Source organism: Lactuca virosa, chromosome 3, assembly GCF_052849685.1.
Source record: "Lactuca virosa cultivar CGN04683 chromosome 3, Lactuca_virosa_CGN04683_v6, whole genome shotgun sequence".
Lineage (NCBI taxonomy): Eukaryota > Viridiplantae > Streptophyta > Magnoliopsida > Asterales > Asteraceae > Lactuca > Lactuca virosa.
In genome coordinates this window covers 75451842-75523930 of record NC_136428.1, presented here as the reverse complement: position 1 = coordinate 75523930, position 72089 = coordinate 75451842, and the positions used below count along the sequence as shown (strand labels likewise).

The 72089-nt window shown below is 38.0% G+C and overlaps 3 protein-coding genes across 3 annotated transcripts; 1 reads left to right on the top strand and 2 right to left on the bottom strand.

The window, feature by feature from the left end:
• Window positions 1-37993: 37993 nt before the first annotated feature.
• Window positions 37994-41735, top strand: LOC145166007 (protein PAT1 homolog 1-like). Its single transcript, XM_079084932.1, has 5 exons — window positions 37994-38245; window positions 38864-39015; window positions 39152-39208; window positions 39341-39422; window positions 39500-41735. The coding sequence occupies exons 1-5, from the start codon at window positions 38191-38193 to the stop codon at window positions 41398-41400; spliced, it is 2247 nt and encodes a 748-aa protein (XP_078941058.1). The 5' UTR covers window positions 37994-38190; the 3' UTR covers window positions 41401-41735.
• A 1493-nt stretch (window positions 41736-43228) lies between these two features.
• Window positions 43229-46916, bottom strand: LOC145166006 (Calcium-binding EF hand family protein). Its single transcript, XM_079084931.1, has 6 exons — window positions 46114-46916; window positions 45514-45616; window positions 45337-45402; window positions 45049-45222; window positions 44841-44937; window positions 43229-43602 (listed from the first exon to the last, which is right to left on the bottom strand). Exons 1-6 carry the CDS (start codon window positions 46700-46702, stop codon window positions 43477-43479), a joined length of 1155 nt encoding a protein of 384 aa, XP_078941057.1. The 5' UTR covers window positions 46703-46916; the 3' UTR covers window positions 43229-43476.
• Window positions 46917-58121: 11205 nt separating this feature from the next.
• LOC145166005 (ribosomal RNA small subunit methyltransferase J) lies at window positions 58122-61079 on the bottom strand. The gene is made up of 6 exons (XM_079084930.1): window positions 60369-61079; window positions 59495-59593; window positions 59153-59330; window positions 58939-59036; window positions 58585-58646; window positions 58122-58403 (listed from the first exon to the last, which is right to left on the bottom strand). Exons 1-6 carry the CDS (start codon window positions 60873-60875, stop codon window positions 58274-58276), a joined length of 1074 nt encoding a protein of 357 aa, XP_078941056.1. The 5' UTR covers window positions 60876-61079; the 3' UTR covers window positions 58122-58273.
• Window positions 61080-72089: the final 11010 nt, after the last annotated feature.

Sequence of the window (72089 nt, the reverse complement as noted above, 5' to 3'; positions counted from 1 at the left end):
GGCACACATGCACTCACGAAATCCTTGAGGTTCTGAGTATTACCAACTCAGGCCGATGATTTCGAAAGTCTGGCACATGACTTTGCTTTTAAACCCAAAAGTGAAAGAGCCTGACCTCCATTCCAAAGGTTTCTGGCGGTTCTTATCCACTGGGTGTTTTAGAAACGACGTGTGATGTGACGGTTCGGTTACTGTGCGTTTTTCTAGGGTACAGAACTCATCCTTTTTCCTGAAATGGCGTGCTTTACGGCTACGGGTACAACTTTCAAGGAACACGTGGCAAGTTTATGAATGCTAACCATCTGGGATTCAAATTGCGGTCACATATAAAAGGAGATTTGGAGGATTCATTCCAATTTTACGCTCACAGTTTATTCTTAAAAGATTTGTGCGATCATATCCTCTGTTTCTTCAAGTTCTTTTCCAAACCCTAATCATGGTTACTCATCAATCGAACACCACAGAAGATATTTCATCTCAGCCATTGATGAAGATTCAAAGCACAAACTTTCAAGTTCAAGGCGATGAAAGTGTTTATCCGAAGGGATTACAGATGCTCGCAGTGGCTCTCAAGAGTTCTGTGTTTTCTACTGTCATGTTCAACTCTTTTGTTGTTCCAATGTCTTGGCTATCTTTGGGTGGTTCTACTGCAACTTACAGCAAAACCATGATGATTGTTACTTTTCAATTGACGAACGATAAGAAGTTCAGACTGTCAAAGAAGTTGTTCGGCCAAATCTTGAACATACCTAATTGTGAACCGTTTTACAAAGTCTCGAATGAACAAGTCATTCATATGTTCAATGAGATGGGTTATCAACCTATTCTCACCAAGATCAGTGAGTTCAAGAAACTGGGGTTGCCGTGTATTTGGAACTTTCTCTTTGGAATTTATCTTTGATGCTTGACAGGTCGAAGTGTGGGGTTAGACAAAGGATGATTGGAAGTATATGCTATGGTAGTTGTCCTTTACTATGATCTACAGGTGGATTATGCGACCCAACTCTGGAAAGAACTTACCAAAAGTATTGAAAACAAAAAATGTTGTTGATGGGGTCTCGTGTGCTAGATACTGGTGAAACATCCCAAAAATATAGGCCAAAAATTTCTTTTTAAAATCATTAATAAAACCATAAATCATCCATCATCATAAAGAAGAAAATCAAGAATCATGTGTCTCAAACATCATGTCAAAAATTGTATCAAATCATATGAGAAAATATTAGAGTCTAAACAATCCCAGGCTGAAAGTGGTGTGTGTCATGTGATCATCCCGAGCCCTTCCCCTTACTAGTGGAAGTACCTGAAACCAAAATTGAAAACTGTAAGCACGAAGCTTAGTGAGTCTCCCCAAACTACCACATACCATACAAATATCATGCAACTAGGAGATACGGGCCCCACCCACTCTCATGGAGATTCGGGCCCCGCCCACACTCCGCTGTCTAGGAGATTCGGGCCCCGCCCACACTCGACTGTCTAGGAGATTCGGGCCCCACCTACACTCCGCCATTTAGGAGATTCGGGCCCCGCCCACACTCCGCTATCAAACATGCATACAAGTATCACACAGACAATAAGTACATCTACCAATCAATTACATATCTATACACAAATAATACTATAAGCATCGGGCCCCGCCCACTCTAAACTACTATAAGCTTCGGGCCCCGCCCACACTTAGCTACTACGTATAAGGATCGGGTCCCCCCACTCTGAGCTACTACAAATCACTTATACGGGTTGACCTTGGTGCCGTAGACCCGTTCCTACTGAAGGAAACTCACCTCGCAAGACTGGCTGCTGAAAATTCAAGCGAGGAATCCCTGTCTGCTGCTCCGATGACTCTTCGGCTATCAATTCCATAATAACACTTAATCAGAATCTGCTAATCCTCTCTTAGGGTAAAATGACCATTTTACCCCTGGTCAAAGTCAAAGTCAAAGTCAATATCAACTCCCAGTCAACCCAGCTCGTCGAGTTATCTCCCAACTCGGCGAGTCCCTGAATGCTTAAACTCGTGGTCAACTGAGTCAACTCGTCGAGTCCCTTAACTGACTCGTCGAGTTCTTGCTGTCATAATAATCAGGACAACCCACTTCAACTCGTCGAGTCCTTCCCTGGACTCGGCGAGTTCCCCTGTCTGATTGATCCATCTCAATGGATTAAGCTCCTACCATTCAGATCTATGTTCCTTAGTTCATTTGTCCACTGGAAAGGCCTTCCTAATGGTAAAGTTTCCAACTTTACCCATTCATGGCTCCTCTAAAAGGGTTTAGACAAAACCCTAATTCTTCTAATACATGAATCTTGTCCAAAAGGTCATATAATCTCAAATGCACACATACAACCCAGATCTAAGGTCTTAGCATCTGCTGGACACGTAAAGCTTCGAACTTTCCTTCCATGCATGATCTTTTAGGGCTAAAAAGACCATAAACTTGCTCATATGCTTGCATGGGGCTTCCATGGTCATAAAGTTGGCACCTTTATGCCATGGAACCCTTCGTAGATCCTAGATCTGAGATATGAGTCACTTGGGACGTCCCAACCCCAAGGACCAAGGTTCTTGACCCAAAACTATCATAATATGGAGATAACTAGATCTAAGAGAAGAATGATCAAGTTGGAAGCTTGATTACCAGAATATGCAGTAAATGAAATGTAGCTCCTGGATCTACTTCTTCCCCTTTGAGTCTTCACTCTTCTACTTCCTCTACAAGCTTCACAATGCACAAAAACACTCAAAAATGGCAAGAACTAGCTCAAGGTCACTTATGGCGGATTAGGGTTTGGAGGTGATGGAGGTTGGGGTGGATGCCAGATATGATGCTTAAATAGGGTGCAAACCCTGAAGATTAGGGTTTCCTCCTGATGGAGCTACTCGCCGAGTCCAGGCTTCGAATCGTCGAGTAGACCACTTAAACCCCGCGATCAAGCTGCCATCTACTCGATGAGTTAGGGATACAAACTCGTCAAGTAGCTCTTATAAAATGAACATTTAATAAATTAAATACGTACCAGGAACGGGGCGTTACAACTGGAGTCTTATTCTTCAGTTCGTATATAACAAAGAGGGTATTCCAGTCCCTGAAAACGAAGAAACTGCTAGTTTTTCTTTATATCAGTTTCCTAAAACTGTTGAAGATGATGCTGAAAATTTTCCAAGTGTTGCTATAATTCCTAATGCAATGCTTTGAAACGTTGATCCTCTGCATCCTGTGTTGGTGAATTATTTGGCTACAATCAATCCTGATGTTGAAACTGGGAAGTTGTTAGAGAAGACAACTGAAGGTACTTCAAAGAAGAAAAGAGGTTCAAAGAAGGAAGATCAGCCAAGTCCTTCGACAGTTGCTCCGGTTGAAAAAGCAGCTAAATCTCCAAAGAAGGTCACAGTTAAAGTAAAAGCTTCGAAGAAAAGATCAAAGCATGTTGTTACTGAAAATATTGATCCTTCGAAGGATGTGGTACCTTCGAAGACTGGTGTTCTCAAACGACTCACGAAAATGGCTCATAAGTCTCGCCATTCTCCTGAACGGTCTGGTAGTTTTTCACCTTCGTTTGTTAGAAAGCCACAGATTGGTCGAAAGGGGGTTCTCATTCATGAAATACCCGTTCCTGTATCACCACAAACAAAGAAAAGGAAAGCAGAAGATATGGAGAAGAAGATTTCAAAGAAACAAAAGAAACAAAGGAAACTAGTGTTGCAAGAAGATTCATCTGACGACGAAGTAGTTCCTGACACACCACCTACAAATACAATACTGGGCCATTATTCACCTGTGAGGGATTCTCCAGTCAAGTCGAATTTTGAGGCGACTGGAAATCTTGATGGCAATGTGAACACTTCTAAAGTAGACACAACCATCAATCACGGTGAACAACCAAAGATTTCGACTCCTGAGTAGACAACGGCCATACCACCCGAGGTTTCGCATACTGAGTCATTTAATGAGGAAGTTCGAACCTCAGGCATCACTGCAAACGTATCTGATACGGGTGCAAATGTCAACAAGGGTGATGGAGTTTTGAAACATGAAGCCCAAGGTAATCCTTCTCTTGTTGTATCATCTACTTTCGAAACATCAGTTCTCGATACTACGGTTTCGTTACCACCATTTCTTGTTCCCAATACATCTCATATTCCTTCTTCTACTAATTCTCCTACATTCGATACTGTATTACAACAACCTTTTATCACTTTATTTCCATCCCAATCCACCGACACACCACCATATCAGGAAATCGAAACTGATGAAGAAGAGTTTCAGGGGTTCGTTTGCTGAAATTGAGTTTGATTCCGAGGAAGAAAAAATCCCAATCACATGATCATGTCAGGAAAGCAGCTTTAGATCCTGAATAGGAAACTCAAATCACTGTTACAATTTCAAGCAAATGCAGGCAGTAATCATTCTATCTCAGGAATCAAAGTGGATGTGATGCTCAATGCTCAGGAGCATCGGATTCAAAGTAAACTCGATAACGTGAATAGAGATATTGAATCCAGGTTCAAAGTTCAATCTGACTCCTTTAATGGTGCTCTGAAAGAATTAAAGGTAGTTGCCAAAGAGAGACATGTTCTTTATGTTCAGGAAGTAAATATTGTTTGTGAGAATGTTAATCTCAAGATTCAAGAACTTCGTGATGATATGGCGAAGGAAATTGTTGAATTAGATCACAGCTATTCCAATCTTCACAACAAGGTGGACATACTTGCTGCTGCAATCACGAAAGTAGTGGAATGGCATACAACGCTTGTTCCGAAAGTTGATACGCTTGGAGATGATGCAGTGAAGAGTTTTGGGAATATTGAAAAATTGTTAGGTGAGTTGAAAGATCTCATGGCCAAGACTGAATCTTCGAGATCTATGTTTGTTTCTCCTGAATTGTTAGCTGGAAATTTTCAAAAGCTAGAGTCAACAATTCACTCTGAATTGGCTCCACTTGCAAAGTTTGTGCACTTCATGCCAACAAATGCCCCGCCTGTTAACACAAGGGTGCAAGGGAAGAAAAGGGTGGTGTTGGCACTGGTACGAAAGTGAATACTGGAGGAAGTGGTTCTAGAAATGTTGAAGATAATGCCAAGGTGGTTGGAAGAGTATTGACCACTCAAATTCTAACATCTTTACCAACAACAACACTTGTTTCGTCATCAACCACAACAACAACAAGACCAATAATGAAGGGTATAGTTATTGGGTCAACTGGTGAAGAATCAGGTTCTTCAAAGCCCAAGCCAACTGAAGTTGATAAAGGCAAAGGCAAAGGTGTAATTATTGAACCTTCGAAAGAAGATATCAAAGTTGCTCAAGAAGCAGAGATGGAAAAACAAAGGCATGTTCAAAGTCTTCTGAAACAACGTGCAAATGATCCTCCTGGTCTGAACAAAGGTGATCCAACAAAGATATATCACTATGAAAATATCAAAGCTTTGACAGTGACACGGGCAATGCATGAATTTGAAAAGATTCCCAAAAGAAGTTTCGACACTGTGAACACAAATCTAAATCAACTAGATTTTCCAGTGAATAAAATGATGTTCTTGGATGAGCAGTTCGAACTTGCTGACAAGTACAAAGATAAAACTGAATTCAAACATTTAAAGTTTCGATTTCATGTTGTACTTGGGAAGAAGGAGGATGATATATGGTCATTGGTCAAAATAGTTCGAGTTCTTGGCATATCCAAAGACGTTTTGTTCGAGGGTATGTTACACAACTATCGCTATTATGCAGTCCGAGCAAACAATGTGCAATTCGATTTCTCGGTTGCAGACTTCCCTATAATGAATCTACATTATTTGATAGTGGTGGCCATGATCATGAAGAATATTGATGTCTCAAAGCTTCAAGTTAAAAGCAAAGAAGACTTTTTGAATGGTTATGCTCATTTGAAAACCTTCATTGATGGATATTATGGAGCATTAGCTTTAACAAATATCGAATTGGCCAAGTCTTTGGACAAAGAGGTATCTGTTCCTCAAACTGTTCATGTGAGTAAGGCAAGTTTGAAAAACTTCGAAGATTGAGAGATCAGCTAGAAGCCTCTGGGAATTGTTTTCGTTGGAAAGAACAAAAAGGGAAATAATTCGAAATTTCTGTTCCCTGTGTGTGATGTTGAAAGGTTTACAACACCTCATTACACAAATCTTCTGGTTCGAATGAATAGTTGTACCAAAAACAATGAGAAAGAAAAAGATGATATTCGAAAGATTGTGAACTGGTATGCTGAGATCAGAAGAGTTATTCATCAGACTGCGAAGATATTAATGACTTGATTTGTCACTGCTCACAAAGGGGGAGAATGTAGAGGTAGAATTTAGTTGTGAGGTGTCAAATCTTGTTTATAGCTTCATTAGTTTGTAATCTTATTACAAGGGCATTTTAGTGTTCGAAGTCTAGTGTAATTAGTCCCTTGTATTTTTTGTTTGCTTTTTGGTTCCCTATAAATAGGTGAATGGTACTAGAGTTAGATAAGAACTTCGTTGTAATTGTCTATTCACTCGGTACTCTCTTGAAAGCATATTGTTGGAATATTAGAGTTGTAGATCGATAGATTCCAAACAGAAAAACAATATTTAATCAAGTAAAGAACATGAGAATGGATCAATGGTGTCGAATGATTAATAACTCACACCTCAGAAGAGCTCGATGAAGAACTTCGATTGTAGAGGTGTGCTAGGGTTACAATGCAAGTAATTAATGAGAACAATCCCCCTAAAAGCTATACATGCATGCAATATTTATATGCACTAACCCTAATGATAAACCACGGTTGGACAGGCCCAAACCGGGTAAACAAAATAACGACACTAAGCCCATATGACGCAACACTCTAGACCCAACAATCTCCCCCTTTGCATCAATAGAGGCGAGATACTAGTTTGGTTGAGTAAGTGTGGTCTTCTTCACTGTCTTGAATACGTTCGGTATAATGGCCAAAAGATTGTGACGAAATGCTATATACCACCGAAGCACGTCAGAGAAGTTCTTCTTATCCGAATCACTGTTCTGTTTACACCTGTGAGTTATATCGAGTACGTGCTCCAAGCAAGTTGTGGAGAACAGGTGCTTGTCAACAAGAGCGAAAAGGAATTTTTCACCTTCGCCTCTAGTAAACATTACAGTGTGATGAACCGGATCTATCTTGCCCATTTTCATCTTATTTAGATCACTTGGCTTCCCGATAGGCTTCACAGTAGGCTTCTTTCTCATAACATGTACAATCTCCTGATCCAACTTAGCAACTTCATGGATGTAGGAGGCCAACATTCTTTTGAGGTGAGCAAGGATCGGCTCATACTGTTGTTGATTGGTAAGCAGAATGTTGAACAGAAAAATCCAATCGTGTGGGTTCAGGTTGGGAAGATCAGCTAACAAAATCATGTGAACCGAGTTATCCTTACCTCGGGTCACCCTGAACTGCACATTGATAAACTTTCCAGCAACGATTGGTTTCAATACCTTGACAGAGGTTATTTTCTGAGCACTCCATGTCAAGTATTGAGGTTGAGCAAATTCAAGATAATAGTTGATTAGATCTTGATCAACCTTTGGATGAGGTGAAGGGACTTCAATTGTGGAATCAAAACAATGGAACACGAACGCCCTATAGGTGATGGGCATGTCAAATTGAGAATCCCTCGAGTTTTCACAGTCAAACGAGGCAACGGGTTCCAGCCACTGAGTACTTGGAGACTCAATCGCTTCTTTAATTAATCTTTCTCGTGTCCAAGGGGGAAAGAGAGCCTGCTTGCAAACCAGAGCATCTTGAGCTTCTTTCTGCTTTCGCTCTTTTTCTTCTTCCTCTCTGGCTATCCTCAGATTTTCATTGAGCTCGTTATCCCTTTTCTTCCTCTTCAAAGCTTCAGCAATTGTTTCTTCTTCTTCGTCGTCACTATCTTCCACAACACCTTTCAATTTTTCTTGTCCACCAGAACCCGAAGCTGCATTAACCTTCGGTTCGTTTTCGATAGTGACTTTGGGTGGATTTTGAGGATTTTGAGCACCATCTCCCCCTTGTTGCCGAGTGACCACAGACTCCGTAACACCCTGCATCTGACTCAATATCTGACTAGCAGGAAGAAGTATAGCAGTCAAGTGATTGCGAATAGTAAGGGTTAGAACAGGATCATGTGCGTTTACAAGATTACTGAGAAGCGAGAAAACATCCCAGCACAACTTTTAAGAACTGCCCGCTCAGACTTAAGAGATGTAATTTCAGTCTGGGCATGAGAAAGATGAGCTGACTGGACTTCAAGTTGTGTAGTCTTTTGAGAAAGTTTGTCCATAAGATTCTTTTCTGTGGCAAGGTCAACCTGAAACTTATCAAGGCGAGAGTTGACCGAAGTGAGAAGAGAAGTGTGATCAGCTTGAAACGCAGTGCGAACAGTATCGAAATTTGCTTTCTCTTCCTGAAGTGACTTGGAGAGAGAATCAACAGAAGCATTGACCTTGGCAGCATTGGAATCGACATGGGCTTTGAGTGATTCCAAAAATATCTTTGACTCACGAACGAGATCTGTGACTTCTGTTGTTGCGTTTTTGCAGGTAGATGTAGAAGCTTCCACAGCCTTTGTAGACTTGTCAATGGAGTCTGTATATTGCTGAAGAGCAGTATCAAGAAAAGCTTTTACCACAACATCGGAATAAGTGGTTGAAGTACCAATCAATTTGTCAAGCTTATCATGAATATCTTGTAAATGAAGCTTAGTCACCGGAGTATCATCAGCATCTTCACTTGGAAGTCGATAAGGACTGTAATAAGTGGAATCAAACTCACAGTCTTCACCTCCTAGAATGGGCTCAGAATCTGTTGAAGGCGATGGTGAGATAGGTTTAGTGGTAACAGGGGTGGTAATGCCAACGGTATGTGCCCCTGTATCAGATACATTGACACTCACCGAAGGGCCAGTGGTTGTGGTTGTGGTTGTTGTGGCTTGAGAAAATATTGGTGGGGGTAGTGGAGCAGTAATAGTAGGTTGAGAACTGACAGGTGGTGGAACAGGAGCAACTGAGACTGGTATGGAGGTTTGTTTTGGAGAAGGAGGAGGAGTAGAAACATGAACCTATACGTCAGGAGTCGGAGATCGGGGAGGAGTATTTCCTCTTGGTGAATGTTCGAGTTGAACCTCCTCTTCTTCATTGCCCTGTTGCTCTTCTTCATTGGAAACAGAAGGCATTCGTGCCTTTGGACGCTTTGCCATCTGCTTGACCTTTTTGTTTTTGGGAGCCGAAGGTGCAGCTTTATCAGCCTTTCGCTTTTTAGGAGATGAGGGACCTTCGGTCTCTGCTTTCTTAGTCTCCGGTTTCTTCCCTCGTTTGGTAGGTTTGTCAGCTAGCTCCAAAGCAATCTACATCTCAGGAGTGAGTTGTCTTGGACCCGAAGGAGTTAATTTTCTGTACTCAGCCATGACTTTACTTTCCTTAGAGGCACATCGGCTCATTGATTCAGGAATAGAACCGATGTAGTGGAACTTAGTAGGGTCAGCAAAAATGATTTTGACCATGTGAAAAGTACCAATAGAAGACAACAGAGCATCCGCCATGACTGGAATATTAAAAGTCTCAATTGCTTTGTGAGTGACTAAAGTCCAGAAGCGAGCACATGAAATCTCAAAATCTTAGATGAGGAGTTGAGACTTTGCACCAGTTGAGACCAGATGAGAGAACCATAATCCAAATTGATGCCATTGTAGAGACCATAAAGGATGGTCATGAAACATTTACTCGCACCATCGGACCCTACAACCCTTTCTGCTAGTCCCTTGTAAAGAAGTGTAAGCAGACCATCCCATTGCGATGGTAAACAGGACTTCTTAAATCTCGTCACCGTAGTTAGAACTTCCGTATATCCCATGTCGTAGTTCATCAAAAACAACTGAGTCGTTATGAAATCCGGCGAGATAACAGAAGCATCTGCAGCAAGCTTTAGTAGTGAACAAAAGCGGGCTTTTGATACAGATGTGCGTTGATCAAAGATATCGAAATAGATCCGTTCCTTGCGTTTGTCGTAGGAAGCAGTGAAATAGACATGTGATAGAAGGGACATGGGAACTGATTTGACTTGGGTAAGAGCAATCACTAATGGAGAATACTTGAGACACTCGACAACGTGAAGCATATACGAATCATAAAGAAAAGGGTCCAGTTGAATGATAAGATTCTGATTGGGTTTTATCGCTAGCAATGTTGATGAAGTAGTTTGATCTTGATGAGAGGATGCTTCCGTCATTGTTGTATTGAAGAAGAAGATGAACAGTTGAATATCGCCGGTTGGTTGCAAGAGAGAGATTGAAGAAGGTAAGGAGGTACAAAAGGTGTGAGAATCCCCTTTTTATACCGTTGCTAGGAGAGAGAAAATATCCGTTGTGATGATGATACGATCTCTGAAACGTCGCCTGAAAAAGCGCGATTTGACAGCTTGGTTTTCCGTAGAAATACGTCAGCAAGCGTGGGATAGGAACCGTTTCAAATTCACACGCCCAATTCAAATGCTTATCCACTTACCGTCTCATCAGTTTTGAAAAATACAAGCAACCACAAAGAAGACTCATTCGTTCGGTTCATTTGAAGCAACCGTCACTCCTTCTCAAGAAAAGGAACCATCATCTCTGTTAGAACCGAAAGCACAAATCTGAAAATTGCCATTAGTACCACGAACAAGAATTTGGAAAATCATAGAGACCTTCGTGCAAGAGTGTGCCAATGATAAAGAAATAAAGCAAAATATTTGTGGGATTTAAGTGATGTCTATTGAGACATGAAACTGATGATCCCGGGCACGAATCTCTTCCTTCAAAGTCTAGAGAGACTGAGAAGTGTCTGTGTGGTTTCCCGTGAAATACGATCAAATGTTTGTAAAGAAACATTGAAAGGCATCTTTTCAATTATAGGCTTTATAGGGTAGCTTACCTTCAATCGAACCTTGATACTTGAAATAAGACCGAAAGTCGGGTGAAGTACTTGTGAAACCGATGTGGTTTGTTGAACAAGTAGGTTTGAAAATATATTTTGTGACATGAAAATAGTAAGAAATCTCAAAAAAAAAAAAAAAAAAAAAAAAAAAAAAAAAAACTGGATCTTATGGGAAGAAACGTCCTGGTTTTAGACAGTTTCATAAAGATCACGCAAAAAGAAAAGAGATTTCGTGAGGTAACAAGTAATAGCTTGAACATTAGAGCGTCCACCGTCAATGCATTCAAGGTGTTGGATTTTGGGTTTCACTTAGCACGTGGTAAACGAAACTAAGATCATCAACACAGAGATTGTGTAACCATAAACCTCAGTGGTAATTGCTGAGAGTCTCAAGGGTTACTTTTATGACGCGAAACTGAAATGGAGAAATGTGAGGTGGTTAAGGAACCGAAAGTAACTCTGCTATATTAGAAGGACAAAGCAGAAAACTCTTAACTCACTATGAGAAGAGTTAGGTAGCTCGTGACTTGAGTGATTTAAGCAGCCTGATTTGGAAGAAACGATTGGTGTTTATCGAATCATTAAGGCTTCACTCAGAGTCATGGAGGCTTCGGTCTACATACAGCAGCATGTTTCTAGGGACACTTAACTAGTACAAAGAGAAGAAGATTATACCTGCCCCATCATCATCGTGTTTCGCATCTGTGAACTTGATATTAGACAATTAATGTTTAGAATAGAAACATTAGATAAAAACAAAAGAAAACATAGAAATATTTTTGAATTTATGGTTTTTCTGAAAAAAAATAAAAACAGAAAAGAAAATATTTTTGGATTTTCTGAAAAAGAATAAAAACAGAAAAGAAAATATTTTTGGATTGATTTTCTGAAAAATAAAAAAAACAGAAAAGAAACTGAATGTAAACACTCGAAAGAATAAGAAAGCTTTACAAGATTATACAACCGAAACCATTCCTTAGAAAAGATGAAGCGAAATAGACCGAGCGTTCGGTTCATTTCGGTTCCCAAAAATTTAAGAGCCGAAATAGACCGAGCGTTCGGTTCATTGCGGTTCCCAAAAATCTAAGAGTCGAAATAGACCGAGCATTCGGTTCATTTCAGTTCCCAAAAATTTAAGAGCCGAAATAGACCGAGCGTTCGGTTCATTTCGGTTCCTAAAAATTTAAGAGTCGAAATAGACCGAGCGTTCGGTTCATTTCGGTTCCCAAAAATTTAAGAACCGGAATAGACCGAGCGTTCGGTTCATTTCGGTTCCCAAAAATTCAGGAGCCGAAATATACCGAGCATGCGCTCTATTTCGCTTGTTTAATTTTAGTGAGTAGAAGGAGGTTTCAGTGCTGACTCAGCTTCCATCATTCTTAAGCCTTGGAGTATTTTGTTAAAGCTTGCTTCTGGTAAGGCCTTAGTGAAGATGTCAGCCAGTTGATCTGAGGACCGAACGAAGTGAATTTCAACATTTCCATCTTCAACGTGGTCCTTGATGAAGTGATATCTCAGTGCGATATGCTTTGTCTTGGAGTGTTGCATTAGATTGTGACATATCCGTATTGCACTTTCAGAATCACAGTATAGAGGGATTTTCTTCATGCTCAAGCCATAATCTCTAAGTTGGCTTTGTATCCATATGACCTGTGATGTGCAGGATGCTGCAACGATGTACTCAACTTCGGCTGTGGAAAGAGATACGCACATCTGTTTCTTTGACTGCCAGCTGACAAGTTTGCCATCTAGGAACTGGCATCCACCTGTTGTGCTCTTTCGGTCCAATCCACATCCACCAAAATCAGCGTCTGAGAAAGCTTGAACAAAGAAGCCAGATTTTGCAGGATACCAAAGACCGAGAGATGAGGTTCGCTTTAAATATCGGAAGATATTTTTCACTGCAATCATGTGAGGTTCTCTTGGATTAGCTTGAAACATGGCACAATAACAGACAGAAAACATTATGTCTGGCCTACTAGCCGTTAGATACATTAGTGACCCTATCATTTTACGATAAAGAGTCATATCAACAGTCGGTTTCTCAAGAGATGGAGTTAGCTTCGTGCCAAATGCCATTAGAACCTTTACTTTGGAATCACCCGTCATGTCGAACTTCGTTAATAGAGTCTTCGTGTATGCTTCCTGATTAATGAAGATGCCCTCTGGACCCTGTCTTATATTCAATCCAAGGAAAAAGTTAATCGGACCCATTGCGCTCATTTCAAATTTAGTCTCCATCAACTTCCTAAATTCAACTGTTAAGCTAGGATTCGTGGAGCCGAAGATGATGTCATCGACATAAATCTGAACTATCATTAAGTGTTCGCCTTCTTTCTTGCGAAAGAAGGTTGGGTCAACCGAACCTTGATTGAATTTTGACATTTTGAGAAAATGAGTAAGAGTTTCATACCAGGCTCTCGGGGCTTGCTTCAATCCATAGACCGCTTTATCCAGAATGGAGCAGTGATCAGGATACTTCTCGTTCACAAATCCGGGTGGTTGCTCAACATATATCGTTTCTTCTAGTTCTCCATTTAAGAAAGCGCATTTTACGTCCATTTGGAAAACTTCGAAGTTTTTGTGTGCAACATATGCCAAAGAGATTCTTACAGATCCCAACCTTGCTACTGGAGCGAAGGTCTCTTCATAGTTTATCCCTTCTTCTTGGCAATATCCTTTCACCACCAGTCTCGCTTTGTTGCGAATAACATTTCCCTCTTTATCCAATTTATTTCTAAATGCCCACTTTAAGCCAACTACAGATGCATCCTTTGGTGTGGGAATCAGTTTCCAAACACGATTACGTTCAAACTCATGGATTTCGTCTTGCATAGCTTGCACCCAATCAGAGTGATCAAGAGCAGCATTTACCGTCTTCGGTTCTACTTTAGAGACAAACGAATTAAACATGCAGAATTCTACTTGAGAGAATAAAGCAGTTTACTTCGCTTTCATTTGTGAGCGTGTGAGAACACCCTCAGATGATTCACCAATAATTTGTGTTTTAGGATGATCCTTTGTCCATTTTATAAGAGGAGGGTAATTGGGATCATAGGCAGGATCCAGTTCAGCATTGACTTCTTCTTCCATTTCTGACATATCGCCTTCGTCATTTGCATTTTCATTCTCCCCCTCAAATGGCGAGCTGAATCCTATGTCAGATTCAGTGCTGTCCCCCTCAGATGGATCTTCATGGGTTGGGGCCTTTGAAGGATTCTCCCCCTGGAAAGGCATGTCGTGTGGTTTTGGAGTAGAAGAACCCTCCCCCTGGTTTATTGAGCTTTCTCTTGGAGGGTTATCAGTAGCTGGATGATCACTTGCTACAATAGGTTCGCTTTGTGTCTGCTTCTCGGTTGGTTGGTGAGGTTCACTTTCCATGTCTTTAGCAGCTTCATCGATGATATTCTTCAAGTTATCGATTTTGTTATCTGTTGCTTTAGCTTCTAAGTGGATCGCCTTTTCTAGTTCATCAAAGAGATGCATGTACTCTTCAAACAGATTGGAAATAGGAACCGAGACCTGACCTGATTTTGGAAAGATTTCCTCCGTTGGACTTTCTATTGTTCGCATTTTCTTCATATAATTGTCGTCAAAAGTTACATAATAAGTTTCTTCAATCTTATTCGAGCGTTTATTTAGCACCCTATATGCTTTTGAAGTAAGCGAATAACCGAGAAATATTTCTTCGTCTGCCTTAACGTCAAACTTGTTTCGGTTCTCTTTGGAGTTGAAAATGAAGCATCTTGAACCGAACACGTGGAAAAACTTCATATTTGGCTTTCGACCATTCAAGATTTCATACGGAGTGATGGCGAATCTCTTGTTCAGGAAGGATCGGTTCTGAGTGTATCATGCAGCAGCAATTGCATCAGCCCAAAAGTATAGTGGAAGAGAAGCGAAGCTCAGCAAGGTTCGGGCCACTTCACATAAAGAACGGTTTCGCCTTTCAACGATCCCATTCTGCTGTGGAGTATAGGGAGCAGAGAAGTTGTGAGTTACTCCTTTTTCATCCAGAAAATCTTCAAAATTTTTATTCTTGAACTCAAGACCATTGTCACTTCTTATATTTCGTACCACCTTTCGCAGCTGGACTTCCACTTGTTTGATAAAAACCTTCAGCTTGGGTGTCGCCTCTCATTTCTGTTTAAGAAAGAAAACCCAGGTGAAGCGAGAAAAATCATCTACAATTACTAGTATAAACTTACTACCACTGAAGCTCTCAATAGCCGAAGGACCACATAAGTCGATGTGCAGTAGTTCGAGGGGTTCGATGATCTTTGTATTGATGCGAGTATGGTGACTCTTTCGGCTTTGCTTGCCCATTTCGCATGTTGCGCACAGATGTTCCTTGTCAAATTTGAGAACAGGAAGTCCACGCACGTGATCGCCAAGCACCAGCTTATTAATATCTTTGAAGTTCAGATGGGATAGCCTTCTGTGCCACAACCAACTTTCATCTGAGTTCGCCTTTGATAGCAAACAAATTGCTGGTTTTCCTTTTATTAGGTTGAGATTTAGAGGAAACATCTACTTTTTTCGCTCAGATTGTAACAAAATTTTCTTCGTTTGTTTTTCAATTATTTCAGAGCCCTCATCGTCAAACGAGACTTTCAAACCTGTTCCTGCCACTAGTTGAGAAACGTTGATGAGGTTATGCTGTAATCCTTCCACGTAGGCTACCCTTCTTATTGAGAATTCTCCGTTGGTGATCATCCCATACCCTTTGATCGTGCCGTAAGAGTTGTTTCCGTATTTCACACATCCACCATCCTTAAGGGACCGAAACTCTCTAAGTTCTTCCCTCCTTCCGGTCATGTGACGAGAGCAGCCACTATCAATATACCATTCTTCGTCAAACTGCTCGTCACTGATTACCTGCAGAAATTAAGCAGATTTAGGAACCCAAAGTCTCTTGGGCCCTTGTGAGTCTTTTACAGAATACGGAATTGAAACCGAAAGATCAACCATATATGTTCTTTTTATTAAGGTGGTTTCATCTTTACGTTTGATGGTGTAAACTTTGATTTTATTTTTATCTTGTTTTGACCGGTGTGTGTTATTGCTAGTAGGTGTCTTAGTAGGGGTTTTCTTGGAAATTCTAGGGGTAGCTGACTTTTTTGTAACGTCCCAAAATTGAAGGCCAAAAATTTCATTTTTAATTAGGTTATTACATAAAACCAAAGTGTGAATAATCAGAATATAATATTATGAAACCATATCAGAGTATAATCCCAAGGATCTCGTGTGCGGAAAACATAGTGTGATGCGTTGCGACCAAGCCAGCTCCTTTCCTTTGAAACAAAGTACCTGAAACCAAAACTGTAAACCGTAAGCACGAAGCTTAGTGAGTTCCCCCATCATACCACATACCACATAATATCATCGCTATCTTTCAACCGATAACTGCCATCGGTATTTTTCAACCAGTATCTGCCATCGGTATCTTTCAACCGGTAACCGGGGACTATTTCACCCCTACCACCATCACATAATAATATATCATAAACATACTGATCACATACTAACATCATAACATACTGATCACATACTAACATCATAACATAATGATCACATACCAACATATCATAAACAAACAGATAAGCATTGCATGGGTTCTGTATACCCCTTCGGTATCTTTCAACCGGTAACTACCATCGGTATCTTTCAACCGGTAACTGCCATCGGTATCTTTCAACCGGTAACTGCCATCGGTATCTTTCAACCGGTATCCGACATCGGTATCTTTCAACTGGTAACTGTCATCGGTATCTTTCAACCGGTATCCGCCATCGGTATCTTTCAACCGGTAATCGGGGACTATTTCACCCCCTATCAACAAGTCATAAACATATTGGTTCCATGATAACATAACATAAACATACTGAATCACATAATGACATATCATAATCATACTGGTCACATAATATCATATCATAAACATACTGCTCACATAATGGCATATCATAACCATACAGGTCACATAATAACATATCATAACCATACTGCTAGGCATGCATGGGTTCTGCCCACCCCTTCGGTATCTTTCAACCGGTAACCGTCTTCGGTATCTTTCAACCGGTAAGTGGGGACTATTGCACCCCTACTACTACTACTAACACATATCGCATAGCATCCCAGCACAATAAGCATATCAAATAATGGCGACCAGATAATTATCACAAAGACAATCATCTCAAACATAATCACCTACTGGTGGGCCGACATTGGTGCCTTAGACCCACCCCTACCGGAAGGTAACTCACCTCACACTGCTGAAGTCCTGTAGACACAATCCCACACTGCTGAAGTCCCGCAGACTCAACCCCACACTACTGAATAACAGATTCCCGAACTGTCAGCACCAAATAACACCCAATTAATAATTGGGTCCCAACACATAATCATAAACACATACTTGGATAATTACTACATTACCCCAAGGTTGGCTTTGTTCAAGCCCAAGGCCCAATCCATAGGCCCAAATTCAAATAGGAATCAAAACCCAACACATGGCCCAATTTTCCAAATTGGGCCCAAACCTTTATAAGGTCTTACCATAAGGCCCAACCAAAAGTCCAGTCCAACATTTGACCTTCTAATGGCCCAATGTCATATAATCATTAAGGCCCAAACCATGGCACATTTATGGCCCAATTTTCCAAATTGGGCCCAACTCCTCATATAAGCCTTACCCCAAAGCCCATTAATTACCTAATCATCAAGGCCCAATAGAAGGCCCAACAATAAACCCAAGTGGAAATTAGGGTTTCTCATAAAAAAATGATTAGGGTTAAGTGTCCTACTTAACCCATTAAGGACTTAATCCACTAAGGACTTAATCCATTAAGTCCAATGTTGCTTAGATTAGTTTTTGCCAATGGTTGTTATTTAATATCTCTAGTTATTAAATAATTCCCGTGTGTCCCGATTAATTTCCCTAAATTAAGGTTTTGATTGCATTAGGGTTTTCCAAACCCTAATTAGGGTTTCCAACCCAAGTACTAGCCCATTTATTAATTTGTTGGACTTTTAGGTTATTTAGGGCTTTATTGGGCCTATCAAGCCCACTAGAATGTCATCAAGCCCATTAGGGTTTTATTGGGTCAATTAGAGTCCATTAGACTCATTAGGGTTTTTACTAAGCCCATTTGGCTTCATTGGGCCCATTAGGCTAACAAGGCCCATTAGGGTTTCAAGCATCCCCAATCGAGTCAACTCACAAGACAAGCACACCGCCACCCGACACGGCGGCCGGTGGCGGCAGGAGGCGGCAGCCACCACCCTATGGTGGTGGTTTGATTTTTCCTTTCATTATTCCAATTGCTTTACAATTTACAATGAACTCACAAAAAAACACACACACTACACTAATTAAACATGCACAACCACCCTATGGTGGCCGGGGGCGGCAGATGGTGGCAGCCACCACCTCACGGTGGTGGTGGTGGCCTTCTCCGAATTCAGGCCAAACAAGAACATACCATGTGACCTACACTGAATTACACCCGGAGATACACACACTCACACCCGGAACAGTGACACCACTACCCACCTAGCGGCGCACGGCGGTGAAGGAGATATCGGTTGGAGGATGAAAGGGAGTGGGTGTCGGCTGTTACATAAGTTGCTTAGGGTTAGGGTTTCATATTCAATATATACCCGATGGACACAAACATATTACCATAATGGCAAGATAGGTCCCTCCAGCTCTCATTTATTTCAAAGTAGATCCAGATTTTACCTTTTAGACCCCGACTCCTAACATTCTTTTCAGAATAAGCCCAATAGTTACTAAACAGCCCCTATCTTCTAAAATCTTTACAAAATAAATCTTGAATTTATACTTTAACCCCTGAAATATCCAACATATGGCATTTGTCTTCCAAAACCAACATCTCACTGAATATTATGGATTTTAGGGCTACTACTCTTTCATAAAATTTATCTGTTTATTTATTAAATAAACAGGGCTTTACAACTCTCCCCCACTTAAATTAGATTTCGTCCTCGAAATCATTCCTTACCATTCCTTACACGCCCAACCACTCTAAGGACATGGTTACCATCCTGGGCACACCCTAACCTTCCCAGGGTAGCCGTGACCAATCCTCGTTAAGCCCCAAAAATCCACAGGTGAACGAATTCCTCACCACAAGATCACATCCACTTCGTCTGAAATTTGCTGCCTTAAGATAGTCTGATTCCCTGACAGGCCACTCATACAGAATCATTATCATTGAATCCAGTCCGTTTATCTCACAACTGACTACTCAACTTCTGATCGCTCGCGGTTCCCACTATAAAACAGGGTCACAGACCCAATTATTCTTCAATAACACTTAGACTCGGCCAAAGCTCAACTAATTCCGCTACGAGTGACTTGGCATAACCCAAACAATCTGTCATTCCGTCCGGACTTGCAACCCCAAACACAAATACTAATACTGCCCAGACGCTGAAACTGCCCGAACACTGAACTGCCTGAAGCAGTATGCTGCCACATGGCTGCTTCCCACAAGCTACCGAGACCTCCTGGATCTCAATTCACTCGCCAATCATCTGAAATATCGGGTTTCGGCCCGGCTGCGGAGCCAAAGGACCCCCACTTAGTCGCCTCACACGGCTTCTGAACGAAATCCTTCTCTGGAACTAGTTGTGACTAGTTATCATGCCACTGTGGTTCTAACAACCTCCTGATCTAACTGATCGGGTCCATACGTCGAATCCTGTCATCTTCAAATCCAAGGCTGAAAGTGATTGCTACCTGACCAATGGTAGCCTTATCTCACATGCCCTGAAGCAGTCCATTACTTCTCTGATCTCATAACTGTAGTGACGTCCCCACCTTCTCATTACTGGCTTAACCAGGTCTAATCCATTTGGGTAAATCCGAAATCCAATCAGTGGATTTCCATATCCTCACTGCTACACCCGAACTGGTGGGTACTACTGTTCTTTCCGCGTTCTAACAACACGCTCATGCCATCTACCAACCTAGTGAATGCTACGGCTACACCCGCAGTCTTACAACACTTCCCATGCTAACTGACCACTAGTGAATGCTACGGCTACCCCCACAGTCTTACAACACTTTCCATACTATCTGACTACTAGTGAATGTTACGGCTACCCCCGTAGTCTTACAACACTTTCCATACCATCTGACTACTAGTGAATGCTACGGCTACCCCCGTAGTCTTACAACACTTTCCATACCATCTGACTACTAGTGAATGCTACGGCTACCCCCGTAGTCTTACAACACTTTCCATAATGGTCGAACACGCACGCGACCCAACACACAACTGAACTCGAGTCCTAACCGGAACTCTAACCTGGTTCCCGGAACCTGCTATCACGTGACCTCACTGTATCAATACCACACCCATGCCTGTAATCAAAGCGTCACAGTAAACCACGAAATCATCTACACCCCCCGGAAGGGTGAGAATCGGTGCCTCACACAACCACTGTCTGAGAGTCTCGAAGGCTGCCTGCTACTCAGGCTCCCCAGCAAAAGGCCACCGACTTCTTGGTCAGTCGGGTCAAAGGAACCACAATCTCGGAGAAATCACGCATAGATGTCCGGTAATAACCTGCTAGACCCAGGAAACTCTGAATCTCAGATGGAGACCTCGGAATCTCCCACTGCATCACGGCCTTTATCTTGGCCGGATAGACTAGTATACCCTTCTGGTTGACAAGGTGCCCAAGAGATTGCACCCCGCGCAACCAGAACTCACATTTGGAGAACTTTATAAAAAGTATCTCCCCAACTTAGATTCAACTAGGTCTTCACGACACGTAAGAATTGAAGGATTCCCAATCCTTCTCGCTTTCTAGTATCCCACTGATGACAACCTGTGCTTACCAATGCTAGCGATTAACCACCGGTTAAACCTTAAGATCGCCCATACTCGGAAATCTTGATGAGTACTCTTGGAATCTGGTCCAATCTGACACCTCAATCCACCTCCCGTGCTGACACTAGAGGCCTTAATCTTCACTCTGGCTGACGAGTCCTCGTTCCCACTTCCAATCTCACAGTACCACTGAACACTAACTCCACTGGAGAACTATCGCTCTAACCCTGACCGGGGATCTTCCAAACAATACTCCTGAACAGATCTCGACAAAGATCCGGAATGATAACGGTACACGCGGAACCCACTCCGCAAGGTACGTCCCTCTGTGGGTTCATCAAGGACCTTTCGGCATGCTGGATGACATATATGATCCTTGATAACCCAAACACTAGCAGAAAACCGACCCGAGATCTGACTTACCCAAACTCGTTCACAATCCCAAAGCGATACATATTCCCATCATCCATTTATTAGCAGTAGAATATGACATACCCACAACATATGGAGGAATATTGATCACCCTCAACTGTCATGATCAACCCTGCCACACCCTTAGCAGCCTAAACCCTTGGAGTGACAAACTCCCTTGTGCACTTTCATGTACGTGCTGCACTGACTCCGGCCCTGCTGGCCTTTCACCCGATGATCAGAAGTCATGGGTCTCTTCTCGGGACCCTCTACTATACGCACCTGGCACAACCCTCTCTTTCCAGAGTGCTCCAAATCGATTTCGCATCTGCAACTTCCTGGAAATCATATCCTTCAGGGTCTGACACCCTGCCACGCTCACTAACTCACTTGCCAATGGCTAAGCTGCAACAACTAGAACATCCTCTGTCCCTAAATTAGGTCACAAACTTCTCCCCGAAGCTTCTTAGATTCTCCAAGACTCTCACCGATTTGAGTATGGATCCTGTTCTTTCAGTAGTACGGGCCCAATACTACCTTCGACACCTATCCATACTTTCCTCAGCAATCCTCCTGAATCCTCTAAGTCACCTCCTCAAACTGGTACACCCAAGTCTCACTGAGCCTCACTACTACTCACTGAAACATATCCCAGGCTTTCCTAGGTTCCGTACTCACCCAGTCCTAAGATGCTGAAAGATTCCCAGTAATGTCAACTAGCTACCTCATGAATATAGCCACTCGCGATTTAGCATATTCACTTAGTAGCTAGCTCACATTACCAAGAGTCCCTCGAAGCACAAAGCAAGCAGCATTCAGACAATGGGAAATCTAACCTACACATTCCAATCGAATCAGTTTATCCTCTTATCAGGAATCTATACTAGCATGTAACTCCAAAGGCTCATACAATCAGGCATAACCTAAACAGGCTATCCTATCACTGACTGATCAGTACTATCATGTAATTCAGCAAACACATACAACAGGCACATAAGGCATCTTCCTAGATCCTTAGCCCTAGTCTAGCATGCAGTTCTCATAATCATATCATATCATAACACAACATGTATGGGTATCTTGGGGAAACTTACTTGAGCTCGGCTGATTGCACGCATCACATACCTTGTTCTTTTCAAAGTTCTTTTATCCTTCCAAATTCTTTTCAAACTCTTTTTATAAAAATGATTTTCTTTTGACAATTTTCATACCAAGTCCTTAGTTTGAGTTCAGACACACCCGAGAGTGTGCCCGAATCCCTCAAACCAAGGCTCTGATACCAACTTGTAACGTCCCAAAATTCAAGGCAAAAATTTCATTTTTAATTAGGTTATTACATAAAACCAAAGTGTGAATAATCAGAATATAATATTATGAAACCATATCAGAGTATAATCCCAAGGATCTCGTGTGCGGAAAACATAGTATGATGGGCTGCGACCAAGCCGGCTCCTTTCCTTTGAAACAAAGTACCTGAAACCAAAACTGTAAACCGTAAGCACGAAGCTTAGTGAGTTCCCCCATCATACCACATACCACATAATATCATCGGTATCTTTCAACCGGTAACTGCCATCGGTATCTTTCAACCAGTATCTGCCATCGATATCTTTCAACCGGTAACCGGGACTATTTCACCCCTACCACCATCACATAATAATATATCATAAACATACTGATCACATACTAACATCATAACATACTGATCACATACTAACATCATAACATAATGATCACATACCAACATATCATAAACAAACAGATAAGCATTGCATGGGTTCTGTATACCCCTTCGGTATCTTTCAACCGGTAACTGCCATCGGTATCTTTCAACCGGTAACTGCCATCGGTATCTTTCAACCGGTAATTGCCATTGGTATCTTTCAACCGGTATCCGACATCGGTATCTTTCAACCGGTAACTGTCATCGGTATCTTTCAACCGGTATCCGCCATCGGTATCTTTCAACCGGTAATCGGGGACTATTTCACCCCCTATCAACAAGTCATAAACATATTGGTTCCATGATAACATAACATAAACATATTGAATCACATAATGGCATATCATAACCATATTGGTCACATAATATCATATCATAAACATATTGCTCACATAATGGCATATCATAACCATACAGGTCACATAATAACATATCATAACCATACTGCTAGGCATGCATGGGTTCTGCCCACCCCTTCGGTATCTTTCAACCGGTAACCGTCTTCGGTATCTTTCAACCGGTAAGTGGGGACTATTGCACCCCTACTACTACTACTAACACATATCTCATAGCATCCCAACACAATAAGCATATCAAATAATGGCAACCAGATAATTATCACAAAGACAATCATCTCAAACATAATCACCTACTGGTGGGCCGACATTGGTGCCTTAGACCCACCCCTACTGGAAGGTAACTCACCTCACACTGCTGAAGTCCCGTAGACACAATCCCACACTGCTGAAGTCCCGCAGACTCAACCCCACACTGCTGAATAACAGATTCCCGAACTGTTAGCACCAAATAACACCCAATTAATAGTTGGGTCCCAACACATAATCATAAACACATACTTGGATAATTACTACATTACCCCAAGGTTGGCTTTGTTCAAGCCCAAGGCCCAATCCATAGGCCCAAATTCAACTAGGAATCAAAACCCAACACATGGCCCAATTTTCCAAATTGGGCCCAAACCTTTATAAGGTCTTACCATAAGGCCCAACCAAAAGTCCAGTCCAACATTTGACCTTCTAATGGCCCAATGTCATATAATCATTAAGGCCCAAACCATGGCACATTTATGGCCCAATTTTCCAAATTGGGCCCAACTCCTCATATAAGCCTTACCCCAAAGCCCATTAATTACCTAATCATCAAGGCCCAATAGAAGGCCCAACAATAAACCCAAGTGGAAATTAGGGTTTCTCATAAAAAAATGATTAGGGTTAAGTGTCCTATTTAACCCATTAAGGACTTAATCCACTAAGGACTTAATCCATTTAGTCCAATGTTGCTTAGATTAGTTTTTGCCAATGGTTGTTATTTAATATCTCCAGTTATTAAATAATTCCCGTGTGTCCCGATTAATTTCCCTAAATTAAGGTTTTGATTGCATTAGGGTTTTCCAAACCCTAATTAGGGTTTCCAACCCAAGTACTAGCCCATTTATTAATTTGTTGGACTTTTAGGTTATTTAGGGCTTTATTGGGCCTATCAAGCCCACTAGAATGTCATCAAGCCCATTAGGGTTTTATTGGGTCAATTAGAGTCCATTAGACTCATTAGGGTTTTTACTAAGCCCATTTGGCTTCATTGGGCCCATTAGGCTAACAAGGCCCATTAGGGTTTCAAGCATCCCCAATCGAGTCAACTCACAAGACAAGCACACCGCCACCCGACACGGCGGCCGGTGGCGGCAGCCACCACCCTATGGTGGTGGTTTGATTTTTCCTTTCATTATTTCAATTGCTTTACAATTTACAATGAACTCACAAAAAAACACACACACTACACTAATTAAACATGCACAACCACCCTATGGTGGCCGGGGGCGGCGGATGGTGGCAGCCACCACCTCACGGTGGTGGTGGTGGCCTTCTCCGAATTCAGGCCAAACAAGAACATACCCTGTGACCTACACTGAATTACAACCGGAGATACACACACTCACACCCGGAACAGTGACACCACTACCCACCTAGCGGCGCACGGCGGTGGCAGTTGGCTGAACTTGCAAACGGCAGCAGCACTGGCAGTAGGTGGGAGTCATGACTCATGACGATCGGCAACAACTTCACGGGAGAATAGCTACACGGCGGCTACAACAACGACGAGCCCCAACAGTCGCAAACGCGACCGGCTTCTCTCACGACCACCTCGTCGGTCCTAATCTCATCTCCGACAGTGGTGGTGGCGTACCATGAATCAAGAGCAACAGCAGCACCATCCGTCGGCGCTCTGGTGGTGATGGCGACGGCGAGCATTTCCGAGGAGCGGAGACAGTAGGCTGGAGAAAGGAGGGCACACGCAACCCACCCACGAACCACCACACAGCCCATGGTCGATGGTCTCCGACTCTCGCGACTGGATAACCGATGGGCGGCGACCCTTCGTCTTCGACGGCAGCAAAGGTCCGTCGGCGACCTTGGTTATTCGGAGCAGCGTGAGGAGGAAGAGGCATGACAGCGGGACGAGGGTGAAGGAGATATCGGTTGGAGGATGAAAGGGAGTGGGTGTCGGCTGTTACATAAGTTGCTTAGGGTTAGGGTTTCATATTCAATATATACCCGATGGACACAAACATATTACCATAATGGCAAGATAGGTCCCTCCAGCTCTCATTTATTTCAAAGTAGATCCAGATTTTACCTTTTAGACCCCGACTCCTAACATTCTTTTCAGAATAAGCCCAATAGTTACTAAACAGCCCCTATCTTCTAAAATCTTTACAAAATAAATCTCGAATTTATACTTTAACCCCTGAAATATCCAACTTATGGCATTTATCTTCCAAAACCAACATCTCACTGAATATTATGGATTTTAGGGCTACTACTCTTTCATAAAATTTATCTGTTTATTTATTAAATAAACAGGGCGTTACATTTTTGGTGTTTTGAACTTCAGTATCTAAGTACAGCTTTCTTTTTCCTTTGACATCCTTCACGGAGTTGGGTTTAGGATGAGAGTGAGGAGGATGGGATTTGGGACCGAACCTTGACTTTCGGTTCTGATTTCTTGTGTTGGGACCGAAACTGGACCTTCGGTTTTTGGCGTAGTAGGAGTTGGGACCAAAACTTGTCTTTTGGTTCTCGTGACCACAAGTATTAGGGCCGAAACAGGTCGTTCGGTTCGCCTGACGGTACGATTGATGTTGATTGCTAGAATGAGACTTGGTCTGTGCTTCCTTTTTTAGAGTAGAAGCTTTTTTAGAGCGAACATAAGAGGGGTTTTGTGAGTGCCAAAACTGCTTTCTCTCATTGAGATTTTTCATGTATCTTTTGTTCCTCTGTCGTTTCTGTTCAGCAATTTGCTCTTGAGTCAAGTGAATGTTGGCCTTAGGCTTCGCTTTCTTCTTATGAGCACTGGTTGTAGTTGATGAATCGCTGGTAGCTTTCAGTGGTTCCTCTGGTATATCTTTTGTACCACTTGTGATGGGTTTATCGAAGCTTGAGGGCTTGTTTAGGGGTTCGGGTATGTATCATCCCTTAACTCTCCATGAGGTTTGCTCTGACAAACCAACTGTTTCGTCTGCATTATCAATGGGAGCCGACCAGAAGAAGTTATCACATCCTTCAGCATTATCTTTGTCAACCATTGATGTTAACTCCGCCGTTTGCTTCTTAGTTACACCAGTCACAGCATACACTTGGTTTGGAGTCGTTTGAACCTTCTGATAGACAACAGCTTTTTCTTTGAGCTTCTTTGATTTGTCCTTTGACACCCGAGCGTATTCAACCGAATTTTCAGATATGAGGGGTTTTGTTGGTTCAGGTTCGCTTTTAATGAATTCTGAACAATCGACAACGTCTTCTACAAAGATTTCACTCATCTCACTCTCCTCATCAAATTCAGAAGTGGTTTCTAAATTGATTTTATTTTCTGAACTCAATTTGGCGTTGGATGAGTCAAATTTCTGTATAGTCTCGGTCTTTATTTTTAGTTTATCATTTTCGTCCAGCAAATTCTTAAGCATACACTTATGTTCTTTAGACTCAATGAAAGATTCAATTTTGTCCAGTCCATATTTGTAAGTGACAGAGATTTCATCCGAGGACATTATAGATTCACATTCAACAATGATTTCGTCCTCCTTAAATTCAAGGAAAGGCAAAATCATTTTATGAATCTGTTTTCCTATCTCACAATCTAAATGTAACTGAGTGATATTAGTATATAGACGTTTAGCAATCAAACAGAAAACATTTCGTTGTTTCAAAAATTTCAAATTGTCTCTTTGCAAATAAATAAGTTCATCCCTAGCCCTACTTAACTCTAACTCCTTCTGCTGAATCCATATTCTTCTCTCCTCACTCTTGGAAGACTCCCTGCTGAGTTGGTCAGTTATGTTAGAATTGGCTAAGCGAGTTTGCATAAGACTACCACTTAAATTGGAAAATTTGGATTTTAAATCATTTAAGTCTTTTTCATAGTTTGTTATTGGTACTTTATGAGATTCTAGGATAGTTTGTACCTTCTTGATCAACTGATCGCAGTCGCTGATCTTTTCACTCGTGGGCTTGGCAGCGAAGCATTTGTCTTCTATGACCTTTTCTTCCTTATGCTTACTTTCGGTTGTGACCATTAAGCATTTCCCAGCCGACTCAACAACTCCTTTTCTCGCCACATATGCTCTTCCATGCGAGGGTTTGCATACCTCTTCATCCTCATAATCTGTAGACCAAACTTCCACTCCACCGAAATCATCATCAACAACGTTTTCCTGCACAATCAAAGCATTCATGGAAACGTTAGCAATTTTCTTCTTCTTTATCTCCTCCAGCTTTCTCATGTAGTAAGTCTCATCATCTTCGCCATCCTTCTTCTCAGCTATCTTCCTTAGCATTCAATCCTTGGCAAAGTGGTTCTTGCCATGACAGTAGTTGCAATCGGATCCTGAGTCTCCCACAAGCTTATTCTCCTTCTTTTCATCTTCCTTTTGAGCGGCGATCTTCGGTTCTTCTTTCACCTTTTCAGAACTATAGCTTCCCTGCCAGTTTCGGTTCTTGTTGATCGGGAATTTTCTGCGAGCAAACTTCTTTGGGTTTGTGACCATCATAGCATATTCTTCGTTGGATAGATCACACTCAGAAAAATCAGATTCCTCCTCCGCGTTTGCTACATTCTTGCTTTTAGAAACGAGGGCCAGTGAACCCACACCCGAAACTACTTTCGCTTCCTTCGTCACCACGCTTTCATGAGATTTTAGAATACCCATCAGTTTCGCCAGTGAATATGATTTAAATTGCTCATGAGCCTTCACAGTCGAAACTGTCGCCATCCATTCCGGCCTTAATCCATTCATGAAGGTAACCTTTTGTTCAATCACCTTCCTTTCAATGCCATGCTTCATCATCTTACTGAGCAGATGATTGAATCGCTCGAATGTCTGAACAAGCTTCTCTTCAGGTTTCTGTTCAAAAGCACCAAACTCAGAGAGCAAAAGGGTTTGGATCGAGTGCTCTAGATCTTCATCTGTTGAATATAATTCTTTCAGCCTATCCCATATTTCTTTAGCTGTAGTGCATGAACTCACCAGATGAAAGGTATCAGATTGTAATGCGAATCAGATCATCCTCATGGCTTTGACGTTGCATAACACCTTGTCTTTTTCGTCTTGAGGCATCTTACCTTCGTCCGCCAGGAGTTGGTTATACTCTTTTTGAGTTTTGACTATTCGGTTTGTTCCAGAGTGAACAAACGGACCCAATGTTATTGCTTCCCATATCAAGTAGCCATTGTCTTCAGATCCAACTACATAATCTTCGAAGTGATGCGCCCATACTTCATAATCTTGAGTGTAGAGAATGGGAATCCTTGTAGTTGATCCTATGCTGTTGGAGATGTTGATTTGATTGATTTGCGAGTTATCGTGAGACATGATGAACTGTTTCTGTTAGAATCGGACTTGTAAAGTTGAACTTAGGGTTTTATCAAACACTAGAGATACCGTCGACAGGAGGAAGACAGCGTCTTTATATTGATAAAAGCGGAAAACCTAAAGGATTCTTCAAACAGAAGAGATGTGTATGTATTACACAGTCTCCTGCTCTGATACCAATTGTTGGAATATTAGAGTTGTAGATCGATAGATTCCAAACAGAAAAACAATATTTAATCAAGTAAAGAACACGAGAATGGATCAATGGTGTCGAATGATTAATAACTCACACCTCAGAAGAGCTCGATGAAGAACTTCGACTGTAGAGGTGTGCTAGGGTTACAATGCAAGTAATTAATGAGAACGGTCCCCCTAAAAGCTATACATGCATGCAATATTTATATGCACTAACCCTAATGATAAACCACGGTTGGACAAGCCCAAACCGGGTAAACAAAATAACGACACTAAGCCCATATGACGCAACACTCTAGACCCAACACATATTGAGCCAAACATACATTATTTACATCGTGTTTTGCTAATATGAAACAATTTCTCATGTATCATCGATTATCATCATGTAGTTCAAAGTTTAGATGGATTCGTGTCCAAAATTGAAACGTCCGGTTCTCGGTACGTATTTTTATTATAAGTTTTTGCATGTTTACACAGGGACTCGACGAGTTGGAGGCCCAACTCGTCGAGTAGATGCGAAGGATTGGACGCGGGTGGAAGAGTCTACTCGCCGAGTCAGAAGCCCCGACTCGACGAGTATACCTCTCTGGATGAAACCCTAAAATTTAGGGTTTGCACCCTATTTAAACACATTAACCAGCCTCTCATGCATGCCCCATTGTCTCCCTTAGTCCAGAAAACCCAACTCGTGACCCTTGAGCTTTTACAAGTGTGTGAGTCATTTTTGAGAGTATTTGTGTGATCTTGAAGCTAGAGGAGGAAGAAGAAGGAGCTAGAAGGTTCAAGGAAGTAGTAGATCCAAGGTTCAAGCTACATTTCCAGTCTCTTAAAGGTATTAAGTTGCTTCCTTTACTTTCCTATTGCTAGATCTCTCCATATTTGAGTTTAGGCCATCTTTAAGCAAATTTGTGAACCTTTTTGAGTATGAAGTGTGATCTGAAGTTGTAACTTCAGATCCAGATCTCTTTCAGCCCCAATAGCCATAAACTTTATGAAATTATCATGCTTTAGCCCTTCCCTTTAGCCTAGACTTCATTTTAGACTTGGAAATGGTGTTTTTGGCTCATGATACCTTGCATGCACGTAAAGTTTGTAACTTTACGTGTAATATGGACCCTAGGAGGTCAGATCTATCTTCTTGATGCATTAAGCCCGATTGAAATCGACTTGGTAGACTTGAACTTTGGGGGACTCGGCGAGTCGCTCATAAGACTCGACGATTCGGGTTATGGTCCCCAACCTTTTCTGTTTCTGATCGATCTGGTTGAATATAGAAGAGGACTCAACAAGATGGATTGGAATATAGACTTGAAGATCGAAGAACTCGACGAGTTCAAGGATGAACTCGGAGAGTTCAAGGCAATGTCCCAAGGTATATGAATAAGAACTCGACGAGTCAAGGAAAGACTCGGCGAGTCAAGGACTAACATTCCAACTTGCATGAAGAAGGACTCGACGAGTTCAAGGATGAACTCGGCGAGTCATAGGCAAAAGGTCCTGATTTTGTATGAAGGGAACTCGACGAGTTCTTGAAAGGCTCGATGAGTAGGAGCGATATTCCAGGATGTTAGTGGATTATGGAACTCGGCAAGTTAGTGGACCAACTCGGCAAGTAGAGTCAACTAGATGTTGACTTTAACCAAAAGTTGACTTTGACCAAGGTGTTGACCTGGACCTTGACTTGACTTGAGTTGACCCTTGAAAGGGTTAAGAGTATGAAATGGTAATTAAGGAAGGTTGTTATGTGTAGGAGTTTGAGAGGAGTTGATCCCATCATCGAGGACAGTTCGGACACTTCACGACATTGGGGTGAGTTACCTTCCAGTAGAAGTAGGTCTAAGGCCACAATACCGACCCACTAGTAGGAGCTTGTAGTTAGATGATTGTCTGTGTGATAATTGTCTGGTATCTTTTATGTTCTATGTGCCAGTATGCTATGATTCTATGTGGTAGTGGTAGGGGTGAAATAGTCCCCGATATCCGGTTGAAATAGACCGAAGGGGAGGCCAACACCTAGTTATGCTAGGCAACTATCCGGTTGAAATAAACCGAAGGGGAGGTTGGCACCCATATATGCCTGGCTAGTTATGTTATTGTATGGTATGCGGTATGATGGGGGAACTCACTAAGCTTTGTGCTTATAGTTTCAGTTTTGTTTTCAGGTACCTCTTCATCGAAGGGGAAGGAGCCGGCACAGTAGCAACGCAACACACACACACAGGATTTCTGCATTATGAGATTCATGGGATTGTACTCTGACATTATTACTATTTTATGTTATGGTTTGAGACATGTGACTATGATTTTATGAAATGACACGATTCGATTATAATTTTCAGTAAACAATTTTATAAGCTACTTAATTAAAAATGAAATTTTTAGTCTTGAAATTTGGGATATTACAAAAATATAAGGTTGAGGTGACACAGTCTCATAGGTTTTCCTTGTTTTCGCGTTTTCGCAAATTATTTGTATTTTCGCAAATTCCTTTATATATATGTATAAAGAAAATTGGATAGGTGTAACAGAAAAAAAAAGATAAAAAATGATAAAATATTCTTATTAAAAGAACCACATTGTCAAATTTTTAAAAATTTATTAAAATCTACTCTAATGCTGAAGGAAGTGGTGTCACATTTGTCACGGTCCACTTAGGCTGTAACATCCCGAAAATCATAGGGTAAAAATTTCATTTTTATTATAATCAAAACATTCAATTAACTTTTATTCAAACATTTAGAGGTATTTCAAAATAAAACAATTATTAGAGCTCGTCCCCAAAATCATGAATTGCGGAAAACACGGTTGTATGCGCTGCGATCAAGTCGGGTCATTCCCTTTCGAACCGAAAATACCTGAAACCATAAACCACAAACTGTAAACACGAAGCTTAGTGAGTTCCCCAAATACCACACACCATACATATTAAACGAACCATACATATCATACATATCTAGTAATGAAAAGTGTTATGTGCCAACCATAGTCTTGTCATTATGCCACGAGCCGTATCATGGTCTTCCTTGCCAGGCCGGGGGCCAAAACCCTGGGTCTTACAGACAAGTGCCAAGAGCCACCTCTTGGTCTTTAATGCAAGCATCACAAAGACAACTAGCATACAATCTACAACTACTTAACTAATTAACTGTCAAGGTTCAGACTCTGGTCTTGCATACAGATTGCCAGGGGCCACCCCCTGGTCTTCCTACAATACACAAACCAAATGGGCCGACATTGCTGCCTTCGACCCATAGAACAGTGAGGAGACTCACCTCAAACAGCAGATAAATCCCACAACTGCTACAGCTGCTAAGAACCCGCTTCCACGAACTGAACCAAACAACCAAACCATTCTTAAATAAATAACCATGGCAAAAACAACCAAGCACTAATCCTATAAACGGTCCAACTAACCAGGCCCACTAATAGCCCAAGCCCATTGGGCCCACTAAGGCCCAAAACCACTGGGCCCAACAAGGCATGCCCAAACAAGAGTCCAAGAATCTATGATTCCTCTGACCAATAAGCCCAACACACAAATCCCAAACTCAATTCCAAAGCCCAAAACATGAACAAGCCCAAAAAATCCACAGCTGAACGTACGCGGGGCGTACCCTCCTAGGTACGCTCAATGTACTCGATGATTTCAGACGGGGACTCAAACCAGTACGCGTGGAGTACTTGCATTTATGCAGGGTGTAAGTGCAACTTTTCCAAAACTCGATCCATGACTTAATCCCTTTAAGTCCTTTGCATCCAAACCTCATAAAACCTTCAATATAAAGTCTTAATGCATAAATTAAGCACCTTTATGCATTTGCATGACTCAATGAGCCTAACAACCATATTAATCCATTAAGACCTATTCTAATCCAACTAGAACACGCATGGACCATTCTTAAACATCAAGCAAGCATTTTTATGAACTAACAACATCAGAAGAGGCAAGATCTATCACTTCAAGCTCCTGTAGTGGCTCAAACTCACAAGGAGAACTTAATACACCATAAAAGCCCTTAATCTTTCCCTAAACTCAAACTAGCATAAGAAGAAGTCAAGATAAGAACTTTTTACCTCCTGAAGCTTCCCAAGATTATGAAGATTCTGGATCTATAACCCCCAAGGCTACACCAAGCTTGATCACCAAGATCCACTTCCTTGAAATAACACTAAAAACCCTTCAAAATCACCTTCAAGCTCAAGAACGAACCACCAAGGGGATTAGGGTTCGAAATGAGGCTTAAAGATCAGTGGAGGCTGAGAAATGAGAGAACCTTGACCTTATAAAGGTGTTTAAATAGTGCCCAAACCCTAAAAATTAGGGTTTAGCACTCTGATCATTACGTTGGGCATACCCCAACCTACGTTGGGCGTACCCACCCAGGCACGCGTATTCCCTCCTTGCATTTATGGGACCGATTTGCCAACTATTTCCGTTAGGGGCCAATTCTGCCAATAACTTCAAATTGCTATAACTTCCTCATCGTATATCCGTTTCCAACGAACTTTATATCCACAAAAAGGCGGCGAGAAGCCCTACGCTTCTAACAACACGCCATAGCCTTAAAACTTCCCGAACCAAAACCCAAAATTCAAAAAGGGTCGAGTTATCAAATTACGACTATACGCTTAGACTTCGAAAGCACCATCGAACCCTTGGATCACTAAAACCATAACACCCACATACGAAAAGGGCCAAATCCTTTCCTCCCCAAGGCCTAAGCCTCATGACAACTGAAGATTGGGTCGCAGCCCCAAAAATGAAGCAATCCGAAATCGGGTGTTACTTAGGCATCACATCAGATTGCCACACTCGTTCAAAATTTTGCCATTACATGACATGAGTTGCAATACTTGCCATGCTATTTTTTTAATTTAATTAATTTAAAAAAATATACATTTCAAACATACTAATTTTTTTAAAAAAAACTGAAATTTCATTATCTTCAAAGAAAATCACACACTTACACCTGAAAAACAAAACAAACTTGAAATTACACTAATACACACTTAAACTTAAAAAACATAACACACTTGAAATAAAAACTTAAATTAAAAGACAACGAATTTAAATTTGAGCAAATTTTGGGGACTGCCTCATAATTTGCCAAAACTCAACAAGTCGGAAATGTTTGTTACTTTCAACACGGTAAGCCTCAAGAGCATTCTCTAGCAAAACATTTTCATTTTCACTATTTTCAGCTTCATGCATCACCCTACGAAACACATTGTTAAACCGAGTTGCAAGTGCGTTTGCGTGTCTCCATTTGGAATAGATTTCTTCTTTACCTCGAGGCACCAGGGCTTCACAGTTGTATTTTTCAGTGAATCTCCTCCAAAAGGTTGTCGTAGGGAGGTTAATGTGGATTGAGTCTTATGTTACATCAACCCATGAACGAGCCAATAACATCTTTTCTTCAAGGGACCAAACATGAACCACACGAGCAATTAACGATGAGATTTTGAAGAAGATGAAGAATAAGAAAGTTAGGATAATTGAATTAAGAAGATTTGAATGGGTGAAGAATGAATAAGAATGATGATATTTATAGTTGAAGATTGAAGGTTTAAAATTTTAAATTTTGAAGAAAAAAAAATGGTTATATTTTTGAAATTGGATATTTTTTTTAAAAAGATGATATTTTTTGAAAAAAAGAATTCGAGTAAATGGTAAAAAAAATGTTAATTGAAAGTTTCTCTCTCATCGGTAAAACCCCATCGAGTTGTCGAGCCGAGTTCGGCATGCCTCGACCACGGTCCGGTGTTTGCCGAGGTTGTTGACCAAATTGTCGAGCCCATTTCCACCAGCCTAATAAATAAAATCATTTATATCACTTGTTATTCTCTCATGCATTATGTTATATGTTATTTTGTGGTAATTTTAGATTAAATTATATGTATATGTCAGTTGTGGTGGTTTTTTATTTTATTAAATTCAATATAATATTAAATATAATAAGTATAATAATAAATACAAATAGATTCATTAGTGAAATTTTGCTTATAATTTTTAAAAATTTAAATTGAATTTAATTATTTTAATTGTTTATTTATTTATATTATTTATTTAAACTTAAAAAGAGAAATGAACACTTTAATTTTAATTTTAATAGTTTAATATTTTTCTTTTTTTCTGTATAAATTCAAGCTTTCTAAAATTTTGTTCTTCGTGTGTGTGTGTGTGTGTGTGTGTGTATATATATATATATATATATATATATATATATATATATATATAGGCTTAGGTTATTTTGTTTTTACTATCTATTGTGTGCCAGAATGCACAGATCTAGACCACCAGATGGAATAAAATCAAAGGTCATGATCTGAGGGTCTACGATATTACAATAGGATAACATGTACCATATAATCACACAAATTTCAGCATAAGGGCATTTTAGTCAATTAACCTATATTAAAAAATGAATTTTCGGATTTTTAGGGATAATTATTTCCTTTATATTTAGAAATCTGAATATTTTAAATTAATTGAAATTTAATTAAAATATAATTTTTAATAATAAGCGATTTTATTCTGTCAGAATGATAAAAAATCTGCCATAAGCTAGTGAATATATATATATATATATATATATATATATATATATATATATATATATATATTCTTGCAGAATATAGTTACATTCAATATATTTTTTAAAATTAAATGCTTAAAGAATTATACAACATATTATCAAGAATAACATTTTCTAAAGAATACGAATTTTATTCTTTAAGAATCTCTAATTATATTAATTCGTAAAGAATAAGACTATAAACAGTTATTACATTCATTATGAAAAAAATATGACTAATAATGGTTTAAGAATTACATTTATTCATAAAGAATAAATGGTTAAAAAGGAAGAAAAAAAACATCAAAATCTAACAAAAACACTAATCCATTCTGAAAGAATATTATTACGAAGAAACACTTTATATATTGTGGCAGAGAGTATTCTGGTAGAATACACTCTTGTTCTCTATGTTTTCTTCTTTTTCCACATCAATGTCAGCCTCTTCAAAAACTAAATCCACAAAGAAAACATAATCAATTTTCGAATATTAAAAAATTTAGTGCATTCTTAGAGAATAAAGACAATACATTCTAACAGAATGTAGTAGAAACTATAAGTTCTGACAGAATGTATTAGACATTAAAGAATTGTAACACATTTTTAGTAGAATGTAATCCTAAAACTACAATGAAAAAAGATAGGGTCTTATAGCCATTTCATCGAACATTTAGAGGGCAGAAAAATTATGCAAAATCTCAAGAAACACATATAATTATGAACAATTATATTCGGTGAGACTAAAAAACAAAGTCTTTGGAAAACTAATTTATATCCTACGAATATAAGATCATTAATAGTAATTCATAATTAATCATATGAACTAGCAGGTAAGAAGTAACGTATATTTGTATAAATGAAGCTAAAACATATATTATAGTTTTTTCATAGAATAGAAAAAATGAAAATGTTCTTAATTAATCATAAATGAATTGATACAGTAAACAAATTTATATGTAGCTAAATATATCCTGTGAATGAAGTAAACCTTCAAAACATGGTCCCATTACCACCATCAATATAATAAAGTAATAAACATCTCTTTCATAATCATACATTCTTGAAAAAATAAAACAAAAGCAAAAGTTTAAACATATACATTATAGCATAGCCTATGCCAACGTGGGTGGCTAAAAATCACAATCTATATATATATATATATATATATATATATATATATATATATATATATATATATATATATAAAGGTTTATAGGCAACCAATGTATCTAACCCTTTTAGAAAAATCTAAGTTGACCGACTTTACTGTGATTTCCTATCTTTTTAGAATTCAATTGTTATATTGTTTGTTACGATGTGTATGTGATAACAGTTTCTGTACCAAGTTTGGCAAGTGCGCCATTAATATTTACAAACAAAGAAATCGGCACCAAGCAATATGTAAAACCACATACGAATATAACGAAGGAATCATATTGATGAATGAAGAAATAAAAAAAAAAAACAAATGATATAATAAAAAAACCTTCGATTCTTTTTTTGCTTTGCGAGGATCAAATCACCCACTCTTTTTAGCTTTTCAAGGATTGATTCGAAGGATTTTTTTCATAGATGATTGCTATCATCACCTCCGTGGGATGCGATGATGATTATTATTGCGTCCCTTCTTTCTGTCATCATCGAGGATGTGTGAAGATCGGTGGCCATGATAGATGCGACATAGAGGCCGATGGAATGATGGACTGTGTGAAAGTCGGGGGCAATTCTAGGGTTTTTTCTACAGGTTTTGACTTTTACATCTCATATTTAAAGGGATAATAAATATACTAATTATCTGTCATAATTACATATGTAAAGATTACTATAATATCCTGATTTATTTAATGATTTATTATTTCCTAAATTCCTATTGATGCATTCATGCACACAATAGTTACTAGAAACATTTGAACTCTCTCTCTCTCTCTCTCTCTCTATATATATATATATATATATATATATATATATATATATATATATATATATATATATAATAAACTATAGTCTCGCAACTATTTACGAATATGAACAAACCATATTACAAAAAGGTATAGGGTGTGTTCGGCACGGAGCGTTTGAGAGCTTCTAGCTTCTAACGTTTGACAAAACGCTCCGTTTTAAACAGAAAGTTGCGTTTGACACTACAAGCTTCTAGCGTTTAGTTTAATCAAAACGTTCCAAATCCAAATGTTACTTTACGTAGCTTTTAACAAAACGCTACAAGCTACAAGCCACCAGTTACCCGCTACAAGCTACCCGCTATCAGTTAGTTTTGCCGAACCAGCCCATAATTTACTCTAATACAATATTTATTTTATTATCCCTTCCTATTCCTAACAAAACGAGTAAAGAAAAAAAAACATTTTTATTTCATTTTGCGAAACTTGAATCCCTAAATTTTTAGATCCAATTTTGTATTATACAAGTAGCCGAAAGTGGTAACGCTACTTCCTTTTTAGCTTTGCGTAGTAGAAGAACGTCAACTCCAGACGCAATCACATGAGAACAATCTTTCTGGTGCTCGTTTTAGATGGTGGGATTCCTTCTTTTCTCTTCGATCCATTCCCTGTTTCTTCTCTCAAAACCCTAAATTTCCCTTCCCCAATTGCCGTGTATGGAGAGATCTGGTAGTAAAGACTTGAACAGCAACATCGGGGTTTCCTTATCAGGTAAACTGATATCCTCCCCTTTAGATAACCACGAATCTCGATCTTAGTCGGTTTTGATTTTATATATTGCTCGATTATTGATTGTTCATTGGGTTCGGTACTTGCCGTTTGACGGTGCTCAGTTTGATGTTGTTCCTTTGAATTACCTGTGTTTTTAAGCGATTTGTTTCTTTGAATTTGTGTTGTAATAACATGAGATCTCGAATAACACTTGTGTTTAGGTACCAGAGATTACTACCCTCTCAGTTCGTAGAAAGTTCACTTTGAATTTTGGATGTCAAATTGGTTGCGTTTTACTTTTAGATTTGTGATAAGTGTTGTGGTTGTAAATAATTTTTTTAATTTGTATATGTAAGAAGGAATTACAGTTAACAGATGCGGAGCTACAAAACTAGATACATCTATATCAGATGCAATTTTACAAATTGGACATGGATTTTAATCATGATATTGAGGGTGTGCGTATTCATATAACATAATTTAGCAGCAGTTTATATGTGCATAAAGTGATTATTCCATTGGATTTCATTGGGAAAAAATACATGTTTTCTGCAACTATTATCAAGACCTGTCTCATGGTTTTCTTCTGTACCTAATCCATTTTAACTTATAATGCAGATGACAAACGCTTTGATGCATCACAGTATGCTTTTTTCGGTCAAAATCTTTCAGACAAGGCTGATTTCGGGTGTTTAGAGGTTGAAGAAGACGATGATAATCCTTTAAACGGACTAGGTGATGATGAATACCGTTTGTTTGATAGAGAAGAGGTATGCTTTTCAGGTTAACAATATTTCCATTCATTTTGCAGTTTCTGGTGTGATTTTCATCTTCACTTGATTAGTATATATCATTACTCAATTTGCTTTTACTTACTTTGGTTCTTTGTTCATTTTCTATCGACAGGAACCAGGGGTTGGTTCCCTATCAGATTTAGATGATCTGTCAACTACTTTTTCAAAGGTCAGCTTCCTTTCAACCACATATTTTGCTTGTATTTTCTTTTTAGTTTGTGGTTTAACCCTTGAATTTCATAATTTCATGGGAACCAAGTAAATGTGGTATGAAGTATCAAATATGAATTGTGTTTTGCAGTTAAACAGATCAGTTAGTGGACCTAGGCATCCTGGAGTTATTGGTGATCGAGGATCAGGATCGGGTTCTATTTCAAGGGAAAGTGAGTACACAACTATAAATTTATAATTATTTATTATGCACATCATTTCTACAATTTATTAACTAAACTATTCTCAGGTTCATCTGCCTCCGAATGGTTACAAGAAAGAGAATTACCCGAGTGGTTGGACCATCACATCTCTGACACTGAAACCCACCATGGGACCCGCAAATGGTCATCACAACCACATCTCTACTCAGATTCAAAGCCATTATACAGAGCTTCATCATACCCTCAAGAACAACACCAGTTCTTCAGCGAACCCGTTTTAGTCCCTCCTCCTGCCCAAACCAATCTCTCCTCGCCACGTCAGCATTCCCATCTTTTAAACCTCTCATCCGCCATCACCAATCTCCACTTAACTTTAAACCTCTCCCGTTACAACCAGATAATCCCTCCCGGCCTTTCCCGATACGCTCAGGCCCAAGCCCAAGCCCAAAACAACTGGGCCAATGCCAATCATATGTTACATGTGGACCACGCGGGCTTACTAAGCAACACGTTTCAACAGAAACTTTTTCATAACGGGTCGTTATCGCCCCATTATATGTCCCCGGGTCAACACCTTATCGGCCCGTTTTCCCCGCTCCAACTCTGCCCGGTTCCTTCACGTCCATTACATCCGACTAAATACGAACCGAAAACCAAATCCACCCAAAAGAAACACTCCGGGCGTCTCTCCCGCCAGGGCTCCGATGGTAGTGGTAATCAGAAAAACGATAAATTCCGTGTACAATTCAAATCAAAACACATGACTTCTGAAGAGATTGAATCTGTTTTAAGAATGCAACATGCTGCAACTCACAGCAGTGATCCGTATATAGACGATTACTATCACCAAGCCCGTATTGCGAAAATATCTTCCGACTCGAGTTCCAAGTCGAAATCCCGTTTCTGCCCTTCTCATCTCAAAGATTTGCCTTCTCGATCCTCGCGTAACAGTACAGAATCACATCATGTCAATATCGATTCTCATGGAAGGATTTCATTAACCTTCATCCGCCGCCCGCCGCCTCTCCTTGAAGTCGAACCACCACCGGGTTCTGGCGGTGGTTCCGATCAGAAATCTGAAAAACCATTAGAACAAGAACCGATGCTTGCAGCCCGAATCACAATCGAGGATTGTCTTTGTCTTCTTCTTGATGTAGACGACATCGATCGCCTCCTGCAATTTTCTCAAGACAATGGAGCTCAAATGAGGCAAAGAAGGCAGATTCTTCTAGAAGGGTTGGCTACATCGCTTCAGCTCGTTGACCCACTCGGGAAAACTAACAACTCAGTCGGGTTGACTTCCAAGGACGATATCGTCTTTTTACGATTAGTCTCCCTCCCCAAGGGCCGAAAATTGATATCAAGATACCTTCAACTTTTATCACCAAGCAGTGAGCTTGCACGGATAGTATGCATGGCCATATTCCGTCATTTACGCTTCCTATTTGGTGGTCTTCCTTCCGACACCGGAGCTCTGAACACCACTACCGCTTTAGTGAAAACAGTTTCCACATGTATCAGTGCAATGGATTTGAATTCTCTGAGCGCTTGTCTAGCGGCGGTTGTGTGTTCTTCAGAGCAGCCGCCGCTTCGGCCCCTAGGGAGTCCGGCTGGAGATGGTGCTTCGGTGATTCTGAAAGCGGTTTTGGATCGGGCCACACAGTTGTTAAGTAACCGTGGTGTGCAAAACCCGATGCTGTGGCAGGCTTCGTTTGATGCGTTTTTTGGGCTGCTGACTAAGTATTGTTTGAGTAAGTATGATAGTTTAGTGCAAGCCATGTATACGCAAGTGCCGCCTAGCACGGAGGCAGCAAGGGCTATCGGGCGGGAGATGCCAGTGGAGCTTTTGCGGGCCAGTCTTCCACATACGGATAGTAATCAGAGGAAGATGCTGGTTGACTTTTCTCAGAGGTCAATGCAGGTTGCAGGGTTGACCGGTCATAGAGGGAGCGGTGGTCAAGTTGCTCCGGAATCAGTAAGAGGATGACTGATGTGTAATGAAAAGTGTTGTATGTGTTTTTAGTGGTGGTGGTGGATTTGATTTGAAATGCGAAGTGGTATGACTTTTTTTTTTTTTTTTTTTTTTTTTAATATTTGTTCTGAAGGCAAGGGTAGTGTAGTGGTAATCTAAGTAAAGCAAAAGCAACTCTGACCAGTATGATGACTTCTGTGTATAGAGAGGTACACTGCTGGGAGTTGAAAAGGGAGGCACGTTTTTTTGGTGCTCTCTGGTTTCATTTCATTTCGATTCGTACATTTAAATTATGTAATGTTGGTAACTTGCACATTTGGATGTTTTAGTTTGAATTCGTATTTGCAGTTTCTTTTGTTTGTCCTAGTTTGTTTTTTTTTTTACAATAATATGGTTTTATCCCAACGTCACTTTTATCCTTGTTACCTGCTATTGTGGCGTTTAGATACTTTCAAAACCTCAAATGGTCGATTATTAATGTTGAAGGTATGTAAATCTATAATTATTATCTCACATGCTTGCCAGACCATTTCATCATTGCAATATCATTAAGTCTCACATGATGTAAGGCCTTCTTGTATACACACCATGTTCTCGTGGTGTGTATACACCTCACCATCATTGTCTTCCACCCTCCTTCCGCATAAAATCCAGTATACTCCCAACAGTGATTGTGGTCGTGGTGGGTTTAACCTGCAAGAGAAGAGAATTCGTGGTGGGCAGCACAAGAGGCCACAATCGTTGTTCCAGATTAGCACCATGGGAGGACCGAGGTGGTGTTCACATGGTTTGTGACCAGCTAGACAACGATGAAGTTCGGTGCATGTATACTAGATGGTCTAAGTGTAATATTAGATGTCTTTCATGTTTGGTCACTAATCGTCAACAACTATTTACCCTTATATTTATACTGAAATATTTAATAAAACACTTTTATCTAGTTTCTTGTTTTTAAACATATATAATATATTTAACAATAGTGTTAAATAGAATCAATATATTATAATGCACGAAATTAAAACAAGTAGTATTAAATCTGGAGTTTGTTTTTCGCTTTATCTTGTATACAACGTTTGATATTTAGTTTTGGAGATTAAAGCAAAACAAATTAGCAGTTTTTTTATTAGAATGGCTAACACACACCACCCACTAAACCTACTTCTAAAACTACTTTCTCCACGATGAGACTTGAACCATCAACCACTTGGAGAATGACACATTTCCACAACACATGATACCGTTGGGCTACAAGCCATTTAGTAAAAAAAAATACTCAAATTAGTTAGTTAAAAAATGATACATCTAATTAGGGGTAAAACTGAACATTATTGAATAAATAAAGTTAATTGTGCAATAAAAAACATTTAATAGAATATAAATGGTTAATATATTTTTTTTAGAATATCAAACACACACCTAATCTTACTTCTAAATCTACACATTTATCCATCATAGGTTATACTCACTCAGCCACTTAAGGAAGGGATATATTTCTAACACATTGATACCGCTAGGCAAACAAAACATTGCCAAATCTCCAATGAATATATAAATAGTCCATTTGAAGATTTATAATAGTTAATATGAACAATGCATGTCTAGTAATACTTACAATTCATCTAATTTTTTTTGTTTTTAAATCAATTTTCAATTAATGAATATTTATACAATTTATACTATAGTTAATTAATAATATTTATGTTATAAAAAGTAGAAAAAATCAGACCAAACCAACCAGTGTTGACAGGTCCGGGGTTTGTAAAGATTTACAAGAAGTCACCCATAAAGAGAAGCAAATATTTAATATTCATACATGAATAACTGTCGCAGGCTGTATATATAATTAGCTTAAAAGACAATATATGATATTTCCATAAAAAGAATTGTTTGGTATCCCTGAGGTCCAAAAACTGGAATAAAAATTAGGAAGAATGACAAGAAAAGAAATTGGTTTTGAAGCTAGTAGCTATTACATATCAAGAAGAAGAACATGGTGTCTAAACTATCCTGGAATCATCATAAATCATAAATAATGATACACCAAACCAAACCAAACCAAACCAAACCAAACCAAGTAGATATTCGATCTTGTCAGCGAAACTCATCATGGTATTCATAATCTTCATCTTCCTCCTCGTTGAAGATGGCACTATAAAATACATATGGACTATCTATCATTTCTGTCAATGATAACCGCCCATCTTTATCTGTATCCGCCTGCAAAAACAACAAACACATGGAAATTTCACATTTGCATTATCATGACATTTATCAAACTCATGTAGTCTAGGGTCTTTAATTGCAACAATCATACAAGACTAAAATCAAACAATACAAAAAGGCCAACACTCTGAATTCAATTTCAAGATGATGACCATACTGTCCCTGCCTTGCCACTTTATTACATAAAATTGCTACTTATTTCCTACTAAGTGTACAACAAAGCTTCAAAATTATAAGTAAATCTCAACATTAATAAGGTATAAACTGACCACTGAGCTGTTATCTTAATTAAATTAAACTCTCCCTGATGTAGACTGCATCACATTCACACACACAAGGAGCACATGCAGACACATAAAAGAGAAAGGAGAGACCTGGTTCCTTCCTTTTCCAATCTCGATCCTTTTAATGCTTTTCATCTATTTTAATTCTGTTTTCAGAAAATAATTTGATGGTGTTGTTGAACGCTTTCTTTCTCTTTATACTGTTATCGTGTTTAATATGATGGGAGTAATAACTTTTTGGATTTGGTTGATTTGGGTAAGATGCTGATTCTAATGTTGTTGATTCTGTCGAAACTGAATTTCATATTCAAACGTCTTCTTATTTTCATAATATGAATTGGATAGGTAATTGTGTTGATTTGCTGTCACTTGATAACTGATAGATGAAATTTAACATTAAATTGCTTTATTCAATTTCTTGTTGATTTCAAGAGAAGCTTCAACTGTGAAATCATTTGAATATGAGTGTGTGGTCTTGTTATCTCACTTAAACTTAATATAGATGTATATTAAGCAAGTTTTAACAAAATCTTGAACTTAATGTTTTTAATTTCATGAACTACATAGAGATGAGTGAATGGTTTTAAATCAAATCATGAGTCCGAGAGGTAATTGATAATTTTTGTTGGTATTAGGATATTTATTTCTACATCATTGGCTTAACCAACTAATTGCATTAGATGAATCATTGAACCATGAAAGTCAACTAAATCCAGTTTTTCCTCGTATTTGTTAAATTACTAATGCTTTTCTAGTTTAGTATCATTTTGTTGAAATATTTTTGTTATCTGGTTAAATCATAAACCCTCGATCAATTTGATCAAATCTGAAAAATCCCCTCACTACTCAGACAATGAAGCTGTCAATCAACATGATTATATCTACCAGATTACTACAATTTCAAGGCCAAACCTATATAAAAAAAACATCAAAATCAAACATGCTTACCTGTGATATAATATAATCTGCCTGCTGTTTGGCATAGTAACGCTCTGAAGGATGAAGCTTCCCAATAATAGGTAGCAGTTCCACATCAGACAAGTATCTACAACATCAAAAGTCAAAACTCACCCTCATTAAAAATGTAAAACCAGTTGTATCCTTAAGATATTAGCAACTCCCAAATCATATAATAGATATAGAGTTATAGATTTACCCGTCACCATCTTTGTCAAGCTGGGCAAAAAAGGTCTTTGCTGGGGACTCCAATGAATCACTGGATTCATGTGAAGAATTATGACCATCTTCATCATAGTTTCTTACAAGGTCAAATAGTCCATGGAAGAACTCTTTGAAGTTTACTTTCCCATCTTTGTCAGTATCTCGTTCCCTGAAGTAAATGAATTCTTACATTGAATTAATATACATATATCATACATGTAGCAATCAAAAAGGAAACTAATTTACACAATTTCTTGAAAATAAATACTAAATAGCATGCCACCTCACTTCCTCCTTGCACAGCCACTGAAGCAGTCTTGGATTTTGAGTGTCTGCAGGGTGCTGAAAGCTAAATATCACAAAAAAAAAAAAAAAAGATGGCTCAAATTGCAGGGGAAGAACAAGATGGAAGTTCTAAAAAGAAAACCAGATACAAAGTTTTGTACTTTTAATAACTTACTCATTGAACTCGGTTATATTCAAGAAACCATCTCCATCAGCATCAGATGCATTGAAGTGCTCTTCTTTCCACCAGCCCATATCATATCCAAATGAGTTATTATCTAGTGAATTCATACCCAGATTGAGAGATGTAAGGGAATATCCAAATACAAACTGATAGTAGAAACCACTCAAGTCTATCAACCATAACTACATGCTGATTCTTCCCAAATTCCAGAAATTCAGACTCTAATTGTTCAAATGGAATGAGGAGCATATCATTGATAAAACTCAATAGGCTCATGCTAAAACTTCTTTATAACAATTTCTCACTAAAAAGGTCCATTTTTTATTTTAAAGATTTATATCTACCATCTAGTACTCAGTCTTTCACCCAAATATGCATCTATGATATACCCTTTATATGGTTAAAGGTAGCAATTGCAAAAATTTCCTACACTAAGAAATCTTATCATATGGAAGTCAGTAATAACTCATTAAAAAAAGGCAGCATCAAGATTCCAAACCTAATCTCACTGGCTACATGTAAACGGCTATAATGCAATCAATTGATGTGTCTGCTTAATTTATTAAGGAGTTGATTCATAAGATATATTACCTGAATCACGGACCCAAGTGGGAGGCTGGTATTCAGCAAAAGAAACTAGGCCATCGTGGTTTTTGTCATGCAATTCCATCTCCCTCTGACTGCGATGAAGAACTTCCCTCTGAGATTGCTCAAGGTTCCATTCCGTCAGCTCGTGCTCAGTCACGAAGCCATCGGAAGGATCGACATCAATCCTGGGGAAAAGCAAAACTAATCTGTGGGTGATATTGAACTTATGTTCATCATTCAAGTAATCTTCAGCGTCAATGAAGTCCTCCCATTCCGGTTGTGATTCCATTCCCGGAGCATCCTCTGCTTCAGGTTCGGCTTCTGCTTCATGATGATGGTCGCCAAAGAAGTGACTCTTCTCCCACAATTTGTCCTCTCTTTTGCGCTCAATGTCGGCTACCAAAGGGTCGAAGGAAACATGATGGTCCGTTGTGGTTGCGATGGTGGGGGTGAAAGAGAAGTTGGACCGGAGCTTTAGTCGACGGTGGCGGCGATGGTTGTTCCGGTGATTGGATTTATTGGGGGAATGCGATATGAGAAGGAGGAGGAGCAAAGCTACCGTGATGTAGATGATGACCGAGAGTTTACCCATCTCATGGGCGGCGGCCTTGTCGGTGGCGATGGGTGGCGTGAGAGAGATTCTCAACCAATCACGCCGGACTGGAGATCTCAATCTCTCTCACTATTTTTGGGGTTTGGCAGTTGGAGACGAGGTGGACGATTTATTAATTCAAGAGAATGCCAAGATTGAAGAAGGAGGATCAAGATTTTCAACACTTTGGTAGATCTATTTCACAGATTTCGTGATTATATATAATACACAAAACAAGATGGAGCTTTTGACCAATTATGTGATTATGTTTTCCTTTAGGATAAACATTTTAATTAGAAATGACAAATTAGGATCCACAAAAATAGTTAAAGATCACTAAAATGATCTAAATAGTTGTAATTTTTTAATTTTACTATATGTGAAAATTTAGGTGGTCTATGTTTTTTTTAAAGATTTTTGTTGGTCGCTATATGTGAAAAAAAATGGTTTTTGTAAATAGTGACCGTAAAAAACTTTGTCGACTGCTAAAATCCGAAAAAGTTTATATTTTCAGGAAAAAAATATTGACATTTCATGATTTTTAGAACCGAAAAAAACTTTTCTTTATGCCTTCAAAACCATGTTATCTTTGTTTGTGGAAAATCCTAGTATATTAAAACATTTTGAGTACAAATATTGTTTCAAAATAACAAAACAGCTTAAAGACCTATCGATCCTGAATACTATTGCATGTTGTCTCTTAATCACTCGGCATCCTAATCAAGTTTCAGTAGTCTTAGGCCTGCTGCTTGTGATACATATAATTTAAGTGAGTCAGGTTTGGGGACTTGGTAAGACACATAATGTTTTAAATCCCACAATATTATTATGATAATAACTCATAAATAACAATTATGCAAAACCAATTGTTAACAAATGATATATCACACATCATAAATATCTATGACACTATACCATTTTTCCTTAGTTATTCAGTCCGTCGATTTTCACACACTGATCCTACAACAATAATCCATTGAGATCAAATCTGATGGATCACTGTAAGTTAACTAACTATATCAACATTTATATCTAGTACTTAGTTTATGCACGTGTGGGAAATGGAAATTGTCGGGTATACCTTATACTCATGCTATGGCGGTATTCAAGGAACTGAGATATCAACACTGCAGTGCATGGGTGTCATTGTACTTCAAAATGGAAACATATCATTCAACATATGCGGAGGTTGTGTTTCCTATTGTGACAACCGTCACTTTCTGGTCAAGTCAAAGTCAAATAAAGTCAACAAGTCAAACCAGTCAACTCAATTAACCCTTATATATTAGGGTTTACATTATGTTTACTATTGTACAACACACCATCCTAATGCAAAGTATCATTTAGAGTTTTCACGTGTTCAGAAAATCTAAACCCTAATCAGGGCAAGTGATGGAACTACTCGATAAAACATTAATACATACCTTTCGGGGGCGTATAACACTCATAACAAGGCAAAACGGGGTTTTCAAACCTTGCATTTCGAAGTTAAACACTCGCAAAGGTCACAAACAAAGTCTCCCTCAATCTCTCTCGCTATATATATATATATATATATCTCCCAAATCTCTCCCAATCTCTCTCAAAAATCTCTTCAACTTTTCATGAACTCTCGGGGCATCCCGACCCTTAATTTAGTCAAAAACCGCTCCAAACGGGAAGATTTCTCGAAAAATAGCCATGTAGGACCGAAACCACTCTTAGAACCGAAGCCTCCCTATAAGGACCGAAACCTGCTATAAGGATCGAAACCTACCATTAGGACCGAACTTGCCTCTGGGACCGAATCTGCATGGGACCGAAGCTGCTTAAAAGACCGAAACTAGCCTTATTGGACAGATCCCTCGGCTCTCGGTTCCATCCTACTTTCGGTTCCCTCCTTGACCAAGTTCGCGTGCAAGTCTTTAGGACCGAACCTACCTTCGGTTCTAGCCCTTTTGACCAAAACCTCTTTCGGTTCCCACCCCATGGGACCGAACCGTCAGTCCTGGTCTCGAAACTTCGCCTCTTGATCCCGGGTTTCGAGTAGTTTTGCGTTTTAAGCTCGTTTTTCATGATTTTCGTGTGGGAATTTCTCCCAAGCTTATATTTTGACATATAAGACCCTGTATAGTCATATTTTAATCACATTTTGAGGGAAACCTTTATCTAAGAATAATATCTTTTGTGCAAGATATTGGCTTTGAGTGTTGACTTCCCCATAAAGTAATGTGTGACAACCCGGAACATCTATCTTGTACACTTAGTCAATTCAATCAATGTTAAACTTGTTCTGTTAACTTCTTGTACTGCTTAAGGGTTCGTTTACGCGTTCTAAGCTTGAATACAGCTGAGGTTGAGGTTAGGAATGAGTCAACAAGTCGTATAGTGACAAAACCGGGCCATACACACCTTTAGGAGGAGTGTACGGCCGTACACATGGGTGTGCGGCCGCACACCCTCCTTATGGCAGCACACCCACCCTTATATAAAGGGTAAACCCCTTTCCTTTCACACCTTGGCAGCACACAACATCATTTCTCTCAAGCTTCATCAACCGCGAACCCTCCAAAGCTTCAAAACGTGAGTAATTCATCCTTTAGCTTGTTGTGCTTGAAGAACCTCTTGATCTAAGCCTTGATTCATCATATCCCGTCATGTTCTTCACCCACTTTGAAGGAGTGCGGCCGCGCACCCCATAAGGCGTCCGCACACTCCTAAAAGACCCTCCAAAGTGAGAGTTTGACTTCCATATTCGAGTTGGACATGACCCTAGCCTTGCTGCACCCTAAAGTCGGCATTTTGGACACAAACATGAAGGGTGTACAACCGCACACCCCTGTGTACGGCCGCACACACCTTTGTGCGGCAGCACACTCCCTTGTGCGGCAACACACTCCTTTGTGCGGTAGCACACTCCCTTGTGCGGCAACACACACCTTTGTGCGACCACACACACACACCCTAGGACCACAAACCCATTTCTAAGACCCTTAACTTGTACTACAACTAAGTATGGACCTAGAACACTTCATGGATGCAAGTATGGACCTTGAACACACCTCAAAGACACCTTCCATCATGAGTGTATGGCCGCACACCCATGGCCGCACACACCTTTAAGGTGGCCATACACCTCCCTCATTCAATCCTTTAAGGTTCTAACACTTAGTGCAAGTAGTTCCAAGTCCCTAGAGTGGTTTCCCATCATATCTAGTAGTGAAATACCTTCATTTGACTCCTTTATGTGTCATTACATGTTGATTAGGATCAAATCGTGTTCAAGGCTTCACTTGAACATTCAGCATCCCTTATCGATCCTTCATTCAAACCACCACCCGAGGTGAGTTCATACCCCTACATTTTTCCGAGTTTTTCATGTTTTCAGGGGGGAATACAAGCAAAAGCATAAGGAATCTTGTGCTCAAAATATATTATTTTGTTTAAGATAATTATATTTTCAGTATACTTTTAACATGGAAAACAGTTTTACCAAACGGTTAAGAAATCAACTCGCCGAAACAGTTTTCAAAACTAGGGCAATGAACTTATGAATCATGAAGTAAAATGTATCATTTTATAAAGGATTCATGTTAATCACAAAAAGGATTTTCAGTTTTATTACTTGTAAATTTGTTAGTCTAAGTTGGAGACATGTCCTTGGTAACACTCACCACCGAAACAGAGTGTGGGACTAGCACTTATGACCAGAATCTCTTGTAGGGAGAGTGTGACTGTTGTGTATAGATCTATACGGGACTGACTATCCCGCACCTTACTACTAGCTACAGTTGGACCGGCAGTTCTACGGGTGACAAAGTCATAAAGGATATTGGCCCCGTTACGTGCCATATCCAGTTAATGTATGGTCATGAGACTCACAATATAGATAACAGAGATTTACTTATGTAATAATGGATCAAGTGAACTAACCTCAAAGTAATAACAGATTGATTACTGGAAGGTATTAACAATACCTTCAGGATTTAGTTCACCACGTTTTTATTAGTTTTGTTATGTAATAAGGCTAATATACCTCACTGGGAGTAACCAGGGTTTTTCAAAGGAAACTACGTTTATCGATATAAGTATGGTAGATACTTGTACACTTCAGTTAGAACGGATAACCAATAATCAACTTTTAGGGAAAATATAGGATTTTCCCGGGATAACACGACATTTTCATAAACGGATGGTTTAACATTTATCTAAAGGGACATTCATATTCATTCCATGATTCCTTGGATTGTACATACCTTGTATGAATCTGGAAGTCATGGAAGGAATGGGTTTTCAAACATGCTTTTCATAAGAAAATATGGGATTTTCTTGAGGAACACTTTTCAAAAGGATCAAAGAACATTTTCCACTAAAACTAAATGCTTATGAACTCACCAGCTTTATGCTGATATTCTTTCAAACTGCTTGTATTCTCAGGAAATCAGTAGACAGGTACTTCTTGGATTTTGAGAAGCCGGAGCAATAAGAGTCATGTTTTTTTATATTTTACATACTTTTGATGTATTTAAAACAAGTTTCAAACTGATGTAAACATTTTTCATATATGTATCCATTGTATTGGTTGTGTTGCTATGATTGCTATTATACACTGGTTGTGATGCTAAACATGACGTCCTCCACCCCGGAACGATTCCGCCATTCCGGTTGAGGGGTGTGACATAATCACACAAGCTATCTCCCATACCCACCTTATGACAACCTCCAGTCACTATTCATCTCTATCTAGTCAACTATTTGTCCTCTCACACTCTTCTCCAGCAAGTCACCTTAATCAAAGGCTGGAAAATCCTTATCTCTCCTCCCAAAATATTCATTCTTCTCACCAAAAATCAAACCCATTTCTCTCTCACTTCCTCTCTCTAAACTCGAGATTCAAGGCTGTTCTTGGGCATTCTCCTCCACTCTTGGTAAGTATCTTCATCCTACACTTGAATACTCTACACTCCTTCACTCAAATCATAAATCTCTTACACAAATATCCTCATATTTGTGCCTAGGATCTTCAAATCTTCAAGCACCTCCCAAGTGTTCTTGACTTGGAAACCTCTCTTCTTCTTCCACATTCATCTCAGGAAATCACTCAAGGTGAGTTCATACCCCGACATTTTCATGTTTTCTTCGAGTTTTAGGGGGGGGGGGGATACAAGTTAATACACCAAAAACTTAGCTAAACTCAAACATCAGCTTTCATCAGAAAAGTTGAGTCCTATTCACGGAGTGTTTTGACCATCTTAAACTAAATATCTTTCAAAACTGTTTAATATGAAAGTAGTTCAGGTTTATACCTTTCTAATGACTATTTGCACATCTCCATACGATTTTTCTACAATTTATGATGATTTTTACAAAACTTCCTATCATTTCATAAACGAATTCGGACCAGTCTGTGAATATGAACATATTCACACAAGTTAGAGACTTCTAAAAATTATAATAAAAATTATGAATAAACTAGACACATTTTCTAAACTCTCAGAGTTTACGGATTCAGTTTTCGACTTCGTATGATTTTTTTATGACTTTTCTAAAACAGTGCAGAAAAGTTAAAAACTAGTTACATAGCTTACAATATTAGCAACACTTTGTAGCATGTTGAGCAAAGTGTATAACAATAAGTTTCTAAATTTTGAATGTATTTATTGTTATTCTAACATCATAAACAGAAATTAGACATTCATGATAAGGGTTTTCATACACTTCAAATAAGTACAATAAACTATAATAAGTATAGTTTATGGATTTTTACAATACAAACATACTACGTAGAAAGGGGATTCAATTTTACCATAGAAAAGGGTTTTACTCTCCATACAAACGGGTTTTCATTTACTACATGATAGACTATAATAGGTATAGTTTATGGATTTCATATTACAAACATACTACACGAAAGGGGATTTCAATTCCACCACATAAAAGGTTTTACACGTATACTACACGTAAACTCGTTATCGTAATTTGTGAGACAAGTCTTCATTGTACTCTTAGAGTACGGGTTAAAATTTCCTGAACAGTTATAACCAGAGTCTCTTGTAGGGAGAGCGTGATAATTGTGTATAGATCTATATTGGGATTGACAACCCACACCCATGCTGCTTGCATAAGCCCGATCGGCCAATCGGGGGTGACAAATGTCATTTCGATTCCGACGCCTAAAGAACGTCGCAACAGGCTTCTCTGTCATAGTATGGTTATAGCGACTCACATAGGGAGATAACGACACATATAGTTTACGGGAATTTCTACTTTAAAAAGGGGTTTTACCTATTTTGAAACCGCTTACAAACACATTACAAGTACAAAACACACACATACATTCAGTCTTGGGATTTAAGACTACATAACTTTTTATAAAGAAAATATTGGATTTTCTTGGGTATACATTACAATTACAAATACGTTATAAGTACAAAACACTCATACATTCAGTCTTGGGATTTAAGACAACATAACTTTTTATAAGGAAAATATAGGATTTTTCTTGGGTATACATTACAATTACAAACACGTTACAAGTACAAAACACTCATACATTCGGTCTTGGGATTTAAGGCTACAAACATTTTATAAGGAAAACTTTGGATTTTCTTGAAGTATACATTACATTTACAAACAAAGGCTTTCAAACTCTACATCCAAAAGCTTATGAACTCACCAACTTAATTGTTGAAACTTTTTCAAAACTACTTGTATTCTCAGGAAATCAGTGAATCGGGAAATCAACAGCTTTTGAGGATGGGACGTTAAGTCGTCAAACATTACCTTTTGTCATCATAATGTAATTGATTTTGAAATATGTAAACTCATACTATAGTGTAACTTTCTAAATTATATTATGATGGTTGTATTTGCTTTGGTCACTATTATACTCGTTGTTATGATACTATACATGAAGTCCGCCACCCCCGGACGTTTCCGCCATCCGTGGTTTGGGGGTGTGACGCCTATCCTAGTTCCAGTTGAATACGAAGAACCAGATGAAGTCATGGTTGTTTTGCCACCATAATGGAAAAACGAAAAGTCATACGACCTAAAAACCATAACTGTATCCCATCCCAAGGTGAAGGTCCGATTCAGAAAAAATGTAGTCGTTGCCAAAGGATCAGTCACACAAGCAAAAACCGTGACGCTGCGTTTCCCGCAGAGTCAACAAAAAGTGAATCTTCAAGTAGGACCAAGTCAAGTGGCAAAAATAATGTTCAGTCTAAGAGTAGACATACTAGTAAAAAAGGTAGCCAACCAATATGATATTGTTGATTTAAATAACCCATAGTGATGTTTGTACGATATCATAATATTCTACAAAATGTTGTTCGGAAGGATAAACTTGTTTTTGCTACATCTTCAAAAGACAATTGTTTTAAAACATTAACAAAGAAAACCATAACTCAAACATTAGCGTAATATGCAACATCTTTCCACTGGACACTCTCAATCCACCACCTAGCAGCACGCTCCTACGCAGTAGGCTGCAACAACTCGTTGGGGAACGCTGCATAAAAAAACAATATATAAAGGTTAATAGTAAGTTATTAATGTCATATCAATTTATAAATTATAAGGTGGACTAAAATACATACATTAGTAACATCGAGAATATGTTCACAATCAGGTGCATGCAAACGCCTCATCGTAGGGTATGCAACTGCCCGAGGGTAACACCCGGTATAGGGGAACTAGCAATACTACTGTTGGGAAATGTCTCGAAGATCCAAATCTACAAAACTAAGATGACAAACAACTTACCAAGTTAACATAGTTACAATACATGTTGTTTAAAAACTCATATTAAACATAGTGTACATACGTTAAATGCATAGACAAATCCTTGCAGAGTATATGTGTGTTTACTGCCGATTCTTAGTGCATTTGGGTTCAAATGGTCCTCGATCTTATCAAACACAGTACACAGCTGTTTGTAAGTGAAATCCCATATCAATCAGTCCATGTGTACCTATGTCAAAAAATTACACTTAATAAGTATATATATCATTTTGATATAATGTGGGTAAAAAACAGTTATACCTATTAAAGTCCTGTAAAATAGAGACAAGTGTCATACATTCATTAGTAACTGGCTGTCGCGGGTATTTCCCCAAAAATCCTTGCTCTAGCATATACAACAGGGAGACTCTCACCACGTCTTCATTGCTTAATTGATGAAGTGAGTTATTGAACACATTCGTAAGGTCATCCATACTCACTGAACGTGAAAGCGACACAAATGGAAACACACGTTCTCTAAATGATGTAAAACCAGAACTAGGATGGAAATAATCCCCGAACCGCAAGTCGGTGACCAAGCAGAATGCTTTCCTATCCAAGCAAACCCGATAGTCGCCAACCGAAAATAGAAACTCTTCTAGGTCAACTGGATCAAAAGTAGTAAATCCCTTGCTCATAAGATAGTGACATAGTAAAGGGTGACATTCGACACCCATCGGCATGTTCACGTAATCACCAAAATATGATTGCCTAAACATCGTCGCACAAACTGGTCGGTTTTGTAAGCGAGCCATGATTTCGCGCCCAAGTTCAGGTTTGCAGGTTGTAGTAACAACCGTTGCATATGTTCTATCGTGCTACAATCAAAAGAATTATTAGTTAGAGATTTTTGTATGTATGATTCAGAGCATAATTAGGGTTTTTGATTGTATTCCGGAATTAGGGTTTTTGATTGTATTCCGAAGTTAGGACTTTTGTATGTATGTTCCGGAATCCGAAAATCGGGTACAGTATTCCAAACCATAAAGTCCGGATCAAAATTCTGGACCCAGTTCATTGTATTCCGGACATGATTTTCGGATTCCAGACTTGATTTTTAGATTCCTGACACGTTCCGGACTAGAAAAAATTAGGGTTTTTGATTATGATGTATCATGTAGTATAAATGTATAAGTTTATGTACTCCTATAATTGCCTTAACAAGATTAAACTTCACAGAAAACCCTATAGTACATATATAATTGCGTAAACTGATTTTTTTAATGTATAATAAAAATAAAAAGTAAATGAATTTGGTTAGAAACAAATTTGAAACTTACAAATAAAAACTACATTTCTTTACTGCTATCAAAAGACATTTTCAGTTGTAGATGTGTCCGGAATGAGATGTCGAAGTGTAGTCCGAAACGGGTTAAATGATATTTATAGGAGAACCAGATTATCGGGTCGGAATTATCTACCCGTTTAACCGAATTTAAAATCAGGTCCGGAACAACCCATTCCGGGCCAAGCGGTCATTTTGCCAAAAAAAAAAGTTATTTTTTTTTAAAACAACAAAAAAAATGATTAGATTACTCAATTTCCCTAAAATATGGCTAAAATAGTAAATATGTTTTCAACTCTAATAAAAATTTTTAAATAAGGAGTAAACAACTTAACAAAAAAACATATCTATATACCAGTACTATTTATTTATCTACCTTATATATAAGAAAAGTGTTTATCATTTATAGTAATATCGTTTACAAATTTCATCAATAATATCAAGAAAAATATCTTTTACTTAAATTTATATTACTAAAATTTAAAATATTTTCAAAGACTTATATCAATAAATAATATTTAAAAGTTATTAAATGTGAAACCATAAAATATTATATAAATTAATATTTGGTAGGTAGCATCATATGTCTCAATGGTCTATGCAATCATGAAAGAAGAAGAAAAATAATGATACGTAAAAAAAACTGTACGGTGCTTTTGGAAAAATAAATGGCATATAAAACATTTTTAAACATTTTTTGAGATAAAATATAGGTAAAATGGTAAATATGTTTTCAACTCTTGGAGTTTTAAATAAAGAGAACTTATCACAAAATCCTTATTTAAGCCAATAAGCATTTATAACTTTTCTCTATCCAAACTTATTTGCATTGCCAAACAGCAATAAACAAATAAACACTTAAATAAGTAATCCCAAACACCCCCTTAATACATTTATCTAATTTTTCTATAATATTTTTTTGATTTTTTTAAAATAAGATATGATTCTATATATATATATATATATATATATATATATATATATATATATATATATATATATTAAATCTAAAGGAAGTTAGCAATAGTAACTTTTATGTCTTTAGGTTTTTGCCACAAATGTTTAGTGAATTTGACACTTTTAGTCCTTAAAGTGAAAACTTTTACAATTTTGTGTTTTGATTAAGTTTTTGTGCTTTTAGGGTTTTGCCACAAATCTTTAGTAACTTTGACACTTTTCGTCCTTGCAGTGAAAAGTTTTATATTTTGGTGTTTTTGCCACAAATCTTTAATGAATTTGACACTTTTCGTCCTTATAGTCAAAACTTTTACATTTTGACATAAAAAACACAAAAAACCTTCTTTAGAATTTTGTCACCATATTTTTTCAACTTTGGCAACTTTGGCAACTTTCACATTATTGACACAATATTTTTGGATTTTCTCCACCAGTGTCCCTTCTTTTGGTTGTCGTACACTTTGGACATCTAATTTTAGGGGTTGTCGACTTTCTCTCCTATTTGCGGTGATTTACACTTTCAGCACGTATTTTTTAAAGTTTGCCGATTTTCCCCATATTACCCCAAAAGCGGCGTAGCCGGGAGTTCTTTGCTAGTTATAATTAAACTAATTTGTAAATGAGTAGAAAATTACATAGTCTATTAAAATGCTAACAAAATCACTTTTTTTTTTTTTTTTTTTTTTGCAAAAACACACTTCATAATAGGGATGTTATTTGGTCTACCGGACCACAACTAAATAAGCTTCAGACTAAGAACCGAATACAACTATCCGGTTCCAACCGGTTCGTTTCGGCTCTATTAAAAAAATGTGTTATCTAAGAAGGTGTTCAGAACTGGAACCGGACCGGATCCAAAAGAACCGAAAACCGAATAATCCTTAAACTAAGAAACGGGAACCGAATAGCTTAATCTTAATCGATCCTTATTCGGTTCCAGTTCCGGTTCGGTTTTCGGCCCAAACACTCATCCCTGCTTCATAATACTTGTTTAATAAAGGGCTATGCCATAAAAACCCTTAAGTTTGTTAGTTTTTATTGGTGTTACCCAAAATAGTATTTTAGGACCATTAATGTCTCAAATTTGCAAAAAAAAAAAAAAAAAAAATCAATTTTATCATTTTCGCAAATTTATCCGGTAAAACTGAAAATTTCTTCCAAACTTAAGGGCTTTAATAAACCAGAAAACCAAACTTAAGGGCTTTTATGAACCAGAAAAAAAATGGTAAAACCGAACATTTCTGTCAAACGTAAGGGCTTTAATAAACCAGAGGGTAAAATCGAAAAGAAAAGGTTGCAATTTTGAGGCATTAATGGACCTAAAATACGACTTTGGGTAAAACCGACAGAAATTTACAAACTTAAAGGTTTTTATGTCATTACCCCTTTAATAAATAATTAAAAGATATAATCTATATCAACCATATATATTGAATTGCAGTCTGCATAAAACTATTAAATGATTTTTGTTTCTTTTAAATCCAGCTACAAAATTCTTATATTGCAGTCTTCACTTAAGGGCTTCTACCTCTCCCGGTAAGTCTACAAAAGCCTGGAAACAAAATCTATGGAGCCGACCCGGATTCTGACCGTGAACCTGAATCCTCTGAATCTGAAGCATCAACCATCTTTTCTAGTGAATCCATATCACCTGCTTCAGCCACTGTATGCATCCGAAGCTTTTCTGCATCCTCGCTGCCAATTTCAACCAAAACTACTGTTAACCAATTTATCAGAGCATTTAATACTTGATTTTTTAACTTTACAAAAACAAAAAAAAAAAAAAAACCATTCTACTGCCTTGAAGTACAATATTTTTTGAGATTTTTTTTCTTAAAGAAGTAACTCTTTCTGAAAGGAATGATTAGATGCTTACTCTGCAACACCAAAGATTTCTTTCACTATCAAGGAGCTGTCTCTTCCACAGAACTCTGGGAGCTGGAGTGGTGCATGTTGGAAAGTCAACACAAATCAACATAAACACTGTTTAGAAATATATACATATAATGAACTAAAACTCAATTCCTTCAATTAAAATGCCCTTTACTAGATCAAAATCAATGCTATCACCAATTCAGTATCTTTTGGAGATTGCTAATGGTAAAAAAAATATGCATTTTTTGGACTACTATGCTAATGGAAATGACATCTAGAAGCATGTTCAAAAAATTCTTCAAACTGCAGAATAAAACATCACTTGATTCTAATATTGCCTTGGTTTTATTTTTACCTCTGAAAGATAGAAAATCTTTCCAAAAAGTGCTTGAACAGCAAGCTTTCTCCTTAAGCCCTTTTCAGAATATCCCGATGTATTCATCACAACTGGACCTGAAACATGGAAGAAATCATTTTTGAGCAACCAAAAACCTCCTCTAATTATATGCATACATTCACCACATAGAAGTATTGTGTTTGTTTAAAACATAAGCATGTCTGTTTTGTACCTTTATCTTTAACAATTCTCCTTGAGATATCATTAAGAATTTCAGCCACTTGGGAATCATCCAACATTGTTGTTTTTCTGAGTTGAATCAATGCTGCAACCAGTTTTGGGTTGAAAGGCTTTTCATTTAATGCATATCGGATGTATTTTCGCAAAATCTCCACCATGCTGAAGCCTGTCTGCATACAGAATAAAATGATATCAAAAACCATTGTCTTTACAAAAACTTTAATCAATGAATAAACTAGCAGAAGAGGTTGAATTTAGAAAACAAAGATACATGTAATTAAGACCAAAGTTTTCCATATTGTAAAGTCAAAAGTTAAATGTATATCATTATCACCTTCTGCATCAGTCCCATCAAAGCTTCCTGCTGTACTCCATTGCCCTCTTTCTCAAGTAACTCATCTACGGACCTGCATAGATCTGCATTTTTATTGACCTGAAAAGCATCAAATAATGTTTAGCAAGTTTCTTGTCAAAGGCAATAAATCTTCATCACATACTTTTTAGTCTTGCCAATTCTACATAGATGGAAAGCATTCTACATACTCTTTCCACCCAAAAATGCTACAGTTCTATTTTGAGTAACATAATACATCCTTTTTTTAGAGGATCCCTTTTATTGCCCAATAACAATCACTACAAAAGATGAGTGACAGTCCCAATTTCCAAATTATTTAAGGTCAAAATAACCAAATTTGGAGACACACTAAAGAAGTAGCAACAGAAAACTATATATTGAGACAAATGTAACATTACTATACTATTCCAAACTTTAAATCAAATTACTAATCAATTCCAATTCCAATTATTCAAGTAAGAATAATCACTTCAAATGCACACAACCGAACAACCCCTAAATATGTTCACTCTACACATTAAATGTAAGAATTTTGAGATGAGTTCTTTCTTAATTGACTGGGTGTTAGACTTATTTCATATATATGTAGACATGTATGAAAATACCCTCTTATTCTCAAACTTTTGGAGATTCAAATCCAACACTAACATAACATCATTGAATCTTGTTTGTATAGGCATATGTCCAAAAAGTTCGTCGTTTTGACTTTTTGAGGAGTTGTAAGCAGCTTAAACGGATGCACACAAAGTAAAGTAACAAAGAACAAATTCAAAGCAAGACTGTAATGAAAGTGAAATTGATGCACTAAATCAAACAAGAAAAAAAAAGGAGATATAGAGAAAGCCGGACTCACTAGCTTACGGCGAACTTCTTTGGGTGAAGTGAAGTTGCGAATGGTCTTGACAACCGCAAAAACAAAGGAGACTCCAACATAAGCCAAAGGGACAGCCAGAATCCATGGAAAGGAAGTTTGGCCGACTCTTGGACCAGGAAGTGCCTGTGTTACTGAGCCACTAAACTCGACAATGTCCAGAGCTTTCTCTTGTATCCATGGCAAATCCTCCTCGACTTCCTCCAGCTCATCCTCCTCCTTCTTCTCTGATTCTTTAGGGTTTGTATTATTCCTCGCTGCTGCTGCGGTGGACGAAACCAATCGACAACGACGAGAGGAAGTTGATAATAAGGGAGAGAAGGGCGCGTGGAAGGTAGTCAATTTCAATTGGGAAGATAGGCAATCCGTTGTTGTACTGGTGGTCGGGATTTTACTGAGTATTGACTTCGATGTTGGCTTTGGTGTCAGCGGCGATGGATGACTGTTGGTGGACGAGACAGCATAATGATACCCAAAAGCACTAGACATTGCCCCTTTCTCAGGATTTCGTTTATATGAAAGATAGGTTTAATTATCTTGTTCCTCCGATAATTATTGCAGCTAGTGTGTTTGCCAATACTCTCGCGGTGGCGATGGTTGGATACGGTGGTGCTACTGCTGCTGCTGAGCTGCAAGAATTGGATTTTGGCTTTTGGGCGTTACAACTTACGATTTACGAACACTGCTTTTGCCGTTTGGGCTTTTCTTTATGCATCAGGAAAAAGTTACTTATGGGCCGTCTATCCACTACTTACCGGTGACTAGACTAGACCACTACGAATATTCAATTACATGTACACAAAATTGCAAAAATGTCCGGTATGCATTTTTTTGGGGTTTTAATCCAAACCCCGATTTTTTTGGATTAGTGGTCCTTTTGAGCTAGTTTCATTGCGTTTTTGTCCCTAGAAACAGTGAAATGACTGTAATACCCTTGGGGTATTTATTTTCCATTTTTCTTTCATTTCTTTTTAAATCTAATACTAATTTATTTATTTTAATAATTAAAAAAATAACAAGGGGCCCACATTCTCTCTCTCTCTCTCTCTCTCTCTCTCTCTCTCTCTCTCTCTCTCTCTCTCTCTCTCTCTCTCTCTCTCCACCGTATACCCCCATATCCCATATCGTTTTTCTTTTTACCAAGAAGAACTCCATCTTCTTCATCTCTTAATCAAAATTCCACATACACTCACGCACACGACATACCTAATCAAAAGAAAACCCATAAAATCCAATTTTTAATCGATGTATGCATGTGTGTATGTGAAGTTTTTGTTTTGGAAATCGAATTTTGTATGTTCATCCCCAAAAATCGATTTGTATGTATATGTTTTCGTTTCTGAAATCGATATGTGTATGTGTGTATGAATCTGAAATAGTTTCAGAAGGTATATGTGTGTGTGAATCAGAAATCGCTCATTTTTCCTCTTGTCACTTACCCTCTCTCGTCCTTCGGTATCATGTGATTTGTGTGTTCGTAGTGTTCTTTTGCAAAATCGGATCTCAAGATTTAGAGAGAAGGAGGAGAGGGATTGTTTACAACAATAAGATAAAGGAAAGAAAGGTGGGTGGCCGTCGATATTGGAGCTCCAAGAAATCAGAGCTTCAATATTAAATAGATCACTCTGTTCTTATTTCTGGGCTACCAAAAATTACAGATGTGGGTTTGTCAAAATTGTTGACAAACGCAGCCAACTTCAACTGTGGTACTGGAGGCGATGACCGTTGATTGTGTTTGGTGGTTGATTGTGGTCTATAGATCATATGTTGAATATTTACCGTGGTTGGGGTGGGTTTTTCGGTGACAGTGAAAATCGAGCCACAGATGGAGAAGATGAATTGAGAAGGGAGTGATGTTGTAAACCGATCCTGACTGTGATGAAGAACACAAACATATATGAAAACAGATGGAGAAGACGAACATATCTGAAAACAAATGGAGAAGACTAACCCTAGACATGATTTCTCATTCTCTTTTCTCCATCTCCATTGACAACAGACGAGTTCAACAATTTGTTCTGGGTGTTTTTTTGTTCTTGGTGTTTTTTTGTTCATCTGGACAATTTTCAAGAAGAAGATGGGGAGAGAGAGAGAGAGAGAGAGAGAGGCCCAAATTAATTATTTATTTTCTTTTTCATTTAAATTAAATAGAAAAAAACATAAAAAAAATATATCAGAAGGGCATTATAGTCATTTCAATTTTACAAGGGACCAAATTTACGTACAAACATGGCCAAAAGGACCACGAATCCAAAAAAGTCGGGGTTTGGACTAAAACCCCAAAAAAATGCATACCACATGGACCATTTTTGCAGTTTTGTCTTACATGTATTTGCTTAACGGTTTTTTCAAGAAAATATACTTTTATTGATTTAACATTTAATTCGTTTGTTGTTTTCATAAAAATAAGACAAAACTTCAAAAATGGTCACTATGGTAATATTCAATTACATGTATTTGCTTAACGATTTTTTCAAGAAAATATACTTTTATCGATTTACCACTTAATTTGTAACGCCCGTAGATCCGGGCTAGTCAATTTAAGGACAATGAGCGTCAAAAATGACTTTTTGATGGAGGATTATTTAGAGGGATTAATCTTAACCAAGTTGTAGTATATGTCGCAAGGTTTCCGAAAATATAAAGAATGCCGAAATCCGAGTTATAACGAAGAAGTTATGACCTGTCGAAGTTTCGCGACAGAACCGGCACGACACAGCGCGACGTAAATAGTGAATTTATGATAGAGCGATATTTGGATTTAGCGATCTAAACGAAAGTCATAGAATACGTTAAACCGAGAGCGTGCATGAAAAGAACGCCCAAATCTGACTTCGTATGAGGAAGTTATGATTTTTCGAAGTTTCGGCTTAGCAGTGTACAGCCCGAAGTTCGAATATGAGATCGAGCGATATTTAGCCGAAACAATCTAAACAAGAATTTAAATCTCGTCGATAGTAGTCCAACGGTGAAAAGACAGACGAAAACAGACGTCAGATTAAGAAGTTATGATTTTATAACGGAGTTTTCCTGTCCCGGCCTACTAAAAATAATATATTAAAAATAAAGTCAAAATTAGCCAACAGAGTCTAAACGAAAGTTGTAGAGCATAATCTCACCTACGCGTGGATATAAAGAACATCGAAAACGGAGCTCGTATGCGAAAGTTATGAATTTTTGAAGTTCGAGGCACGCATACCAAAGCTTATCCGAACTACGCCCCGCGTAGATCTTCGTACGCCCAGCGTACTTCTTGTAGAGGCATTACGCCCAGGGTAATCAGGATTTATGCCCAACGTAAATCGGGGTTTCAGCTCCTATAAATAGAACTCAAGGGCTGCCGAGTTTTGTTGCTCAATTCTTCTCTCTCTCTCATTATTGCCTCGTTTTGCGTGCAACTTATACCCCGAAGCTCCGGTATCATTCCCGAGACCCGAAGCAAGTCCCGAAGCCCCGAGGATCCCGAGAAGTAAAGTTTCCGAGCCGAAATTCTGAAAGCATAAAGCCCGGTTTTGGAGAAAACATCCCGGTTTCATCGAAGATTATTGTTTTAATAGACGAGGTGCTGTCCGATCAATCGTCGTATCAAGTGAGTGTGTAGTTACTTTCTTCTACCGCATAGATAAGAAGTATTTGCTATAAAATATGTGCTATGTGTTTATACATTATTTGTTTATTTCAAATAAGTGTTGAATAAATGTTTTATACAAGTTTTAAACTGTATATGTATTTTTATCTACAAATATGTTGGGTTAAAACATGGGTAGTGTAGCACCCGGTTCCTGGTACGTATTTTCATTCAAGTATTTATAACATTTTGGCCTGGGAATCGGCGAGTTGAAGGCCCAACTCGTCGAGTAGAATCGACTTTGGACACGGGAGTTTAGTGACCTACTCGACGAGTCGGCAAACCGACTCGACAACTAGGTGCTGTTTGGGAGAAACCCTAAATTTGAGGGTTTGCACCCTATTTAAGCATCTCATTCAGCCTCCCTTCGTCCCTATTGCTCTCAGAACTCTCCATATCAAACCCTAATTGTTTGTGAAAAGATCTAAGGCCTTTGTGGTGGTTTTTGGTGATTTTGGAACACAAGAAGGAAGAGAAAGACTAGAGGAATCAAGAGGAGGCCAGAGGTGTTCGAGTTTGTGCACCCTCTACAGTTCTTTAGAGGTATAAAGCTGATACCTTGCTCTTTCATGTTTTAGATCCCTTTTTGGGGTGATTTAGGGCTTTTAGGAGCCATTCTTGGTGACCAACCATGAATGTAAGCATGGTTGGGGGTTAAGACTTCAGATCCAAGGTCTTTAAGGGGTTACAAGGCAGAAAGGGACTGATTTTGGAGCCTTGGAGAGCCCCATGCATCATAAAAGTCTGATTTAGGGCCATTTGAGCTCATAGTCCCATGCATGCACGTAAAGTTTGTAACTTTACGTGCTAGATCGATCCTAGAAGCCTAGATCTATCTTTTGGTCAAGTGTTGTACGTCAAAAATCGAGAAATAAGACTTGGTCATTCTCGACTCGGCGAGTCGTTCTTGGGACTCGGCGAGTCCATGGCTTGACTTCCCTTTTCTGTTATGGTTCAAAGGAACCCAGTGAGTGTTAGAGTGGTCTTAGAGGGGTCCGGGGGAATGACCCAACACATTGGACTTAGCCATATGTCACACCCCGCTAAAGCGGAAACACAGGGCGTGGCAGTACAAAGGGTTTCATCGCAAAAGTTAAAAGACAACACCAACCATAGTATTAAAAATCATTACAAATTCACAATGGGTTTGAACAACTTTTAAAAGAAATTACAATGTAAATTGAAATACAACACATGCGAATGCTCCTAAAAGTGAAGTGTCCCTAAGTGCCACTTACTCGATGATTCCTGAAAAAGCATGTAAAACGAGCGTCAACTATAAAAATAGTTGGTGAGTACTCACAGATAAACAAAATAATACTGGTTCCATGAATTGAAATCAAAGTTTTGATAAAAGTTTCCAATAATAAAAGTATATTGTTAAAATGAGTAAATAAGTTTGTAAAAACAAAGTTCTTTGTCATCATGAGAGATAAGGTATGTTGCCCAAATAAGATGCAACATTCATATTCTCATGGAAGAATAAGTTTGTTACTCAAACGAGTAAACAAGTTTCATTGCTAAAATGAGCAATCAATTTCGTTGCTACAAGGAGCAAACAATTTCATTGCTAAAACATGTATATAAGTTTTCAGTAATAAAAGTTCGTTGTTGTAATGAGAAACAAAGTTCATTGCTATAATTAATAACAAGTTTATTGCTATAACGAGAAACGAGTTTGTATGTGTATGAGCAAACAATGAGTCTCAACCAAACCTATGACTGAAGCCCTATCAAGATCTATGCTTATCGTTCCATAGATGAATATGGTATCATGCACTCCAGCAATAGGGCGAGTGAGGAGTTGTCAATTCCTAATAGCGCTATCCATAATGACCATTGGCTCAAAGAGTTAATGGTTAGAGATAAGGGAAGGGCCTTAGTATGATAAGTTCTCATGTTCCGTGTTGCATAGACATACATAGAGAGACATAGCAATACAATAGCAATCATGTTTGATATAAATCGATTTAAATACAACATGCAAATAATAGTTTTTCGGGACATGCTTTTCCACCCCAAAACATAAAAAAAACTGAAAATAGGGGAGTGCGTGAATACTCACAATATGCATTGAGATGATGCAAATGATGCCTTGAGCTAAGTTCCACTTGTACCACTATCGATTCCTACAATAATGGTATTCGCTAGTGAGTCTCTAATCGAAATCTAACACTAGTATACTTACTACTACAATAGAATTCGCCGCCTAATAAAGAAGAGATTAGGAACAATTTGTTCACTTCCGGGTTGGCTACTACATCTGGAAAAGATATATTTTGAAATAAGAAGGGGTAGCATGAATGAAAGAGAAACGATTGAGGGTAAGTTTCTAAAAATACGTACTAAGGGTAGGCAACGAAGTTTTGGTACATCTCAAATGTAAAGGCTAATTAAGTGTCGTCGACAAAATAAATTACGAAATGATTGAGCATCTCCGAGGCTATAATTACTACTACGGTTACTCTTACAATAATAAAACCTTATTCGAAGATTAAATATATTTAGAGAGTCATTGGTGCAAATGGAGGCGATGAAAATTTATGATAAATTAAATCCCATTGTGTATATAGCATTTTAAGTGTTTAGAAGTGATTAAAAATCTCAGTGTTATCAAAATGTGTGTTTAGAAATGATAACTAATCTCACTATTATCAAAATGTGTAATAATTCCAAGATAATGAAGATACATGTGTGGTGATCCAACAAAGTAGTAAAATAATATAAAGATTAATTAAGGTTAAAGGTTTAAGTCGTCATTAAAGGAATTTGTATAGAAATATTTGTATTAAACTTTTGAGAAATTGTCCAATTGTCTAAGTCAGGACAAATTCAAGTTTACGAGGAGTCAGAATACTTATGAAAACAAGTTTGAGAGTTTAGGAACTCACTGAAAATTGCAAAGTAATATACTATTTTAAGAAAGGTGTAAAAATGTTAATCTTTGAAAATAGTGCATTCATAGTTTAGTGTTTCTACAAAAACAATCATTTAGAGAATATATAAAAGTAAAATTCAAGACTTTTGATGTATTTAAAGAAAAGAAGAAGCATAAGAAAATGTATTCTTTCACATATATTTTATGGATTTAGAAAAATGATAAGAACAATGGTATTCTTCTTGTGTATTAATTATAAGAAAAATACAATGAAAATTACTTTTTAAATCAAGTTTCCGAATCTAGAATGAAAGAGCAATGTAAATAAGGATCACCTGTTTATAGAGATTTCAAAATAAAAACAAGATGTATATGATAAAAGGTGTAATTGAATATATCAAAGCTGACTAAATAAAAAGTATGCCTCACGACTATACACGTATTAATCGCTCAAAACGGAAAGGTAGACTTCTAGTCTTTATGTGTACGGACATGATACCAGGAGGGGCAAAATAGACAGAAATAAAGTTAGACAATGTATTATGTTAATATTATGGCGTGCGAGATCTAAAATCGGAAGGAGAGGGAGAAATAAAGTTCGGGGGAAAGAAAAGGAAGGTAGCGGCGGCAATGATTGTTATTGTTAACATTATAAGAACAATACATATAGGTAGATTTAAAACCAGGTTGAGATATATTTCAAACTTCAATATGTGATGTATATTGATGATTAATAGAAATGAAGAAGTTTTAAAGTGTTTTCTAAGGTTTGCTAAAAATTCACGAGTTATCTATTAAGTTAAACTCCATTTGTGAAAAAGAAGAAACACTAAAACTTGTAATTGAAAATCTGACAGTTTTGACCTTTTTGACTGGGGTCTAACAATGGTTAAAACGGATAAGGTAAAGACTTAACATATTTAGATGAATAATCGTGCATTGTCAAAAGTACGTCGCTGGAAGTTTAAAAGTGAACACTAAGTTTTGCAATGCTGTAAGTTTTATAAACTTTACAAAGTATAAAAGTAATTTGAAATAAAATAAATAAATGACGTATGTTGGAAATGTAGGAATTAGAGATTTCTTATAAACATGTTTGAATTTGAAAGTTGTAAAAATACCATGTTGGGTTTCAGGAAAACACATTTAAGTAAAGTAAAATGCCTAAATGAGAAAGTGGTCAAAAGAGCCAAAACAAAACTCGTTTGAAAGATCCGGTGAAGCTTTTACACGTAATATGAACTTCAATGTCATATGTCTAAGTTTTATAGCATAGAATTTAAACACTTTTATAAAAGAAAATGTTTCTAAGTTTTTAGAAAACGTGTCAAAATGGTAATCAAGGTTTAAAATGGTGTATATGCCCTTAAAAGCACATCAATCCATTGAAATGAATTTGAAATGAAATTGAAATAGCAAGGTTAAAACCAATATTGGTTAAATTGAGTTTTGAAGAAAAGTGTTAAGTTAAAGCAAGTTGTCAAAAGATTTTTAGCGAGAATATGGCTTACATTGTTAGGAAATGTCTAATAAGTTGTATGAAGTGGTTATAAAGTATTTTATCGATGATAAATAAAACTGATGAAACGAAATAATTTTTCGATGGAAGATTAAGAAGTAAGGAATAAGTATATTAGTGTAGCTGATCGTACCTAAATACTAAGGCGAATACAAGGCGAGTATAAGACAAGTACCGATGTCTTTTTCCCTAAGATAAAGGGCAAGAAAAAAAAATTGTTTGAAAAACGTTTTATGGTGTCAATGCAGTTTACGACCTTTTATAGAGGTCAAAGGGACATCTTATGTTAAGTTTTAAGCTCAAGGTGGAAACAACCTAGAGCTAAGTCGTAACGTAGTAATAAGGTCTCACGAATGGGTTAAACCTCCGTATCTCCTCGTGAGTTGAATCCGGAATGCCCGCCAATGGTATCCAAGTGATTATTTAGTGGAGACTCATCTACCTCCTTACGTGATGCTCCAATTCTCATCCGTGTCGATATCAAAACGCTTTTTCATAGTTGTAACTCTAGTATGAAGACGATGAAGAGGTATTGAGGAATAATTCGTATAGGTTTCGACTTATGATTATTACTAGTGTATATCTAGCTACTAACCTTACATCTAAAATCAATAGCTACCAAGGAATACTCATTCTCAGTACTAAGTGCATTGCTCCTAGAGTGGCTAGTGATATAACTTAAGTGGTTAACCTAGCACTTGATAAGGGACACGAATATTTCTAAATAAAGGCATTGTTATAAAAGTGCACTTAGTTTCTAAGTGTATCTAGATGAATGCCTATAATATGCAATGCCCGTACGCACACCGAAAAATTTTGTTTTTCAATAGTTTAAGTTGAAAATTGTTTTGAACATAATTCTACTATAACCGTTTCCAGCCTCACATTAACTTTCCTTAATTAAGCATAGTTGGCCAGGCTATACTTAATTAAAGTCCAATAATGCGTACTCGAATTAGTTATACCAGTAGTATGTTCTATATTTTAAAAACGTTTAGAAAATTTTTGGCTATAGTTGTGGTTTTCCAAAGGAAAACCGGTATTCTCTATAACCTTCGGCTCTGATACCATTTCCTGTCACACCCCGCTAAAGCGGAAACACAGGGCGTGGCAGTACAAAGGGTTTCATCGCAAAAGTTAAAAGACAACACCAACCATAGTATTAAAAATCATTACAAATTCACAATGGGTTTGAACAACTTTTAAAAGAAATTACAATGTAAATTGAAATACAACACATGCGAATGCTCCTAAAAGTGAAGTGTCCCTAAGTGCCACTTACTCGATGATTCCTGAAAAAGCATGTAAAACGAGCGTCAACTATAAAAATAGTTGGTGAGTACTCACAGATAAACAAAATAATACTGGTTCCATGAATTGAAATCAAAGTTTTGATAAAAGTTTCCAATAATAAAAGTATATTGTTAAAATGAGTAAATAAGTTTGTAAAAACAAAGTTCTTTGTCATCATGAGAGATAAGGTATGTTGCCCAAATAAGATGCAACATTCATATTCTCATGGAAGAATAAGTTTGTTACTCAAACGAGTAAACAAGTTTCATTGCTAAAATGAGCAATCAATTTCGTTGCTACAAGGAGCAAACAATTTCATTGCTAAAACATGTATATAAGTTTTCAGTAATAAAAGTTCGTTGTTGTAATGAGAAACAAAGTTCATTGCTATAATTAATAACAAGTTTATTGCTATAACGAGAAACGAGTTTGTATGTGTATGAGCAAACAATGAGTCTCAACCAAACCTATGACTGAAGCCCTATCAAGATCTATGCTTATCGTTCCATAGATGAATATGGTATCATGCACTCCAGCAATAGGGCGAGTGAGGAGTTGTCAATTCCTAATAGCGCTATCCATAATGACCATTGGCTCAAAGAGTTAATGGTTAGAGATAAGGGAAGGGCCTTAGTATGATAAGTTCTCATGTTCCGTGTTGCATAGACATACATAGAGAGACATAGCAATACAATAGCAATCATGTTTGATATAAATCGATTTAAATACAACATGCAAATAATAGTTTTTCGGGACATGCTTTTCCACCCCAAAACATAAAAAAAACTGAAAATAGGGGAGTGCGTGAATACTCACAATATGCATTGAGATGATGCAAATGATGCCTTGAGCTAAGTTCCACTTGTACCACTATCGATTCCTACAATAATGGTATTCGCTAGTGAGTCTCTAATCGAAATCTAACACTAGTATACTTACTACTACAATAGAATTCGCCGCCTAATAAAGAAGAGATTAGGAACAATTTGTTCACTTCCGGGTTGGCTACTACATCTGGAAAAGATATATTTTGAAATAAGAAGGGGTAGCATGAATGAAAGAGAAACGATTGAGGGTAAGTTTCTAAAAATACGTACTAAGGGTAGGCAACGAAGTTTTGGTACATCTCAAATGTAAAGGCTAATTAAGTGTCGTCGACAAAATAAATTACGAAATGATTGAGCATCTCCGAGGCTATAATTACTACTACGGTTACTCTTACAATAATAAAACCTTATTCGAAGATTAAATATATTTAGAGAGTCATTGGTGCAAATGGAGGCGATGAAAATTTATGATAAATTAAATCCCATTGTGTATATAGCATTTTAAGTGTTTAGAAGTGATTAAAAATCTCAGTGTTATCAAAATGTGTGTTTAGAAATGATAACTAATCTCACTATTATCAAAATGTGTAATAATTCCAAGATAATGAAGATACATGTGTGGTGATCCAACAAAGTAGTAAAATAATATAAAGATTAATTAAGGTTAAAGGTTTAAGTCGTCATTAAAGGAATTTGTATAGAAATATTTGTATTAAACTTTTGAGAAATTGTCCAATTGTCTAAGTCAGGACAAATTCAAGTTTACGAGGAGTCAGAATACTTATGAAAACAAGTTTGAGAGTTTAGGAACTCACTGAAAATTGCAAAGTAATATACTATTTTAAGAAAGGTGTAAAAATGTTAATCTTTGAAAATAGTGCATTCATAGTTTAGTGTTTCTACAAAAACAATCATTTAGAGAATATATAAAAGTAAAATTCAAGACTTTTGATGTATTTAAAGAAAAGAAGAAGCATAAGAAAATGTATTCTTTCACATATATTTTATGGATTTAGAAAAATGATAAGAACAATGGTATTCTTCTTGTGTATTAATTATAAGAAAAATACAATGAAAATTACTTTTTAAATCAAGTTTCCGAATCTAGAATGAAAGAGCAATGTAAATAAGGATCACCTGTTTATAGAGATTTCAAAATAAAAACAAGATGTATATGATAAAAGGTGTAATTGAATATATCAAAGCTGACTAAATAAAAAGTATGCCTCACGACTATACACGTATTAATCGCTCAAAACGGAAAGGTAGACTTCTAGTCTTTATGTGTACGGACATGATACCAGGAGGGGCAAAATAGACAGAAATAAAGTTAGACAATGTATTATGTTAATATTATGGCGTGCGAGATCTAAAATCGGAAGGAGAGGGAGAAATAAAGTTCGGGGGAAAGAAAAGGAAGGTAGCGGCGGCAATGATTGTTATTGTTAACATTATAAGAACAATACATATAGGTAGATTTAAAACCAGGTTGAGATATAACACTCTATTTTCTTATTATTTTCATATAAAAATAAAGAAAATATATATTGAGCTAAAA

Bases quoted from the DNA above. Each gene is read 5' to 3' on its own strand.
- LOC145166007 (XM_079084932.1), top strand. From the start codon at position 38,191: ATGGAGAGATCTGGTAGTAAAGACTTGAACAGCAACATCGGGGTTTCC. The intron at 39,016-39,151 runs GTATGCTTTTCA...TTCTATCGACAG, and splicing joins GTTTGTTTGATAGAGAAGAG to GAACCAGGGGTTGGTTCCCT. The intron at 39,209-39,340 runs GTCAGCTTCCTT...TGTGTTTTGCAG, and splicing joins TGTCAACTACTTTTTCAAAG to TTAAACAGATCAGTTAGTGG.
- LOC145166006 (XM_079084931.1), bottom strand. From the start codon at position 46,702: ATGGGTAAACTCTCGGTCATCATCTACATCACGGTAGCTTTGCTCCTC. The intron at 45,617-46,113 runs GTAATATATCTT...TGAATTCACTAG, and splicing joins CACTTGGGTCCGTGATTCAG to ATAATAACTCATTTGGATAT. The intron at 45,223-45,336 runs GTGGCATGCTAT...CATTTACTTCAG, and splicing joins CTGTGCAAGGAGGAAGTGAG to GGAACGAGATACTGACAAAG.
- LOC145166005 (XM_079084930.1), bottom strand. From the start codon at position 60,875: ATGTCTAGTGCTTTTGGGTATCATTATGCTGTCTCGTCCACCAACAGT. The intron at 59,037-59,152 runs GTACAAAACAGA...TCCATGTTTCAG, and splicing joins GAGAATTGTTAAAGATAAAG to GTCCAGTTGTGATGAATACA. The intron at 58,647-58,938 runs GTAAAAATAAAA...GCACCACTCCAG, and splicing joins AGATTTTCTATCTTTCAGAG to CTCCCAGAGTTCTGTGGAAG.